General features: G+C 48.0%; 1 protein-coding gene and 1 non-coding gene across 2 annotated transcripts; one reads left to right on the plus strand and one right to left on the minus strand.

Annotated features, from left to right (window-relative positions):
- Positions 1–10,524: 10,524 nt before the first annotated feature.
- LOC142559260 (uncharacterized) lies at positions 10,525–51,605 on the plus strand. Its single transcript, XM_075670884.1, has 8 exons — positions 10,525–10,777; positions 20,372–20,585; positions 25,255–25,405; positions 32,202–32,323; positions 38,769–38,916; positions 43,794–43,976; positions 47,039–47,161; positions 50,732–51,605. The coding sequence occupies exons 1-8, from the start codon at positions 10,525–10,527 to the stop codon at positions 50,900–50,902; spliced, it is 1,365 nt and encodes a 454-aa protein (XP_075526999.1). The 3' UTR covers positions 50,903–51,605.
- LOC142562605 (U2 spliceosomal RNA) lies at positions 29,061–29,246 on the minus strand. The gene has a single exon (XR_012823941.1). It is a non-coding gene; the product is annotated as a U2 spliceosomal RNA (small nuclear RNA).
- Positions 51,606–72,089: the final 20,484 nt, after the last annotated feature.

A 72,089-nucleotide genomic window follows, 5' to 3' on the forward strand; every position in this document is an offset into this window, starting at 1 on the left:
AGGTGGCACGAGTCGTACCAGTCTTCTATTTTTTTTATGCAGTGCACCATTTCTTTAATTTTGTGGTAGACAGCGCCCTTCGAACCCTTGATATAAATCACCCGATGAGGCAGACATCACTTCTATGATAAATAGATTAGCCTTACTGAATATTTAACATAGTTATACTGGCTAACTGTTTAATTAATGACCTTGCGGCAGATATTGCAATTTAAGAATTGTAGCAGGTGAGCTTGCAAGACGTATTCGCTTGTAGCGAATTCTCGGGATGACACCAGTTTCGAGATAACTATTTTCCAGTTATGCCACGAAATGCAATGGCGTTCCAGCAATATTTTGCTGCAATGCGTCAAGCTGCGTTTTCTCTCTTTTTTTTTTTTAAGTGAGACAACAGTGCATTTTTACCACGAGTTCGACTGTCCATATATCGAAACTGGTACCATCCTCAGAAGTCGCATATTAGGTAGAAGTGCCCAAGAAGTAATGTTCTGATGCCTTCTTCCTCGTGCTTCTTTTGCTTTGCAGCCATGAGCGCCAGTGGAATAACCTGTGAGTTTCACACAGTGTTTCTATCAAATACACTTTCCATACGGGCACACAACACAACGGGATGACGAGAAGTGGGACGGTAAAGGAAGCCTCGGCTCCGAGCCAATGTTTCGACAGGAAAGATTTGTTAGGCTAGGCCAGTTTCTTTCCCATGCCAGGGTTTGTAAACGTTCTCTGTACCGAGAGCGAGGAGGAACACAAATTTTTAGGCGAGAACAATGTGAGGAACGAGAAATGGCGTCGTCTATATTGATAAGTATGGATTAGATTCGATAGCTACACAGAACAAGGAGGCGAGGTCAGCCGTATATACATATTTTTACTAGTACTCGCAGACGATTCTTTAACCTCCTAGAAACTGTAGCGGCAGAAAAAGGAGTTGAAGAGAATGAAAAGAAGTAATAACCAGTAAATACATGGTCTTGAATGTTTAGTCATAAAGCACGACGCGAACAAAAATGGGGATTTCTATGAATGAAAAACGGATATTAGAAGGGTGTGTCAATGGGTAATGAAAGAAATGAGAACAAGCACACATCCTGTCGGAATTAAGGAAGGAAAACTGCCAAAATATTTTTACGGGATGTACAGGTGAACTTGTTTGTGAGTGGTCATCACGAAAAAAAAGCAACGTGAACCGTCTACAAAAAAAAAAAAAGAATCTTCCATAGGTGGAGCGATCACTACCAGCTGCCATTATTATTACACTAAAGGCAATACCTTCAATACTAACCGCGGTGGCGTAGTGGCTATGAAATGGCGCTGCTGAGCACGAGGTTGCGGCATCGAATCCCGGCCGCGCGACCGCATATCGATGGGGGCGAAATTTAAACAGCGTGTCTCGTGCATTGGAGGCACGGTAAAGATTCCCTGACGGTCATGAATTATCAGCAGTCCTCCACTACGACGTCACACCTAATCAAATCTTGGTGTATGCACGCAAAACCCAGGAATCCAATTCAGTTTAATATATCCAAGAGGAAAGCCGCAAAACTTTGCAAAAGCATGATGGCAAAAAAGAAAAAGGAACGGTACCGATAAAAGGGACATATTGATAGCGATTTAAAGTCAGCCTTTCGTGAAGGGGCTAACGCCACACAACATAATGGCAGCTTTATTTATTTTCGTGCTGTGGAACGCCTAATGTCATGCAGTGTTTGTGTTCTATGGAGAGTACAGGTCTGAAGACTAATCTCACGCAATTGCAGGCGCAGTCACCATGCGCCGTTCGCAAGCTGTGCCGAAATTTAAACGGGAAATTGGGCGCGTGCTCACTATTAGACGTTGACGCCGCGATGTCACGACGCCGTAGGCAATGTACGTACGATGCGTGTAGAGCGAAACATATATACTTCTATATATATATATATATATATATATATATATATATATATATATATATATATATATATATATATATATATATATATATATATATATTATATTAACTTCTATCCGTATAGACTTCTCGTCAGTGTTTTTTCTTCTCTCTACAAGCATCGTACGTACATCGTCAACGTCGTATATATATATGTGTATATATAATGAAGAAAAAAGAGTACGACGTACGTTGAATAGGCACAGTATAAGCACTGACGTTTCGGCTGGTCCACCAGCCAAAACTTCAGGGCAATATACTGTGGTTATTCAACGTACGTCGTACTCTTTTTTTTTCTTCATTGTACTGCTGGGGCCAGCGTGATTTCTCCAAGCCATATATATATATATATATATATATATATATATATATATATATATATATATATATATATATATATATATATATATATATATATATATATATATATATATAACAGAGAGAGAGAGATTATTTATGCCTTGTTTTCATTGCCTGCTCGTGGTCACAACCGCTGCATTTCACGTCGATGTGTCGCACTAAAGGCGCTCGAAGGCCTGACACCTGGGGTCGCGACGGGGCCATTATATCGGCTGCAGCGACTGCGCTGAGTAACTGCTAGCACTAACGCAGCGGCAAGAGTTTAACCACAGCCGGTTCTTGGTGCCGGCGACGAAAGTGGTCGGTAGACGAAACCTGATCTATGGGTCAAGTGGGTCGTCCATTGAAACCTGACTCATCCTGCGTTCTAGAGTAATTGCTGGCGCTCGTGTTGGTTTCAGAAAGTACTCCGCTATTCGCGCACGCAACCCGATTGGACACAATTCTTTCGCTACGTAATCGACGTCAACATTCGAGAAAGTTTGCATGCACGAAGGCGTCTTTTGTGCGGAGCCATACTTTTGTAACATTGTTTGACCGGAGAGTAAGTAAGGGTCACCTGAAAAAGAAAAATAATGTGCCCGTGCAATATAACTGCGTGTGACTTGAAGGGGGAGAACAGATTCGGAGGAAAGTACAGACATTGATTGTTTGCCAAGTGGAAAAAATGGCGTACCCAAAAAAGCGTGACCAGTTATCGCCTAACGTGCCGTTTCATTTAATTATTTTGTCAATGAGTGGGCTAGAAAGATATAGGATGACCTTCGTAGCAATACGATGACTTAGGGCCTTCGTCACTGAGGCACTTACCAAGAGTACTTAGCGGTACTTTTCAGAAGTACTATTAGCAGCGCTTGATAGCCGGTATACTGTCTGCAACTGCGCGATGCAGGGCCTCCCCACTTCGAAGCCACATGTACTGGGCGATCTCTGTACGATTATGGCATAGCTATTCGTCGTCGAACCAAGTGCAATGCTAAGCCCTGCTTCTTTAACAATTTCTTTCTCTGAAGAATTGCTTGAGTTTATTATCTCTCTACTTACGAGGCTTTTGAGTGGTTTCATTGGCTCACTTTTTTCATCATTGCACTTCCCAGCTGACAAAGAGTAAGTCGATATGCAGCCACTGTTTTCATTACTGCGCGTACAATTTCTTCTTCGTGTTTTCCTTTTTCCAAAGAGAGCACGAAAAGAACATAGTTCAATGCCTCCATAAAGAGAATATATAGTAGTGTACTAGTGCTTAGGGAGAAATCTTTGCACAATTTGTTCGCTCCACAAATTTGCTAGAAATTCATTTTCTGAAATCGCTTAGAAATTTATTTTGAAGAATTGCTTAAAATAAGATGTCCCTGCTAACTTTAGCCAGAGTTTAAAATTATGCGAATGCCAAGTAGCTAGGCAGAACCAAGGCACTGTTGCTTGTCGTCTCTTGTAGACACTCAAATTGTTTCTTTTTCATTGCGCCTAATTAGGTAATTAGTCTTAATTTATTATTCAGCTTTTCAAATGTTGTAATTAGATGAAAAGGGTCAACGAGAAAATTGTAGAGCGACATGAAAAACGGCCGATGCGGCTTTCTGTTATTCAATGCGGGCTACATAAAAATGTTTTTCCGAGCGTGCAAATACCACGCAAATGCACGCAAAATTGCCGTGCGACTGGCCGCTCCAAGCTCTGCAGCATTGCGAATAGCTTAATTTTCAATTACAATAAATACAAAAAAAAACAGTTGGACGCTTCCTAGAATGCACAGACATCCTGTATTTGGGTGCGCTACTGCGAGTGCTATCGACCAGCCTTCTCGATGGTTTTTAAAAAAATTTCGAGGCACAGCATGATGTGTACCGAAAGTATACAGCGGCAACAACAGATTACTGGGAGAGGCCTTTGGTCAGCTCTTTTCGTAAAAGTATAGTTACACGATCAACTAATCAGCCTACTGATGTGTGCATCAGCTAAGAACCCTTTATTCGCATTGTACTGCATGGACGCCTGTCCTGAATGTCCACTTTATTATTCGAATTTCCAGAGATGAAGCCAGCCCACAGAGGATCACGTTCGTCGTCATCAGCGTTTGCCTGTTTATCGGTCTTATTGGATTTGTCGCCTACCTGTTGCTGGGAACAGTGAGCGGTCAGCAAAAAAATGGATTTCCTCACGTTATTCAATGTTTATTGTTTCGCAGCTTATGTGTATTTCCCTGAGGCATGAATTGGAGCTCGCACTTTGAGGTGACTTTACAATCATTTCGTCTGCAGGGTGAGCAGACAATTAGTTTGACGAACGAACAACAGATATACATCACCTAGGACAAAAAATGATCACAATAGCATTGCACTGACTTAGAGCTCAACAAAACGTCGCGTTTTACAAAGGTCCTTTGTGGTGCTCGCTGACATGAGCTGATTCCTCGGTGTAACAGAGCGAACGAGCATGTCGAAGGACGAGAGAGCGAAAGCGGAGCGCAGCGGGTGAAGAAAGACCGCGATAGCAAACAGGGCGCGAGGAGGAAAGCGAAGGTGGATGGTGCAGTGGAGCAATGAGGCGGAAAGCGGAGGTGACGGCGAAAGCGTGTGAAGAAAACCGTAGTGCCGCGCACGACGAGCTCTGCGGCGACGAAGTCTACGAGATGGGCGACAGAGCAGCGCACGTCGTAGAACCCCTTAAACTTCGTCAAGTAGCGACACTCTCTTCCTCGCCTCCACTCGCCATCGTTTCTCCTCTTTTTCACACTCCCTCCTCGACCGTGGCGCCACCTACACTGCTCGAGCGTAGCAACGGCCCCAACATGCGCTCCTCGCCACACCGTAGACGCTTCTCGGATAAAAGTGGCGCTGAAGCAAGGCGCGAGGGCCCACGTGATGGTATTAGGCCAACAGCGACGCGGCGCCGGCCTCGGCCAGAGCACGCGAGGAGGAGACAGCGTTCTTCAAAGCGTGGCGCTACTTTACGAGCTTTAAGGGGCTTTAGCGCGTCGTCTGTTCACCGATGGCGTCACTGATACCATACATGGTAACAAAGCGCTCCATGAGCGGCTGTCTGGCTGCGGCGGCTGCTGTGAATCACGCCCACGCGTCACACACGCACAGCCTCTCGCGATCTCCCGACAACACAGGTAGTCGCGCCACACTTCGCTCCCTCGGCAGCGTGCCGCACTGAGAGATTTTCCGCGCCGGCCCATACCATCGCGAAATGAAAAAAAAAAATACGTATAGGGCCGCGCTCAAATTTCGCGTTACTGCATATCGTAATGGTCGGTGATGTTTTTTTCTTTTTATTGAAGGCAACCTTGGTGCGGTGGTCGATTCAGATACGATCGGAACGCGATAATGACCGCGTGCTCGAAGCATGAAGTTTAAAATATTTTCCGCACATTTTTGCCAGCGTGTCCTGCAAAAGGCCAACTGGAAAATCGAAAAGTATAACTTCCCATGAAATATTTACGTATGCTGTCTTGCAGCTGCCACTGCGCTTTTTCCAAAGAAACGCTGTTCGTCATGCTTGTCATGTATGTATGCACTATCTGCCGGAAAAGTTGTAAACTTGCGGGGCCACAAAACTATTTTTAGCAACACATCTTCCATTTAGTTTGAGCCGTGTGCTATTCATTCCTAAACGATAATTAGGATGTCTTCTATAGCACATGAGCTAAGCTCGCCTAGAACAAGCAACCTTAGAAGCCCCGCGATATGAAGCAGGCAAGGTTTCTGATGCAAAATACTGTTAATCCCAAACAATTTACCAACGAGAACAACCATTAAATATTTTGCAGAAGTAGGTTCTAGACGCCAGTGATTCCACAGTATAAACGATAGGTACTTTTTTTTTCGTGTCTCAAGATCTTTCCTAGTTGCTTGCAAGCTTTATGTATTGTAGACTGTGAAAACCACGTCGACAATCGGAGCCTATCTTTCGTAGTCAAAAGCAAATTACTCATAAAGAAGGCCACCGTGTTAATTGGGATGTTACAATCTCCAAAGGCGGGCGTTTCAGCTCCCCTTCACCGCGCGCCTCATGGAGACAAAAAAAAAAAGCCAATTTCGCTCGATAGGCGAACCATTGATGGCGAAAGCGATGTACTAGACACATACACCAAATAAGGCTCGTAGTTGTATTACCCGTTTAAATTGAAGGAAATATTAGCTTATTAATTAAGTTAACTATAGCATACACTTCTAAAAAAACTTGCACAACATGTAGCCTCTATGTTGTCCCCAAACGATACTTCCCTTCTTTAAGCCTGTACGCAGGATACTTCGAGCACACAATATCCATGCGGCTTATTCGGACGTTATTAAATAAAATTCTGGAAAATGACGCAATTTACAGAAATAAAGAAATCACATCGAGGGCAAAAAAAGTAGTGCAATCGCAAAAGGGCTGTAACAGTCGGACCGTATAAAACCATCTTTTAGTTCGCTGTGTATTTGCTAGAATAAAGTGTTCTCAAGACGTAAAACAATTGCAGCTCTTTTTACAAGAAAACAGACCAAAAGACAAATAAAACGATTTTGCTTTGTTTTTTTTTTTGGGGGGGGAGTAACTTATCCTGAGATTGATTATCCTTTTGCCTTGTCTTGGGCCCAAGGGCCCAAGACAAGGCAAAACTGCCTTAATGCCAGCCGGCCGGAGACAGGCTGGGCCCGTGGAGTGCACTAATGTGTGGAGCAACACGAACCGCCATCAGCCGGTCGGGCTGCTGAGGAAGACACGCGCTCTCTCCGCGAACCACCAATACATAAACTAGCCGCGGACCCGCGCGCCGTGCTGACAAAAATAAAACAATACACGACATCTTGAACGAATTAGGACGAAAGATGCGTTCCGTATCCGCCCTAGCTTCACGTTTTGTTTTGTGTGCGCAGTTCAAGAGGTAGAAGAAGCGGACATCTTTGGAGGAGACATTGGTGGTGGCGGTGGTGGTGGCGGTGGTGGTGGCGGTGGTGGTGGCGGTGGTGGAGGCAGCGTTCCACCTGCAGTGCCGCCAACTACGCCAAGGGCGGCTGGTGAGTTTTTCCCGTCTTGTAAGAACCGCTAGAACTATGGGTGTCTGAAGAAATGGAGGTTGACCACTTCCTGAAAAGAAAAGTAGGTATAGTGATACGACTTTTCTTTCACTTCTGCTGTCATTTCAACGCTTGAATCATAGTTTCACGAATTCTCGATGCCGCGTTTTCGCTTTGTAGCGAAGAAAATGCGCGGCGCTGAAGAGTGAGCAGGTTCCAATTTAATCATTGCAGAACCTCTAAGACGCAACCTGTTTACAACCAACGACGCTGCGGGTGTCAGGAGTGCGTATTCGAAGTTACTGTGCTTCGCATCCGCACTGCATCCTAGATCTACTTTCCTATTCTAATCCGCTGCGGTTATAGCAGAGGGCAAATGCATTGGTCGCGACCAGAATTTCTGTAGAACACATCTGGACGAATGTCGGCGTTACTGCGATTAGCACTGAAGCCATGCAGCGACACACAGTGTCGCCAATGCTGAAACGCGTAACATGCTGCAACCAGCTCCTCGCTCGCACTTCCTTCTGCAAACGATGTGACCTCTGGTGTGCCGCCACGAAATTCGCGCGTGACACCTGTCTGAATATAAATGAACATAACATTGTATGAAAATATATCACGTGGGTTCCATCCTGTTCACCGCAGGCGCCATCGTTAAGGTACTGTTTTTCGTCATTGAACAGCAACGCATACCCAAGGGCACAAACATAGGCACCCAAGTTAAGGGCAAAGAGGTTTATCGAAGTGGGACAGCCATACTCAGGGGCACACACCCCGAAACCGAACATGTCTTTAAACAGGTTAATTGAACAGCCGCACATATCCGGTGACGCAAACCTGGTCACACAAGTTGATGTTAAAAAGGCTCACGGAATAGCGGCGCATAACCAGTGTGACATGGCCAGTGATACATGTTTGTCGGACAGTTAGTTTCGAACTCGCTTTAGTCAGCCAGGCTGCCCGATGCTCTATGCATTTTCAAGGACCACGCAGGGACCCAAGTTGGTGTAAAAAAAGGTTAGCCGAGGACAAACATACATACCGCAGACTTGGTAGGTTCGCGAATAATGCTAATCGCATTATTGGCAGCTAGCATTGAAGAGAATAAGCTAATTAAACCAGTGAAATCTGATGGAAGATCAATGTATTCTGCGAAACCTTGTGAACATACGGCTTGTCCTTGTAGCGACCACGTCTCAACTGCTACAGAATCGTCTCGTGCGCGACATCATCCTGAGCAATTATGCGGGCGAAGTTCAGCAAGGTTGCGTACGAACGTTAAAAAATGTAGGAAAAATATAAGCCCTTCGTATACGTCGATCTAAACTGTCTCGGTGTTTTTAGTGGGCTAAAAACCAAAACGAAAAACCAACATGCCCAAACTGACGTCCTTTCAAATGAAAATGTTGTGCCAGTTAACGTTGAAGGGGTTCCTCATCATGAAAAGGATGCTTGGAGAGTTATGGGAAAAATGAGTTGTGAGCACACTCTAGGTATTACAAATCAAGACAAATAGCTTGCCGCGATATACCTGAAAACTACAACTATTGCATTCTAACATTACTAATATAGGGGTCGGAGACTTCGCGGTTAACAAAGGAAATTGAGAATAGTTAGGGACTGCGCAACGGGTCATACGACGAAAAATGCTGGCACAGCCTTAAAAGACAGTGAAGCAACGGTCTTTACCAGAGAGCAACGGGGGTGCAGTGCGAACCAGAGTGTGGGTCTGTCCGGAATATGCGACCCCTGACCTTGACTTGGCCAGACGGCTACTCACAATCTGCTAAAGACCGCTAAATAAAACGAGCGGCAAATATAACGCTTTTTTTTTTACGGAGGGGGGAGCAATCTGGCTTATACGGTAGTCGAATTTCTCTTTGAAATTAGCAAGACGAAGTGGAGTTCGGCGGGCTTAGTGCGCAACGTCGAAAAGGCATGCGCGGGACATGGGTAATTGGAGATGGCAGGGAGAGGCCCAAGTCTTGCAGGGAAAATAGGGAGGACGAGGCTGGTTGGTCGCATAAAATAACTACCCGGTGTAGACACTCTCCTGCCCTGGTACGTACGAGAGAGGTCAGCTGGAAACACTGAAACAGAGTTTGCCAAGGAATATTGCAGGGGCGCTATTCCAAACGTTTCTATTGCAATTCTGCAATCAGCCCTCGGCGATTGGTCGAAAACTTTATTGGACCAAGCCCCTTTCACCTGTCTGTCCCGCGACGACACGAAAACCGCGATATCTCCCCTTCTGATAGGATGTGTACAATCTGATTATGCATGATTTGACCGAACAAAAGAAAGATAGTTATTTCTGTTTCGATGCCTTTTAGCCATTAGCCCTCGGCTGTTGGTCAAGTTTTCGGGCTGCACCCACTTCACTGCCTGTCACGCAATGTCACAAAACCGCAAAAACTAACGCGTCAAAGTGACGTGCACGCGTTAAAGATGCATTAATATGCCGAACAAAAGTGAATTTCCTTCTGAATAGCTGCAGGCTGCCCCGCTTTGAAAGGAATAAAAAATGGCTGCCGTCGATCCCTCAGGCACGATCTAATTGCACCTGCCGGATAGCATGGGTTTATTTACGTATAATAAAACCTTTTGCGTTGCCGTGTAACGTTTTCGAGAGCTTTTGGCCCGTTTATGACCTCGTTCTGCCAGCTCTTTTTCGCTGAGGATCTGTTTTAGCGTCATTCTCAACCTTCCGTGGTATGTAGCCATGATTTTCGACCAGCCACCACAAGGTAAGTAAGGGAAAGTGGACCAATCACAGACGCCGGCACTACCTTACATCTCCGGTTATCGATTCTCAGTGCAGTGGCTCGCTCCAATCGAATCCCTCTCCACTTGAGCGGGCTCCTTGCCTCTCGTCAGCCAATTAGATAAGACAATGCGCTCAGTGTAGGCAATGGCATTTCTTTTTCAAGCAACCAAAAGCGACCTATGAACGAGGAGAGCGTTTGATTGGTCTGTTCAGACAACCCTACAGGTCATCGCCCGATGCTTGCGCCGGCGGTTACGCAAATTTGACGTCAGAAGATTGGAATAAAAACATATTGGAAAAGTTTTACGTCATAGGGCCCCAGGTGTCCACCCCGAGCGTTTAGAAAAAAGGCTCGCAGCAAATACCCCTCTTTTTGACACACTAAACTATATTATACGCAATTCAATTTCCTCCCTAGTTATTGCTTAATGCGCTTGTATACTGTGTCGATTTACAATATGACACATCCGCCTACTGCTATCTCACCGGTCGGCCCTGCGCAAGACCGCAGACCACCAGATGTCCCTCCACCGGACATCCCTCCTCCAGACGTCCCTCCGCCACCTGCAGTTCCTCCAGCTGTCCCTCCGCGAGCCGCCCCTCCTCCAGGCATCCCTCCGCGAGACGCCCCTCCTCCAGCTAGGCCGCAGCGACCTGCACCTCCTCCAGCTGTGCCGCCGCCCGCACCAATGCCTCCATCTACGAAGCCATGTAAGTCAGAGTTAGCACTTTAAACGGTTTGCAGGCCGCGAGATCCTCCAATATACGCCTATCGCTACAACACTATTAAGCGTTGTGCGACACTGTGCTCATGCTATTCAATAGCACTGTCTCACTTACCAGCATAAGATCAATATCTGTTAAGTGTTGATATGTATATCTATACAAATATAGCACGCTCGGAAAATAACTGCGCATTGATAAAATAATGAAAAATATTGTTACGCCGTATTCCCGCGCACTGAAGCACGCATCCTGCCTAGCATGGAAGAATGCGCCAGAAAGAGGGTGAAGACGACGATTACAGTAGCGCTCGTGTTGTTGTTCTGCCATCTAGCCGGCAGCCATCGCTCTCTGTGAATATATATATATATATATATATATATATGTTGTAAATACAATTTCCTATCCCTTTTTGCTACTATCATCCCCGTGGCATTTTGGTGGGAGGTGCGGGGTACCCACAGGGTACACCGGAGATCGGCAGCGGCCGACACTTGGCTTTCTCCACGATGGTGGACTAGGGATCGACGCTCACCGAGGCGACTGGAACGACAACGGTCGTCCTGGCTCAGCTAAAAGACCCAGGCACATTCTGCGGGAATGACAATGTCGACATCGAGGACTGCCTACGCCTGTACGAGCGCCCAAGTAAGAACAATCACTGGGATGAGACTATCATGCTGGCAAACATATTGTTTTGCCTCAAAGGAACAGCGAAGGTGTGGTTTGAGATTAACGAAGACGAAATTGGGAGCTGGGATGCATGAAAGGAAAAGATGCGCTCCCTGTTCGGCAAGTCCGCAGGTAGAAAGGCAGCAACAAAGGCGGAGCTGGCATCTCGTGCGCAGACAGCGACAGGTCATACCTGACTTATATACAGGACGTGCTTGCCCTGTGCCGCGAAGCCGAGGACGGCATGACGGAGCCCGAGGAAATGGGCTACGTGTTAAAGGGCCTAGCAGATGATGCCTTCAATCTGCTAATCTGCGAAGAAAGCGGCACCGTTGATCACCTCATCCAAGAGTGCAAACGCTTTGAGGCCGCCAAAAGTCGACGCATTGCCCATCATTTCGCTCGACTTCCGAACACGGCAGCAACATGGTCATGCGAAGACGCGCCTGAGCCGTCGGCGGCTCTCACCTTAGGACACGAGAAGGAGATCGTCCGACTTGAAATTGACGCTGTGTCTCCTGCTTCTAGGTGTGGCCATACCTGTGATCATAGCTCCCAGATGGCACTAGTCCAAGCTCTCGTTCATCAGGAGCTCTCTAATGCTGGCCTGGACTCTGTGTGCACCGGAGCTCCTTACTAGCCGATCTACCGCCGATCTTCACTTTTGCACGCCAAAAGGTCAAAGGCCACCGTTCCCTACTCGCAATCCAGCCGAGCGTAGGACTGCTGATGATCGTCCCATTTACTTTAACTGCCATCGTATTGAAAACCTGGCACGCCATTGTACCAGACGGTGGTATTGCTATCAGGCGACATATGCATACAACCGTCGCCCCGACATGGATCATGGCCGATTTCAGCCCTACCGCGAGCCTCCTCAGACTACCGGAGACGGCATGCCCTTCATGCCGTATCGTCCTTCACCGTCCCCACGTGGTCAACACTTCCGTTCGGCGTTGTCTCGTGGCCAGTCATATCGCTCGCCCCAATTCCTCCACCCTACTTCGCCGATTAACCTACTCCCTCCGGAAAACTAGACGATGCAGCTTCCAGAGGTGATGTTGCATCGACATCGACGACACGCCTGCCAAATCCTCTGACCACACTGCAGACCAGAAGGAACCTGATAGACGTTAAACTTAATGACGCGCATATTCTTACTCTAGTGGATACTGGGGCTCAGATAACAGTGATGAATTCGGAGCTTCGTCGCCGCCTTACAATAGGAAGGCCCTAACACCACCCACAGTACCGTTCATCCGTGTCGCCGATGGCAGAATGTTTCCCGTGATAGGGATGCGCTCCGCTTGAATAAGTGTTGCTGACCGATCGACAAGCGTACTATTTGCCGTGCCCGAAAAATGCTCCCATGGACTCATCCTCGATATGGGTTTTCTGTCTGCCCATTCTGCTCTTAGTCACTGTGGTCTCGCCTTGCTTCGGCTAGACCTACCGGGCTACCATGGCGCTCCTACTGCACGCCAACCGCGTTTGTGGTCAGTGGATTACGTTCGTCCACCTCCTCAAGCGTTATATATGTGAACTTGTGGTCTTTTTCTACCATTCCCGATGGCGATTACATCTTCACCCCAATCGTTTCCATCTTATTCGCCAAAAACGTCACTCTTCTTCACACCCCTATTAGAGTTACGGATAATCGAACGTCTTTACCCATATTGAACCTTAGCTGGGGCACGCAACTTATCCCAGGTGGCATGACTCTAGCCCACATCTCTTCTGTTGATGAGTGTGTCGTTTCTGCGTTCGTCACCGACGCTTCTTCGCCCTCTGATCCTTCCCCTTCCTCTCATAATCTCGTCGAAGATGATATTGACAAGACGATAGCGTCTTACCTGCTTCCTGCTGAGACAGCCGATATCCCGCGTATATTAAAGTCCTACCGCAACATCTTTGACTTTAATGAGCGTCCTTTGGGACAGGCATCTGTGGTCACTCATAAGGTTAATACTGGGGACGTCAGACCATTCAGACGACGTCCTTATCGCGTGTCCTATGCCGAGCGAGAAGTGATACAACGTGAAGTCAACAAGATACTCACCAAGGATGTCATTGAACCTTCATGCAATCCATGGGCATCACTGGTTGTCCTAGTCAAGAAGTAAGCTGGCACGTGGCGCTTTAGTGTAGACTACCACCACTTAAACAAGGTAACGCTAGACGACGTCTACCCTCTGCCGCGGATAGATCAGCCTCTCGATTGTCTGCATGGTTCTGACTACTACTCTTCCATTGAACTGTTATCCTCTTTTAACCAACATTTGAAAGCCACCTTAGCCGCTTATCGGCAATTCTTGAAGCTTTCCTGTAAGCAGGCCTTCCGCTCAACTCTTCTAAATACCGTTTTGGCCACCCCGAAATCACTGTGCTTGGCCACCTTGTGAGTGCTAAAGGCATGCAGCCTGACCCAGAAACAATTCGCGTTGTCAAAGACTTCCCTATGCCACATTGCACTAAATACGTACGGGGCTTGGTCGGCTTGTGCTCCTATTTCGACATTTTGTCAAAAACTTCGCCGACGTTGCCCCTCCACTCACGCAGCTCTTGAAGAAAGAAACGTCATTTTCTTAGAACCTGAACGGGCCACTGCCTTTCACACGCTCACGATTTTACTTACGTCACCACCCATCTTGGCCCATTATGACCTGTCTGCCACCACTGAACTTCGCATCGACGCCAGTGTACATGGTACATGGGATCGGCGCTGTTCTCACCCAGCAGCAAGAAGGACGAGACCACGTCATCGCCTGTGCCAGTCGCCTTATTTCCTCTTCAGAGTGGAAATTTTCAATCACTGAGCTAGAGTGCCTCGCACTAGTTTGGGCCGTCGGCAAGTTTCGACCACACTTGTTGGGCCGCACCTTTTCGGTCATCACAGACCACGATGCGCTTTGCTGGTTGCCTTCCCTCAATGATCCGACTTGACTACTTTGTCGCTGGGTACTTAAACTGCAAGAATACAGCTTTGAGGTCGCTTACAAGTCTGGGAAAAAAGCACCAGAATCCCGACTGCCTATGTTGTCTTCCCGTGGACTCTCCCGACTTGCCAGTGTACGACTCGGACGCCTGTGTCTTCGCCATATCCGATTTAACCGACATGCGCAGCGAACGGCTCCGCGATGCCAATTTGCGGTCAATTATCCACCGCCAACGTTCTCATCACTCTGCACCGCCCCTACAATTACTTGTGCTTCGCAACGGAATCTTATACACACGCAACACCAGCTGCGATGGACCAGAGCTTCTACTGGTTGTTCACGAAACACTCCGTTCCACTGTTCTCGAACAGCTTCATGATGCCGCAACCGCTGGACATATCGGACCAGCTCGCACATACGATCGCGTTCGACGTCGCGTCTTCTGGCCAGACCTGCACCGCTCTGTGCGCCGATAGGTTGCTACTTGTGAGTCCTGTCAGCGCCACAAGCATCCATTCTTGTCGCCAGCCGGTCTGCTTCAGCCCATAGACATTCCCGGTGTCCCGTTCTTCCGCGTCGGCCTTGACCTCATCAGGTGATTCCCAACATATGTACTGGGAACAAGTGGATTGCCGTAGCTACGGACTACGCGACACGATGAGCTTTCAGGCGGGCACTGCCGACAAGCTGTGCCACTGACGTTGCGTAATTTCCCCTTTACGACGTTATTCTTCACCACGGCGCTCCTCGACAGCTGCTGGCCGACCGTGGTCTTTCGTGTTCCATGCGTCACAAGCTAGCCACTGCCTACCATCTGCAAACCAATGGGCTTACCGAGCGCCTCAACCGCACGCTGACCACAATGCTATCCATGTACGTTTCCTCAGAGCACCTTGATCGGGACAGCACCTTGCCTTGTGCGACATTTGTCGTTTCTCCGACATGGAACTCACGATCAGCTCACGTGCAACATCACGGAACTTGTCCATCGCGTAAGAGAAAAAGGCCATGATATCTCTTTTCAGTGTATACCAGGTCAGTGCGGTATCATTGGAAATGATGACGCTGATAAGGCAGCTCGGACGTCAAAACAAGAAGACCGCTGCGTCTCCATTTCTCTCTCAAGGACCGACGACGCGAGACTACTTGGCATTCTAGCACGCACGATCTCCTTAGCAGAGTGGAATACCGTACATACAAGGCGCACAAGACTACACAGACTAGACCCATCACTTCTGCTCGGACCTACAGCCGGTCTGCACTGACGTGAAGCGTCTCTTCTGTGTCGGCTATGGCATGGAGTTGCCTTCACGAATGCCTACTCAGCACTAATTGGAATGCCTTATAATCCTGCATGTGATGTTTGCGGATGCGAGGAGAACATTGCCCACTTATTGTGCAGCTGTCCTCAATTTCAAGCACAAAGACAATCTTTGTCCAACACATCGAGTAAACTAGATGATCGTCCTCTGAGTGAACATGCAGTACTAAAGCACCGTCCCCACCGATCATCAGCTCAGAAGACAGTGAAGGCACTCTTGAGTTTTCTCAGAACTTCTGGTTTAAGCGAGCGGCTTTAACTCAACTGTTGTCCGTACACGTATCTACACCTTCTCTCTCCTTTCTCTCTCTTCCCTTTCTCCCATCCCCAGCCTAGGGTAGCCAACCAGACTATTGACTTGTTAACATCCCCGCCTTCCTGTATTCCTCTCTCTCTCTCTACTAGTCACGCCATGGCATCGCTGGCTCTTCCCCCTTTTATCTCTTGTTTGGCCGCCATCCCGCATTGCCCTTCCAGACTTTTTTACCATCACCTGTGCACTCTGTTACAGACTACGCCCACGATGTAGCTTCACGGGCTGAAACGGGTCGTCAGATTGCAAGGTATCGCCTTTATGCCTCCCACCTGTCCCAGAAGGTCCGCTACGATCACCATCACAGAGTCGTCAATTACTCTCCGGGCTCTTTGGTCCCCCTCTGGCCTTGCCGCCACGTTGGCTTGTCCTCAAAACTTCTTTCCCTCTACACCTGGCTTACAATGTCCTACGCCAAATCACTGACGTCGCGTACGAGATCGCTCCATTCGACAGTCGATCATCTGCCGCGGCCCCCCACAGATATCGTACACGTCTCCCGACTTGAGCCTTATGTTGCCGGACACCATCCCACTGCTCCTTAAGCGGCGAGACAGCGCTCTATCCGGCGGTGGTCCTACGTTACGCACTATTCCCGCGCACTGAAGCACGCATCCTGCCGAGCATGGAAGAATGTGCCAGATAGACGGTGAAGACGACGATCAGAGTAGCGCTCGTGTTGTCATTCTGCCATCTAGCCTGCCGCCGTCTCTCTCTGTATATATCTTTTCTATTTTAGCTACCCTCATCCCCGTGGCAATATGATAACTGTTACTAACGCCACAGGTTCCCGTAGTTCATCTGATAAGGTATCTGGATTGCACTCGAAGGGCGGGTGTGCGATAACAATCCTTACACTGCAGCAGCTACCGACAGCCATTGCCCAACTCGTTGCACTCCGGTAACTCCGTTTACTGCGGTAACTTTCAACCGAGTGTTTAACAACCGGCAGCGTGGAGTATAGACATGTGTTCCAGCCGTCAGCGAAAATTTTCAGCATATCATGTAGTGAACAATGCTGTGTCGTAGGTAAGACTTTAGGAATACATATTCCCCTCCATAGCAGCTTCACTGAAACTCAGTATATTTTGCCAAGTATGGGCACAAGAATTGCCCATCAATAAGCAATTACCTTTAACTCCGCGCACTCGAAGGTGGTGAAACGAGCAGTAGCTAGGCCTCTCTTCGAATGGACCCTCGGTGAATCATGTTAGCTTCAGTAACGAAGTAGGCAGCCTATTTGCAACGGGCTTGCCTTTTTCGATCGTGAATGCTGTAGCCAAGACGCTACTGCAGATCGTAAAGCATGAAGGAAAACGGCGGAAGCTCAACATCCGACGTTGAGCCCTTAGGTAGCGCCATACGTGCACAAAGTGTCAGCAAACTTAAAATGGTTCTAAAGCGTCGCAGTGCACATCTTGTTTCTGGCCACAATAACTTTCGCAGATGTACCCTCGTATTTGCTGGGACAGCAGAGCCGCGCCAGGCACGAGAAGTCCCAGTGGTGTGCGTCTTGAGGTAGAGTGTACATATCGGCCACACCAAGGATTGACTGAGCGATAACTTGCGGAAGCATGCACAAAAAATCAAGCAAGAAAGAGGACAAGGGGCGCACACAGGGTAGACAACATTATTGTGTGTGAATGTCGCACTCGCTTGTCGGGAACACCCATTTTAGGCAAGAGCGGCAACATCCCTTCAAGGCTTGCGCTGGGGGCCCGTTTAGCAAAAAAGCAACAGAGGCGGTTTCTTAACCGAACCGCCAATTGCACTGAACACCTCAAGATGTGAATTTTTCAACGCCCGCAATTCTCGTCCATGCGTCGCCATGTGACATGGCTGTATACTCTGTGCGCATGCGTACCAAGATGTACGTTTACGCAAACCGTCCCCGCTACGCAACAGTCCGAAGTAGCGCTTGTGTTCATCCCTTCTTCATATGAGTGCGTCCTATATGTTGGGCCAACCGAGGGGCCCGATTTTTATCAATCACAATCATATGGAGCCACAGTTATGAAGGAAAGGAATAAATGGTGAAATTTATTTACAGCCTTTATGAACTGCTGAAATGATAGGACAAATGCCAATGGACGAAAAACAACTTGCCGCCGGTGAGACCCGAACCCAGAACCTACGCATTATGCGTGCGTTGCCCTTCCAATTGAGCTGTGGCGGCGGCGGACGTAGAACACTCTTTAGACCAATCACATCACGCAGAACGTGAACCTTCTAAGCAGGCAGCAGACCAATAAACCCTCCTATACAAGCTGGAGACGTCAAACCTGCCGGAGTTGACACCCTCCCTAGTCAATGATCGAGAAAAGGAGGAAACCGAGGGTCTCGATTTTTCGTAATCGCAACCGCGCACTCTAAGGGGAAAAAAAGGAAGGAAGAACTGGTCTATTAAAGTTAGTCTTTTTGGACAGTAGCTGACATGCCACAACCATTAATCCTTTTGCGGTTTAACTGCTATAGGGGATGAATTTTTACTCCATTTGTCGTTAGTACTTAAAAAGCTAGCAGTTGCTCTCTTCCAGCGTTCTTCAAGGTAAGAGCGGTTAGTCTTCCCGATGCTACTCCAGGAAGCAATTAATGATATTAACCATTTATTAATTCATTAAACAAAACAATTGGGTTAAAAAATCATCCTCCAGAGTTGGACTAGCGAGCCAGAACACCCTAACCACTGCCCCATGGCAAATCGGTTGAAACGACACCATAGAGGTAGCGAGTATGTTAAGCAGCTTAATGCAGGAGCGGTAATAGAACAGAGACTCGGCACTTTGGGCATGCTACGCGGTGAGAGTCCAGCGTTTTGCGTACTTGTAACAGTGGGCGAGTAGAAGAAAGAAAGCTGCCCGATAATTCTTGGCATGGACAAACCTAGAACACATTGCGCGTTGTATATGTGTGGCCCGAAGGGGGCACGCAAAGTGACAAACTTCTCTGCCGTTTAGAATGTGCCCCGTTACCGCTGCACATCGCTTCACTCGAGCTTCGTGAGGAAGGAACTTGCACCAATGACCGGGAGCCATGGAAGTGTCTTGCGCATTTAATGGGTATCGTTTATTCATAGCGTGCACGTGAGGCGCATGGCGCTTCACGTTCCACCATTTAGCTTCCATGGGATTTTCTAGCGATGAGGCGGAGTACTGCCCTGCGTGTAGCTAGTTCAAACTGGCGTTAAGATCAGGTAAGAGGGCCGACCGTTTCTGTCGTTTCACTCGACGACACGAAGGGGAAAAAAAAGCATCCGCATTGGGACGAATTGTTCCCGATCGTCCTGGCGCTTCTATCTTTGCGACCAAGGAACTTAACGCTTACCTTCCCACATTTGAACGCGACTCGCACACTCCTGCACTTAGAATCCCGTTGGGCGAAAGCGTCCTTCTTTAGCACTAACTGTGTGGTTACTCTCGCTTACCCGCGCACGTTTCCTAGAGTCTGTTAAGCCAAGAGATAATGAAGCCAGCGGAACCAAAGGAGAATCTCGTTTTTCATTGATGTGTGGAAGTGATACGTGAAAAGGAAATGAAAGTGGACGAAACAACAAGTTACCATTGATAGGAGCCAACTCCAGAACATCTGCTTTATTGGCTGACTGCGGGTTTCGTAACACGAACTTGCCCGACAGAGCGTCCTTCATTAACTCGCTTTCAACTATGTCGATACCTTGTCACTAACCTGCGTCTAGCTAGTAATCATAAGGTGCGTAAATGTTAAGCGCGATAAAAAAAACGCGAGGTTTGTTATTTTCTGCTAAACCTCCGTTCAGTTTACGGGGTCCTGAAATCGTACTACTACAAGGCAGCGTAGGTGTCGTTCTTATTTTTTCCTCTCTCTCTCTCTTTCTTTTGTTTTTAATCGGCAACACGTCGTTTTCCTATTCGAAATCACTGCCGCGGAACTTTGGCGGCACCGTCTGATCACATGGGTCTCAGTTGTAGCGTCGTAGCTGTACTTTCGGCAATCGTGAGGTTGAAAGCGCACCCTTTTCCACTTAAAGCTCCTAACCGAACTGCGAAAGATAATTACAAAGCACGCTTTAGTGAATAACATATCTGCAGTGTGGAGTGTGAGCTAGTCGAAAAACCATCTATGCGGCTTTCTAAACTTAGCCTTGCACCCGTGACTTTGGTAGGGCTAAATTGAATCAGCATGTATTCCCACGAGATTGGGAGGAAGTCAGCTTGTTTGATACGGCCCATTTAGGCAAAGGGCTGCTAGCGTTAACAATCTTTCAACGGGAGCGGCCTCTCCGATTGGGGAATTCAGACGAAACACGTTCGAGAATGTCTTTATGCGGCCATCCAACCTTTCTCGTAACTCCCCCTTTGCAGTCTCGGTCGACGAGCTGGTCTGCACGGTCGGGGCCTTCGCGATCTTCCCCAGCATGCTCCCGACGGACGGCCTCTGCACCTACATCTACTACAGGGACGTCGCAGTGGTTCCCGGCACTCTGCACGGTATCCTGGTCCATGAAAGCTGGGCGATGTTCCAGAGAGAGATGCAGAGCCGCAGTCGCACTTCTGGGGGCATCGGCTTCGATATCCGGTTCGTAATTCATTAAAGCAAACCATCATTCTTGACGCGATACGTTCTGGCCAAACATAACAGTGCAACTGTTAGAGGCCAGCTCCAGCAGAATTTATGCCCCGTAAGAAACCTATAGTTTGACGTAATGCAGGCATACAGAAACCTCTCAAGAACATGCCGAAATTGAGATACGAGCGGATGCGTCACGAAATGCTCGCGGAAGTAGTGTTTTGATACCCTGAATATGGCGGGGAAACGTCGCCACAGGGGCGTGCTGGCTGCGCGCTGAAAGATACGGGAGGCGACAGGCTGGGGACTTCCGTCCGCCACACGTCCGCTAACCAACATGAGCACGCGCACTCAGCTAAGGAGCTATTTAAAGGCTGCTAATGGGAAAGTTAGGTAGTTATCAGCTTTGCAATGATTGCTTCAGTATGCCACGCAAGTGTACTTATTCTATTATTAGCAATGCAGCCAAAGAGAAATTTCGCAGTAGTTTGCCTTTAGTGACTGCAAATTTTTTTACGGCCACGTTGAGGCAAACGCCTTCCACAAAACGAACTTAAGCTAGGCCACCTGGAATGCTCTAAGGTTATTGACTAGAGTCTGTCAATTTCACAAAGTCAATAAAATATTTGGCTGCGCTGACTGACCGATGAGCTTTATCTTCCAGCATTCTCGAATGCTGCAGGTAAAGTTCAAAGGAGAGCAATAAAGAAGTCACCATTAAATTAACAGAATGTCAAGCAGTACTGAAAAATAAAAAACGAGTAGCGCATTGGCTTAGGGAGGCATAGTGAGTGGCTCTGTAGTTGCAACGAGGAGTTCTGAAGCATACGGCAAAACAAAGTACAAGGGTAAGTTAGTGTTCCAGCTCCCTAAGTGAATTTTGTATCTCCTGCTTACCAATGGAACTTTGCAGACTAAATACAGGTAAAAGTTACCAAAATTCTTGCGCTGCGTTTTCAAAATCGCTTATTGTGCCTGCAGTGGGCAGTACGCGTCAAAGGCAGGCAGTGATGGTTGCATCGGTTACGACGAAACAAACGAAACACGCGAAGCTTTTCATGCGTGCTTGGTTGGCAGAAATAGTCACTGGTTCACACGCGGTTACACAACGCAGCAAACACAACATTTTTTTTTAAAGCGAGGGGTTTATTTTCGAAATTTCCCGGACTTTCCCGACCACGACTGCGGAGGGCTGCTGCTGCCTAGCCCACTAGTTCGTACACTTAGAACAAAAATTTAATTACGTGCCTGATGGTGGTATTGAATTTCGGTCACGTACCAAGCATAGCAGCGCGGTGCTCTGACCAATAGGAACCGATCGCACTTATACTTCTATCGTGCTAACGCCAACTGTATCTTCGAGATCGTCGTCGCGCGTGTCACGTGGTGTGTCACACGCAGCACGGTGCTCTGGCCAATAGGAACCAATCGCACCTATACTTCTATCGTGCTAACGGAAACTGTATCTTCGAGATCGTCGTCGCGCGTGTCACGTGGTCTGTCACACGCAGCACGGTGCTCTGGCCAATAGGAACCAATCGCGCCTATACTTCTATCGTGCTAACGGAAACTGTATCTTCGAGATCGTCGTCGCGCGTGTCACGTGGTCTGTCACACGCAGCACGGTGCTCTGGTCAATAGGAACCAATCGCACCTATACTTCTATCGTGCCAACGCCAACTGTATCTTCGAGATGGTCGTCGCGCGTGTCACGTGGTGTGTCACACGCGTGAGCGAGAGTACATGTGCGCGCTCCAGTTTTTCTCACACCAAGGATCCAGAAGTGAAACGGCCGAACCTACAGCATTGTCTTAACCACTTCACGAAAGCTTCACTACACATCCGCACAAATGTGTTTGTTAACCTGGATATGCCAGGTGTGCGCGTGCGTGTGTGCAGATTATGCACAATAATTTCAACAACTGCTCAACAACTGACCCCTTCAATCCACATGAATTGAGGACTTCACAAGAACTGCTCCGTTCAACACAACACAAAACTTCTTGCTTAAGGGATGTCGCATGTTCTCGACGATCCGAGGTTCGTTGCGCGCACGTCTCGCACTCGTGTGGAGAAGGCTGATGTCTCCGGTTCACCGATCGCATCACCCCCGAGCAATAGAGCTCACGCTCACGTCTCCCGCATCTCCATCTACCTACGGCGAAGCTCTTAGCCGTCACCATCCTAGGCCACTAAGGCCAAGTACCTTATAAGGTGTACACGGCCAGGGCGTTCTTCACGGGCCCGGGTCGGGTTTTCGAGTATAGCTGCCCGTCGACAATGGTTAAGACCGCTGTGATGAAAACCTCGATATCGTTGAACGCTCAAATTCCTTTCACTCTGAATAACGGGTACATTGCATGACCGTAGTCACATTTTCTACAAACGGCGGTAGCCGCCAATACGGTTGCACCCTGCCTTCAATTCAACTCGAAGCCGTTACTCCGTCTTAGATGTGTGGCTTCCAAAGATCGCGCCGGTTTCACGCTACGCATGATGCAATCGGAGCTCAAGTGAGCCTCCTGGCTGACTCTCTGAGAGGAGTAGCTCGGCAGTGCGTCTGTAAATGGTCTCGTTCTGAGAGAGTTCGCTACGCCATAGCTGGTATCATTTATCAAACTCAGACATGTGCATGCTTACCAGGAGAAGGCCTACAAGTCTTGCTCGTCTACGGCCGCTTCGCGTTCAGCACGAAGAATGGCGTGACGAGACTCGGGAAGCAAGACAGTTATATTCAAAGCTTTTGACCACGGCTCGAGTGTGCCCGTATCCATATGGCGTGCGATAACAGTAGATTGAAGCAAGCGCACCAGACCGAACCATCAACTAGTGCGGCTGGCTCAAGAGGGGGGGGGGGGGAGAACTTATTTACGGCATTGCCCAAATAGGGCTGCAATGGCCAAAAAGGATTGGAATCGGTATTTATGAAAAATTTGCCATTGGCCTTCCGTGAAAGATTCAGGCGTGCGCCCCGCCCATTTTGGCGGAGTCTTTTGCTGTTTCCAATTTATGTTAACTACCTTCCTAACGGCCTTAACTCATCGACAAAGTTGTTCGCCGATGACTGCGTCAGCTTTAGCCCGATAAGCAACAAAAACAATTTTTATATGTTGTTCAATCTGACCTTGGCGCCATACATGAGTGGTGTAACAAACGAAAAATGACTCTCAACGCAACTAAATGTAAAATGATTACCATTTCTCGCCTCTGCATTACTTCCAGTACTTCGGACTATCTTACTAATGGAACTAAATTAGATCGCAGTACAAATAACCAGTAATGTTTGGTGGTGCCATCACATAAACTACATTACAACAAAGCTAATCGTTCACTGAAATACCTTCGTAGAAACTTTAACCAAGCCCATTCAAACCTTGATCTAGTATTATATAAGACAGTAATTTGACTTGAACAAGAATATGCAGCGCTGATATGGGATCCTCATCAAAACACTCTAGTTGACTCATTAGAATCTATTCAAAACTGAGCGGCAATATTTATGTTATCAGATTATAACCGATCTTCAAGCGTCACCTCAATGAAATATTCTTTGGCCTTGACCTATGCCTTGACCTGATAATACGACGGAAAGTATTTCCTCTTTTTCATAAGATCTATTTCACAATGCAATTCTTCAGGCTGAATTCGTCTCAGCACCATCCTACTTTTCATCGCGCACGGACCACTAACAAAGTAGCCCCTTCTTTCTGTCGCACTAACTTTTTCTTACATTCCTTCTTGCCAAAGACCATCAAAGACTGGAATCACCTTCCCGCCTGAGTTGCTGCTACAGAGTATAGCAACTCTTTCAAGACTGCCATCATACTTCTCTTTTCTAATTAGATGCAATTAACGTTTTTCACCATTTCAGTAGTATGTGCAGATGTAATTAGATGTTCTTATTTTTCTTAGTTGATTTTGTTTTCATTATTTTACTATCTCACTATTTGTTCCACTATGGCGTGTATGTAATACGTATATTATGATGTATATTAACATTTATATTAGGATGTCATCTTTTTTTCTCTCTTTTATTTGTTATACTACTTCACTGCAATGTAACCCACCCTCTCTGCAGTGCCTTGTGGCCTTGAGAGTATTCAAATAAATAAATAAATTTTGACCTACCTCAGAGGGCCCACAGCGAATTTGAAATAAAATTACATATATATAGTATTACGTTATCCCGGCCCAGCTTGTAAAATAAATGGGCGAACCATGCTTGGGAAGCGCGCAGGATCGCAAAGTTTGACCGTAAGACGTACAACCACACGCTGTAACACCAATTGGGCTCGTAAACTTTCTAATTTGTGAATGAACGTAACTTGTTCATACGACTACGTCGTTAATGTAGCCTAACGCCAATACACTCCCTGCAACACGAACAAGGCATTTCATGTACTCTGTTTTAGCCGCTTCCCAAATGCAACCTATGTCCCCTTTTTTTTCTTTTTTCTCTTTTGTCTCGGAGTAGTGGTCTCTAGAATTTCGCTCGTGTCTGTACATTAGTAGGCACTGTGAAATATTGTCTGTCACTTGTGACGAAAGTGTGTCGCGCAAGAAATCAGGTTGAAGTGCCACATTTTGTTGAATTTCTTGCACGTGGGATATCAGTGAACGAACACCATAGATCGCAGTGACAAGGGTACGACCTTCGATCTCGTTCGCTCCTTCCAAGGTACTCAGCCGCCGCCGACGTCAACGCAACGATAGAGGAGAAGCTAAAGGAACTTGCACGGAAAAACATCAAGCACTATGGTGTTCTGAACGTGTTGCAGAGTGCAGCGAAGATCAGGGCCCTGTACGACAAAGCAAAGGAACTTCTTAAAGTAAGTGCATCACTCCGCCTGGTCCGCGTGTGAAATATCGTACTAATGCCACTTGTCGGTGTCGTTTACTCTGGAAGAGTTTAAGGCAGGCATTATTTGCACGATACGAATTGTTTACACGGCCTTCCTAAACACAAAGGCCACTACTCGAACAAAATCAAAGGCACATGAAACGGACATCGCATACCATGTACACCTGTACCTTATGGCCGTGCATGAATGCTGCCTTAATGAGCCACGTACCGTACTACGTCGCAGTACCATCTACGGTCACTGCTCGATTCTTACGCAACCTTGATAGATGTATGGACATCACTCTCACAAACAGTAATAAAAACAATTACAATGCCTTATTTGGAACGCCCACACCCACAATTATCAATTATAAATACAACGCTGTTCATGGTTCATTCTCAAGAGCGGTTTGTTCTGGACAAAATTTATTGCGCGCGTCTGCAGTGGAACAGGCATCACTGCCGCCACTGTCAAAGGCCCCGCTATCGCTAGAGCCCCGAACATATAATCTTCGTTGCCTCTTATGGAATGTGAGATACCGAATTTCTTAAACGCCTTGAAGACCAAGGCAGCCTCACGAACTGAAGGAGTGAGCTCGAAGCTGCCACAGCTCCCTTAGCTGCAGCGACGTCTGCACTGGATTGGATTCTAGAAATTTGAATCACTTTGACGATAACATGTTGCTGTTGTTATGTAGGTTTCGTATTCGAACACAGCACACGTGATTAAATTTGTGTACTTTTCTTGAAAAAAAAAAGTGCGCGCTATAGAATCGAGTAAACGTGGTATGTGCACCGAGTATGTGCACTTTACGTTCCACTGACGTTAATATACGTAGCCACCGGGGGTCGAACACGCATATCCACGTGACCGCCATCTGTCCCAGTGCGGTAATCCACGTCATCGTTACGTGTCCAGTTGGTGGCCGTCTAGGAGACGACGCGGCGGCTCAACACTGAAGTGTTCGAGTTTGGTCGAAAAGAAGAAACAGAAATCGAGGGCGCCAAAGATCAACAAGACCAGGGAGAGTTGTGCGATACAGCGAAATGCGATTATAAAAAATCGGACACTGCGTAGATATAGTGCAAACAGCGTTAAAAAATTTCTGTAGAAATTATAGCCTAAGTGAGGCATGCTGTCTGGTTGCAGGCTGGGAACACAGTAAAAGGTGGGAAAGAAGAGCGAGGGACTAAGGCATTGGGTAAGATGGCGAGAGAAAGAGGGAGAGAGAGAGAAAAGGCTGAAGCAGAATTGGCGATAGCTCAAAGGACAGAATTGATCTCACACCTTTCGAACTGCATAGTCTTCTCGCAGTGCAACTTTGGCTATGGGTAGTTTACTGTGCCATTGTATCATTGACATCGAGAGCAATGGATTAGGCAACAACACTAAGTACCGTTCGTAATTTTGTCGCCCGTATATATTGAATCAAACATTCGCTTATTAATTAAACTGACAAGCGTGGTTTCACGCACTCGCTGGCAAACGCGAACACGTTTAACTTGACGACCACGATCACTCACTGCCACAACGATGGCTTGAAGCTGAGCGCCGGCAGCGGTGAGCGAATGCTTCGCACTGCTTCTCGCTTCGGCTTCTCTCCGAAACAAGATATTGCGCGGCCTCCCAGACAACGTGCGAAAAAACACAGCACGCGTGAAGCAACCAGCCATCTCGGCTCGCCCTCAACTTATGCACCCGCCGCAAACTACCTCCTAGATAACGCAGGCGAGCCGCGTAATGTGCTGAGTCGCGCAGACACCCGTGCGCGGCCACTGCCGGTCTGGAGGAGAGGTGCGAGGTCCTCACCTGGTGCGCGCATGATGACGAGACCTCCAGTATTGGACGACTGCCTGCATAGTTGGGCAATGAAATAACACCAAGCGAGGCTCGAGACTCGCCACCATCCTCCCGAGATAAATTACGCGGCCCCCCGCGTCACACCATGGCACGATGCAGTCGACAATCAACGCTTGAATCTGCGAGGTCAAGTGCCTATGGAGGCAACTGGGACGCGCTGCGCTAGGCTATAGCTTTTCTTGAATATATTCTTTATAGATTCTTTGCATAGATTCCGTTTTGTCAGCACTTCTAAGGCGATGCAGAGCTTTTCTTATTCCGAGATGCACTAATAGAAAGCGGCCGTGGCTGTCATTCACTTGCGCTGCGACATCCAGTAAATCAATACGCTAAGTGCCAGGAGAGAAGGCAACTACCATCGGTTCCTGGCAAGCCAGCGTTATCGGCGTAAGTGAGGAAAGGACGTTTTGATGATTTAGTGCTACGTGTGGCAAGAGCGGACAGTTCTGCTGTGTTGTACATCACAGAAGAGGAAAGAAAAAAAAGATACGGTACGGCACCGGTTCTGTACTCCTGATTAGGTTTAAGGGACCGTGACTTCTCCCATGTTATCGAAATGTGGTTCGTGCCGAAATGACGCAATGCCCGACATCATTAGCCGCGGTCCTCCGCACTAGACATACACTGCTTAGAGAAGAAGCAGGAAGTACCTCTACCCGCACCAATATAGACTGCGGACACTGCAACTATAGACGGGTGCAGAAGGTACAATTATCTAGCACAGCTCTGCAAGCAGAGTCGGTCAGGAGAAACAATACAGGCTCGTCTAGAGGCAGCAGCGTTTGTCGAAACTGAGTGCGCGCAACGGAGGCAAGCGAGCGACGTGAGGAATCTGGATCGAAGTTGGGCCTTGAACATTACGCTATCACATCGTCGCTCAACATTAGAAAGAATACAAATGGCGAGGCGTACGAAGAGCCATGGGAAATGAAAGGCGCACCGTCCAACTCTCGCGGGAAAAAAAAAGCGCCACAGATCCAGCGAGCTGGAAGCTATTATACTGAAGCGTCTGTCAGTGCATAAAGAATCGAAACACGAGTACACGCCCGCACGCACGCACGCACGCACAAGCGTACGCGCACACGAATTATGCGAACCTTTTGTTAAATGGAGTTGCGGACTACTAGCGAGTCCTACAGAGGCGTTCAACTCGACAGGGTTTCAGAGGCAGCATGCGCATGTAGCGCGATTCGGATCCATTCTATCCGCAAGAAGCGTTTGCTTCCTCATTACCTCGCCGTCGTGGATGCGCGAAGGAGAGATTTCTGGTTCTTTTTTTTTTTCACAGCGAAGCTGTATATGGGGGGGGGGGGGCTATACTCAGTTCCATATATTGCACGTGAACGCTGTGGAAGCGACGCAGGAAGTTCGATCAAGATACCCCTCCACGCGCTCAGTCCATGTTTCGCTGTGCGTCAGCAGCGTTCGCTCGCGTGTGCACGCACGTGAGACTCCACGCGACGGGCTGCAAATAAAAAACCCGAAAAGAACAACAAAAATACAATTGATCCAAAACAACACATGAGCAACCGCATACCGTTTCTTTCGAAGGATCAAAACTTGTTTCATTCCATACTGAGCCTACATAAAGAACAGCAGAGCGCAATCGCGGTCAAAATAGATCGAATCGTTTCCAAGTGCGAACGAAGCCACGGCAAGAAGTCTCTCTAGCCTCCACAGCGTTTACTGCTGCGTATCGAACGGCGTATAGGTTCCGGAAAAAAAAATGCGTTCATCTATCGAGTCGTGTAGATCGAGAATTTCTCCCAATACCTGGGACGATACCGAGGCCGATCCTGAAGATAGTGAAATACCGGGCCGAGCCGCGGCAGAGGTGAAACAGGCTCTAAGCACTCCGCCAAATTCCAAAAAACTAACTGTAATATCACGAGTCCAAATAGAACCTGTTTCCGATATTATGCTGATAAGAACTGATACTACGCTTTGACCCGCGTCGGCCACGTATACGTTTGCCCCACCCTCTCTTTGTCGGCGTTCCAAGCGCTTACGCATCTCTTTCCTTCCGCTCTCCTTTGAAGGCGGTCCCGCAGGCGTGCTGCCCGCCAAGAGCGGGAGGCAGAAAGAAATGCGAACCGTCCATGTGGCCTAGATCACGCAAGCTTGGAAAGTTTCACCGGAGCAACGGCCAGGTTGGCCGTTGCTTCGGCGCTTTATCATCTTCATTGTGGAGGAGCGACTAGTGGCACCTCGCCTTCCATATATGTGCATACGGCGTTTGACGCACGGCAATGAACACTTCGCCATTAAGGGGCCCACATACACAATACAGGCCAGGGTGGCCTGTGTTGCGTATAACCGCTTGTAGTTCTCGCGTGACCTCACAACCATTACCGCACTGCGGGAAGTCGACAGACGCACGATCGCCTTGGCTACGGCGAAGCCGAGTGTGCCCTCGGAGTGCGGTGACGTGCTTGTTCGTTTTACGTGCCAGGATTCGTTAGTATAAGATGTCGTGCCGCGTTGTGCAAAAATACACGGGTACGTACACCCCCCGGTGCCTCATCATCTTCTCAGGCACATCATCGTGGAGGAGCCACTAGTCGCACCTCGCCTTCCATATATGTCCATACGGCATTTGACGCACGCCAATAGACAGTTCGCCATCGAAGGGTGCACATACACAACCTCGCTGATCGTCCACCGTCACAAAGTGGAATGGCACTGAAATATTTTATTTCCTCCACACTACCGGTGCCACAGTCGGATGGATGGATGGATGGATAGATGGATGGATGGATGGATGGATGGATGGATGGATGGATGGATGGATGGATGGATGGATGGATGGATGGGTGGGTTGACGGACGGACGGACGGATGGGCGGGATGGGATGGGATGGATGTTATGAGCGTCCCCTTTGGAAGGGGGCGGTGGGTTGCGCCACCAAGCTCTTGCTATTATAATGCTTAATGTCCTACCTAGGTCAAAAAAAAAGAAGAAAAACCCATATGGACTCCTACAACCAAATTTTCTGATCCCCTCTTGCGAACTTGGCTTTTGTACGTCACCGTTTTTGTCGTTTCCCCACTTTTCGTGCACCAATCCTCCAATCGCCTCTTGCTAATGCCTATTTCGGCCATGTTTACTTTTCCCCTGCTCTCGCTTAACCCAAGGGCTTCAAGGAGGTCAGTGGTGCCTAAATCGACCGCTGGGCAGATATCTTCACATTCTAATAAAACATGCTCCATCGTTTCCCTAGCTTTACCGCAGCAAGGACATGCTTCTTCCTTCTTATACGTCGCTTTATATGTGCGTGTTCTAAGGCATCCCGATCTCGCTTCGGAAAGTAATGGGCTTCCGTTTGAGTTATCATAAATTGTTTCCTTCCGGATTTCGTTTTTTCCTCTTAAGTAGTTACTCATGGCAAGTTTCTTTTCCATTGCCGCCGCCCATGAGATTATTTCAGCCTTTCTGACTTTCCGCTTGACGTTCTTTGTTGCTGAGTTGGCCACCTTACAGACCGCATACTTGCTGGTAAGCTTCATAGTTCCTTTCCTCCCCTTTGAATTAATGTGTTTCCTGTACAGGTATCTCAAAAACTCTCCCAGCCCGTTTACTTTCTTAAATATTCCTCAGTCATTCTTCATAATCATTTTTACTGCAAGTTTCCCTCACTTCAAAACTAGTCCTGCCCATATCAACCTGCACAGCTTCATTTGTAGTCTTTCCGTGAGGGCCCAATGCGAGGCGCCCCACTGACCTTTGGTTCCCATCAAGTCCTAATTGTACCCCTGATTTAAAGCAAACAACAGCATTTCCAAAAGTAAGCCCTGGAACCATAACATCTTTCCACATACCCCGGAGCATGTCGTATCTATTGTTTCAGTTTCAGTTTAGTATTCTTTAAATACAACGAATTGCTAAGGTACTTTATACAGACGAGGGTCCCAAAGTCAAAGACTGCAACGGGACCCTCGTCCCGTCCCCATAGCGCTCTCTGCTTCATTATGGCTGCATTTCTCCGCGCATGCGCGGAGGCGAGCGCCATCTGGTGGTGTTGCAAGGAACCCAGCGGCGTGCGTCGCGCGCGTACTGTGCTGTGATTGGTTGGCATATTCGGCAAGCGAACAGCCAGGCGGCAGTCACGGTCACGAAACAACGGCGAAGTACAAAGCGAAAAACTTTGCCCTTAAAGGGCGGGAACGGAAACAAACGAGGGTGAAAACACCCATCGCGCATTATCACTTCAAGATGCAATGCGTGTGCGCCGATCGAAGTGGTGGTAAATGCGTATTCTACGCAATAACAAGTTCGTGGACTTGTTAGACGAAGGTCAAGCCCACTTATGACGACGGAATAATCGCATGCATATGGAATGCGCTTTTACAGGTAAGCAAACAAAGCAAGAAAAGTAATTTGGGTCTACTGGAGTCGAAAACCTAGGTTAACAATCTGCGAGACTTGCATCTCTCACGACGCGAAGCTGCCAAAAGAGCGGGGACGCAGAGCGTGGAGAGATCCTCCTAACTAGTTTTTTTTCCCTACTAAGAATCATGACTTTCATAGCGGCCAGCCTTCTCCACGTCAACGCGTCCTGTGTCCAAATCCGCTTCTTTATTAGGATCATTTAATTGTACGTGACGTTTTTTTGCATTCTGTTGTGTGCTTGGCCTGCTTGCAGAGAAGTGTCACGCTGGCTTTATGAAATAGAAGAATTGGGAACAAACACAAGTCCATATTCTTCATAGTACATTCATGGCACGGAAATAAAATTTCGTGATGGTAAACTATAAACTAAAGAAGCAAGAAAGCAGGAACAAATACCATGCTGATAAAAGCAATCAAAGAACAATCATCATTACTCGTCTTTTTATTTTTTGTCAGTTATCTCTGTCTAGTATATTCAAGGGTACATGCGCTGATCTCGTCTTATTATGCGTCCTAACGCATTTCTTTCCAGAAACTGAAAAACCTTCAAGGCAGCGACGCCAGCAGGAAAACGTTAATAGCTCTCGGAATGTCCAATTATCGCGACCAAAACGCCTATGGAGTCCTGCAGAGCATTTTCACCGATGCTGTCAAGTAAGCATATAACGATTATTGACGCCATTTCTTTCATCTCTCATCTTTAGAGCACGCCCAAAAAGTGTTCAAATGTCCATTTGTTCTATTTTTCAATGTCGGCTTCTCTAGCAAAATTTCTAACAAATGGAATACTGCAGACCCAAACCATGCAACCCGTCGGCTTGTATTTGCAGCATAAATGGCTTTCGCGTGAACTCGCCTGGTCTCACACTTTAACATTGTGACACAGTAAGACGCGTATATTGTACCGCAAGTACTCTGCGAGACAGCAAGCACCGAACTCTAGTGTTGCGTTTCTCGTCGTTACGAACACAATAAAGAAAGTCGCAGTTTCGCCTGAGAGTATAGACAGTTACACAAATTAAGGATGTTATGTTTATCGGGTGTATAAAATTGTAAACAACTGCTTACTAACTAAATAAGAAGCATGGTGTCACGAACGCACAGGCACACATTAGCAGATTTCACTCATGATCATCACCATCATCATCAGCCTGGTTACGCCCACTGCAGGGCAAAGGCCTCTCCCATACTTCTCCAACAACCCCGGTCATGTACTAATTGTGGCCATGTCGTCCCTGCAAACTTCTTAATCTCATCCGCCCACCTAACTTTCTGCCGCCCCCTGCTACGCTTCCCTTCCCTTGGAATCCAGTCCGTAACCCTTAATGACCATCGGTTATCTTCCCTCCTCATTACATGTCCTGCCCATGCCCATTTATTTTTCTTGATTTCAACTAAGATGTCATTAACTCGCGTTTGTTCCCTCACCCAATCTGCTCTTTTCTCATCCCTTAACGTTACACCTATCATTCTTCTTTCCATAGCTCGTTGTGTCGTCCTCAATTTGAGTAGAACCCTTTTAGTAAGCCTCCAGGTTTCTGCCCCGTAGGTGAGTACTGGTAAGACACAGCTATTATATACTTTTCTCTTGAGGGATAATGGCAACCTGCTGTTCATGATTTGGGAATGCCTGCCAAACGCACCCCAGCCCATTCTTATTCTTCTGATTATTTCCGTCTCATGATCCGGATCCGCCGTCACTACCTGCCCTAAGTGGATGTATTCCCTTACGACTTCCAGTGCCTCGCTGCCTATTGTAAATTGCTGTTCTGTCCCGAGACTGTTAAGCATTACTTTAGTTTTCTGCAGATTAATTTTTAGACCCACTCTTCTGCTTTGCCTCTCCAGGTCAGTGAGCATGCATTGCAATTGGTCCCCTGAGTTACTAAGCAAGGCAATATCATCAGCGAATCGCAAGTTACTAAGGTATTCTCCATTAACTTTTATCCCCAATTCTTCTCAATCCAGGTCTCTGAATACCTCCTGTAAACACGCTGTGAATAGCATTGGAGATATCGTATCTCTCTGCCTGACGCCTTTCTTTATTGGGATTTTGTTGCTTGCTTTATGGAGGACTACGGTGGCTATGGAGCCGCTATAGATATCTTCCAGTATTTTTACATATGGCTCATCTACACCCTGATTCTGTAATGCCTCCATGACTGCTGAGGTTTCGACTGAATCAAACGCTTTCTCGTAATCAATGAAAGCTACATATAAGGGTTGGTTATATTCTGCACATTTCTCTATCACTTGATTGATAGTGTGAATATGGTCTATTGTTGAGTAGCCTTTACGGAATCCTGCCTGGTCCTTTGGCTGACAGAAGTCTAAGGTGTTCCTGATTCTATTTGCAATTACCTTAGTAAATACTTTGTAGGCAACGGACAGTAAGCTGATCGGACTATAATTTTTCAAGTCTTTGGCGTCCCCTTTCTTATGGATTAGGATTATGTTAGCGTTCTTCCAAGATTCCGGTACGCTCGAGGTCATGAGGCATTGCGTATACAGGGTGGCCAGTTTCTCTAGAACAATCTGTCCACCATCCTTCAACAAATCTGCTGTTACCTGATCCTCCCCAGCTGCCTTCCCCCTTTGCATATCTCCTAAGGCTTTCTTTACTTCTTCCGGCGTTACCTTCGGGATTTCGAATTCCTCTAGACTATTTTCTCTTCCATTATCGTCGTGGATGCCACTGGTACTGTATAAATCTCTATAGAACTCCTCAGCCACTTGAACTATCTCATCCATATTAGTAATGATATTGCCGGCTTTGTCTCTTAACGCATACATCTGATTCTTGCCAATTCCTAGTTTCTTCTTCACTGTTTTTAGGCTTCCTCCGTTCCTGAGAGCATGTTCAATTCTATCCATATTATACTTCCTTATGTCAGCTGTCTTACGCTTGTTGATTAACTTCGAAAGTTCTGCAAGTTCTATTCTAGCTGTAGGGTTAGATGCTTTCATACATTGGCGTTTCTTGATCAGATCTTTCGTCTCCTGCGATAGTTTGCTGGTATCCTGCCTAACGGAGTTACCACCGACTTCCATTGCACACTCCTTAATGATGCCCACAAGATTGTCGTTTATTGCTTGAACACTAAGGTCCTCTTCCTGAGTTAAAGCTGAATACCTGTTCTGTAGCTTGATCTGGAATTCCTCTATTTTCCCTCTTACCGCTAACTCATTGATCGGCTTCTTATGTACCAGTTTCTGCCGTTCCCTCCTCAGGTGTAGGCTAATTCGAGTTCTTACCATCCTGTGGTCACTGCAGCGCACCTTGCCGAGCACGTCCACATCTTGTATGATGCCAGGGTTAGCACAGAGTATGAAGTCTATTTCATTTCTAGTCTCGCCGTTCGGGCTCCTCCACGTCCACTTTCGGCTATCCCGCTTGCGGAAGAAGGTATTCATTATCCTCATATTATTCTGTTCCGCAAACTCTACTAATAACTCTCCCCTGCTATTCCTAGTGCCTATGCCATATTCACCCACTGCCTTGTCTCCAGCCTGCTTCTTGCCTACCTTGGCATTAAAGTCGCCCATTAGTATAGTGTATTTCACTCGCTGACCGCGAATACTTGCTATCATAGAGCTGGAGTGAGACCGCGCGGCAGGGGCGGCGAGAGAATTCACCTTCGTGCTGACTCGTCAACGCGTACTAAGTGGCGATAGCACAGCGAACACGAAGCTATCAGCACTCGGCGCACTCTGTGTGCATCGCATGTCGCTTTATGACAGGGTTCACGCAAGGTGTCGCCGCACCCTACGCGGTCCCGAGCATTAAGAAAGCCGAACCTGTCTTTCACTTGAGAATTTCGGCTTCGTGAAGCAAGTACTTCTAAAGGGGCTTTCCGTAGCCTACCTTTGTCCACTGCAAGACTTTGAGCTAGGAGGTTTTGCAATGGATGCTACATGGCCCCGACGAGCACGCGGATGCCGACAACTTGTGGAAGCCGCGAAATTCACAGCATGATCGCAAATACAGAGTTATAGCTCAGCCAGCCAGCCGGGCGGAGGGCCCAGCGGGCCAGCATAGACACCACTGGGCATGTGTGGTACCACATGCACAGTGGTGTCTACGCTGTCCCGCTGAGCCCGCTGGCCCACTGGCTCTCTGAGCTATAACTCTCTAATGACCTTCCGCCTGAACACACTGTCGTCCTCAGATGTATTCTAGAACCGTATAGAGACATTTTCGACTTCAGTAATTGGTCTTTGGACCAGGCATTCGTTGTCCCGCATCGCATACACAGCGATGCCAGCTCTCTTCACCGATCGTTCCTATCGAGTGTCTGCGTCTGAGCGAAGCGTCATTCAGCAAGGAGAAAACAGGAAAGAAGATGCTTGCGAAGAATATTATCCAGCCATCCTCCAGTCGCTGGGCACCCCCTGGTGTTTTAATGAAAAAGGAGGGTGGATCACGGCACCTGTGTGTAGATTATCGGTATCTCAACAACACTACTAAGAAAGACGCTTACCCCTAACCGCAGGTTGATGATGCCCTTGACTGTCTGTATGGTGACGCTTACTTCTCTTCTATAGACCTTTGATCTGAATATTGGTAGATTGCTGTGGACTCCAGTGACCGGGAGAAAACGGCTTTTGTAGCTCCTGATGGGCTTTACTTTCGGTCTGCGCAATGCCCCGGCCACATGGGCTCTCTGCTTCATGGGTTGAAGTAGCATACACGCTTATGTTATTTACTCAACCGAAATCCGCACTGACGCAAGTAGCTACAAAATGGGCGCCGTCTCGGCCCAACGTCAGCGGGGAGAGAATGAAGTAATCGTTTATGCAAGCAGGCTACTGTTCGTATCGGGGACAAATTACTCATTTACAGAACATGAGTGCCTTGCTCTCGTGTGAGCGGTGGAAAAATTTCGCCCTTATATATTAGGCCGACCATTCACTGTAGTTTCCTACCACCATGCCGTCTGTTGGCTTGCCTCTTTGAAAGACCCTACAGGCAGGCTCGCTCTATGGGCACTGCGCTTGCAAGAGTACACCTGCATAGTCGTACGCAAGACAGAGAGCCTGCACAATGATGCGTATTGCTTGACCCACTACCCTGTGGCCGACTGTGACTCTTTGCACACTGAATCCCTCAATTGCGTCTTTTCCCTGAGCCAGTTGATTAAGGTATGCCTTATTAAGAGGAATAATCGAGCGCCTGGAATCCTCTGCTAGCGAGTCCTCTTTGTGAATGTTCACCCTGAAGGATGGTACTTTGCATCGGCGTAACGTGTACCCTGACGGTGCTGACCACCTCCTAGTTATGCCATCACACCTGTGCTACACAGTTATTCGTGAGCTGTACGGCGCCCCAACCGCTGGCCACCTTAGTTTCACACTCACACATGACCGCGTGAGCCATCTTTTCTATTCACTTGACCTAGCTCACTCCGTACAACGTTATGTCAGCGCCTGCGAGCTCTGTTAACGCCGAATGAAACCGTCTACACTTCCTGCTAGGTATCTTCAACCCATCGACGTTCCATCTGCGCCCCTCTTGCGCGAAGGTTTGCGCCATATCGAACCCTTTGCTACATCTGCTTCAGGAGACGAATGGATTGTGCTATGCAATGACACAAGCATAGTCGACCAGCTCTGCTACAGACGTGGCGGACATTCTCTTCCGTAACATAATTTTAGTACATGGTACCCCACTTCAATGACTGACTGATTGAGGCCGGACCTTCCTGTCGAAAGTCATCGAGGACATCCTGCGCGCCTAGCCCACGCAGCACAAGATAACCACGTCATATATCCCACAGAAGAACGGGCTCACCAAGCGCTTGAATCGGACGTAAGCAGACTTCCTTTCGCAGTATGTGTCAGCTGACCACTATGATTTGGACCTTGCACTGCCATACCTGACATTCGCATAGACTTCCTCTCGCCACGACACTGCTGGATACTCTCCTTTTTATCGTTCGGACGTGAAGCAACTTTACCGTTAGACACAATTCTTTCTTCTCCACTTCAACTAGTAGAGATGCACGCGACGCCATTGTGCGGGCTGATTACGCGCTGCAGATGGCCCGTATTAGATTTATGTCCTCTCCAAGAGCATCATAAGCGCCTTTATAACCAGCGACACCATGACGAACATTTTGCTCAAGGTGCCTTCGTGCTACTCTGGTCCCCTTCCCGGCGTGTGGGCCTGTCTGAAAAGCTCCATCCTCGCTGTACCGGACCATACCGCGTCCTTCCACAAGTGACTGACGTGACGTACGATATTGTGCCCGCTAGTCCCGCATTCAATTACTTCAGGTGGAAGGTCAAACTTAATCCGAAGCCCCACACTACAGCGACATTCACGATCATGCAGCAGTTTCCGAAGGAAAAAAACTAAAAAATGAATATAAATTTCTTAAATGAAAAACACGATAAGCGGCTCACTTGCGGGGCGATGTTTTAGATGCGCTCTAGCGTGGTGGTGGAAAACCGCTTGGATGAGCCCGATTGAATTACGAGAATCGCTCACCCTGTGGCGTCTATGTCGGACCGCATAGCGGAGTGCCAAAAATTGAGCTTGACTGTGAAACTATGCCTTGCGCGAACCTTTTCATGAGAATATTGCTTATGCGAATCATTCCGCAATTTGTCCTTCGTAATTTCTCTACCTCTTGTTTTTGCTTCATTTTTATTTCATTTTGAACGGTTGTTCCCCGTGAAAGTGCATCACGAAGTGCAACATATTTCTGGATCTTAGATGTAAGCGCTGTGTTCTTTTATACCTCTTACCTGGGCACCATAGATGTATTGCATGCCCTTTAGGAGTGTGCATGAGTCGTTAAACACGTTCTCACAGAAAGTGAACGGGTGGTCAGAGAAGGAATCTTTCGTGGATGAAAGCAGTGCTTCGCGAAATGCACTTGTCTCCGTCAGAGAACAACTGCACGTTGCCAGCGTGGTGGCCTTGCCGGAGGCAACGACCTTTGTCAAAACACGAGCTCCAGCCAACGACATGCCGTCGTCTGACGAACTTTGTTGGTTGCCTGTATATGGACACGAACTGTCTCATTCATAAAGAAAGTTCTTTTTTCTCCCGTTCATCACTGAACAAGGCGCATTGTATATCAATTTGCTACAGCAACCACGTGGCGGACACGGTCATCGCCTACAGCTCTGTGGGATGGACCGATAGAGATGGTACCTGCTACAGCCACCCACCTTCCGTTTTCGACAACAGCGCGTTCAAGGCATCGGCTGTCAAGGAAGCCGACCGGGCACCTGACATTGTGAGTAACGTGCTTCCGTTACGAAAATCTTGAACATCTATAAAAAAAAAGCAAAGTAGGGGCGTGCAAGTTTAAAAAATACCGAATACGACTCCAATAGTCTCTTAATTCGTGTGCGATTCCAGCAGTAAATATTCGAGGTTGTTGAATATTCGCCTCTATGGAATAGTACAATGGTAAAGAATTACTGCCGTCTGTAGGGAGGAATACAGATGCCAAGCGGAAGCTCTCGCACATGATTGTGATGCAGGAAAGCCGCAGCTGCGGCGCGTAAGCAACATTGGCTGAGCTAACGTATGGAGGACAATGTTTCTGTGTAGTGTAGTTTCCGGTCGTTAAATAATCCTGCCTCGCCCTGGGCGACACGCGAATTAGTTGTCTCGATCTAGTCAAAGCAACATATTGCTTGGTCGATCTCACGATATTTGGATTGTTTAAAGCGATGGACCGAATCTGCGAAAAAATACCTGTAGGCTAATCCGCCAGTGAACGAAAAACATTCGAATTATGAGACAACATACGCACCGGAACCACGACATGATTATGAGGAACGCCGTAGTAGTGGACCCTGAAATAATTTTGACCACCTGGTGTTCTTCAAGGTGCACCTAAAGGCCGACACGACCTTTTTTTTTGCATTTCGCATCACATAAATGCGGCCGCCGCGCACAGGATTCGATACCGCGCCCTCGAGCTCAGCAGCGCAATTCCACACACACGTGACTACCACCGGGTTATCGTTCAAAGAACGTGACGCTCTGTGACGTGCATGTGGCGAACTTTGTTTCGCTGTTATCAGTTTAATGGTGCACGAGATAGGATGACTACATATTAGATACATCTAATCTACAAATTTGAATGTGGTAAAACTGAGCAATATTTGGCATTCAATTCGATATGCGAAGGCCGTTTATTTCGGCAGCAATTATATATGCACATTAAAGGGGAATTTCCTCCAGCGGTGTCGCTGCGAGGTTTTGTATGAAGTCGCCGTATGCTGTAGGTGCGAGGAAAAGCTCGCGAAGGCGAGCGCAGAACACAGTGGCTTGAAGCGGCGCGTCTTCTTGCGCGTGCAGCAAAGGGGCCAACGGGGGGGAGGAGGGGGTGGCGTGAGATGTGCGCGTGCTTAGAGGGCGAGGGGGTCCTATTAGTGGGCATTTCCTCTTCTACTCCGGCTATGGCGGATGAGCGCGGCCGCCCGCGCCCTCTCTTGGAGGTCGTCTGTGTGACGGGTTCGAAGGCTGCGCCGCCAGAGATAGCTGATGGCTTCGTGTGCGTTTTCTTCAACATGCCTAGCATTGAAGTCACAGGCAGCACGAAGGCGAATTCGCTCACAGCTACTTCGCGTTTCATCACGCCAGCGCTTTGACGACGGTTGCACGCGGTCATCGATTGAGATGGGTTCGTGTTTGCCCACGCGCTCGTGACAGCAGGCTTTTAATTTAGTTAGTAAGCGAATGTTTATATCGCATTGTATCCACCTGATAAAACTACTAGCCTTACTTCGTTTAGCTCTCTAATTTGCTATCGCAATCGGTGCTTCACCTTTCGAGTGGATGTGTCTTTTTCAAATATTTGCGATTGATTCGATGGAAACATTCTATGATTGGACGCCTCTATACGTCTGTAAGCTACAGCTTATAGGCAACAGTCTGTTACATATTTCAGTACGTTGATGCCATTCGTTTAAGGTCAAATCATAAAGTGTACTCGGCAGCTATCGCGAATTTATGAAGACATTGTCGACAGAAACGACACGTTGCTGTAGCAGTCGAATTACAGTCAATAGCAAGAAAGCTGCAGCATGGCCCATCTGAAGATGACACTCAACGGTAATGCGTTAGCATTTATTCAACGTAGCGACACAACGCATTGTCACCATCGACACGACGAATGCATGAGGCGTCACTTGTAGCGGGACTCCTTTTTCGCGCTTGCCTAACAACACTCAGCGTTATCCAAAGCCGCCACCGCGAAGCGCCGAGTATTAATGGATTGAGTTGCTGTCTTGTTGGAAACCCTGTGACGGTTATTCCACAAATATACCGAAATATCCTTAACGGACTGTAGGTTCGTTGAAACATTAATCGTCAAAGACTTTGTGCGGAGAACATTTATCGCTTTCCTTCTTTTTAATCTAACTGACTAAATTCGGTGGCCGATAAGCTAATATTAGCGCCGCTAAACATGCAGACCTCCATCTAAATATGGCCCTGATGGTTCTCACAGCCTATGCATCGCTGGGAACTATCAGAACAACAGATTGTTGTAAGGGGTAATGGAAGTAACAGAGACATGCTTAGTGCAAAGCAAAAGAGCTTTATCGACAAACTTCTGGCGCATAGCCACCGCCGCAACAAAATACACAGTAGAGAATAGAGGTAAAATCTATATGCTGTTACGAGAAAACGGCAGACAAAGAAAGTACGCGCAATCGGGTATCGCTTCATACGAACACGTGCATTTGCCGACTTGGAGCGCTCGCTTACTGCCATCCGGATAAAATAAGGCCATGTGCAAATTATTAGCAGCACTAAAGTTCCGTTTGCGCTTTCGGCCGAGAGCGTTGCATCACTGGCGTGCAATATTTTCCCCAGAAAGCGATAATGGTGCTTCTCTGCATTCAGACTGCAAGTGGACCGCTACCGGGAAGTGGACGCCAAAACGCGCTCAATGGCGGCGTGGTCACGTGCTAAATAATGGCAGCGTCCATGCAGTGGCGCTGTAAACTGGTCCATGCAGCCACGGATAGAATTTGCCCTGCACAACATAGAGCTTACATGCGGGCGCGCCATGGGCACTACATGTGCTCGATGCCAGCGTCACCACGTAACGAGAACTTAGGCCCGTATTCTAAAGCGACACTCAATTGGAAGCTCTACCTCCACTCCACCGAGTTAAGAACAACGCCGCCCATTGATTGAAGAAGGCACTACACCTCGCCAGAATTCGCACGAGGTGTCAGCGAACCGCAGTGACATCTGTCGAGAGGGAACGCCGCCGTCCACTTTCGCGAGTCGAGGCGAAACGCGGGGTGCCGGGACGTTCCAGAATTCGGGGGTTAATCTCGCTCCTCCTTCAAGCTAGTAAAGTGCCGAGTGTTAGGTATCGCAGTTTACCGTCCAGAATCAAATCCCAGAGGTAAGGGGGACAGCAGATTGAATGCGGAGTGCTTGCGAAAAGCCAATAGTATCGTTTCTGGCAGCTGAACATGGTAGTCTTGTAAGTCTTCTCTGGGCAATGACGGCGCTATGAATACACGAGACGGTCGGTCTGCTGAAAATATTCCTTGACGGGGACATTTTCTGAGGGTCGCGGGGAAGATTAGAGGAAGGGCACCTCAGAAGGCACTTCCTCCGTGCCTTAGACGAGTTTGGTTCGTTCACATGACTTTGGTGAAAACGGCCGAACACGAGCTCAGCTCGCAAGGCAGTTCTTCGCCTTTTCTAGCGACGCTGTGGACGAGCCTAATTTTCTCTCTAAGTGTTCCTTGTCGCTTTTGGTAGGTGGCAGCACACAATTCACGGAGCAATGCAAGCTGAAGCCAATTTATCATTTCTTTTTTCCAAGTAAGACATGTTGATAAAAAAAATTGCCATCTTTTTCGGGATAATAGCATGACAATAGAGAGATTCACGATGTAGTTGGTGCGTTGTTGCTTGCTCTGTTTGCAGTGGTCGTCATTTTTGAGGGTCACTTCATTATTACTGAAGCTGTCGTAGCGGAAGAAGTGCTCTGCAAAATTCAGCAGACTGATTTATTATGATTACATATCAACAATAGGCGTTGCATGAGGCAGATTTACCACTCAGTGTAAAAGAAATATGCTCGAATAATAAATGGCTCCAGTGCTCATGATGTGTTTAAGTATAATGTAGTCGACCTGTAAACACTGGCACTGACTGATTGGAACAAGTAATTCTCGTCTTGCCCGCTTTACTGACGGAAGTCCACAGCGAAGAGCAGTCGACTGCAGCCTCGTAAAAAATAAAAAAAAGAAACGAAATCTTACACTCATGCAATTCTATGAGATGCCTAGTCTGGGTCTCTCTTTCTTTTTTTTTTTTGCCATGCTTAGCACAGATAATGCTCGGACAGTCGACCGTACAGGTATGCGGACGAAGCTTGGAGTGGACGTCTCTTAGACTTTAAGCTATTAACTAGATTTAATTTTTTTCTTTGTCGAATAGTTGGCCTCCACGTTCGTTGTAGAGTGACTTGCGCAGGGGATCACCATTTCTCAAAGCCGTATTTTTTTTTCGTTGTACCAGCGAGGCACCGAAGCCATAACTCCTTTGCATCGGTGTAAACTTCGGTATCGGCTTGCCCTTCAAACTGGGCACCATTGTTGGCGGGGCTGGAAGCCCACAACGTTTCTTCTAAGGAGTTCTCCCCACGTGATTGTTACGGTTTCTCGCAAGACGTGCGGCGTGCTCCGAAGATGCGTAGTGCTCTGAACACAGTGCTAGCCCAGCGACATGAAGCTCACCTTGCAGTTTTGAATAATTTAGTTCCGTTAGGATTCGTCGCTCTTCAGCCGTCACAGCAACGCAGCAGTCATGCGTTCAGAAACGGTTCTGTTTAACATTTCACCAACATGTACTTGTACCCACTCACTGCACACGTGAACATTCTATGAGTTCCAGTACTAGGTAGGGACAGCTAGTTTCCCGTCGTTGCTTGGCAGCCACCTTGCTGTAGCTCGTATTGCAATGCAGACCTATCTGTCCAAACGACAGTTTTACTAAATCATTGTCCAAGTATGCAAAGGCATGGGCTAATGTATATGCTTTATTCTGCGCCAGCAGATGCCTTGCATAGCCATCGCCTTCTTCATACCTTGTTTAGTAAAACTTACGTGTACATTCCGCGCACAGAGGAGTATCGCACAGATGATGAGGAGAGACAAGCGGTACACATCGGATACCAAGATGGGTCTTTCCTTCGAGCTCGGCACACTTGTCTACACTTTGAAGACGCCTTATGCGGGAAACGTCGTCACTGACGAAATGGTCAACGCCGAATGTGTCGCCTTCTTCGTCACCAACCTGGACGCTGTGGTAAGTCTGTCGCATTCCTTTTTTCACATTCGTGAGTTCAGTTGCCCAACCTGCGAACTGCTAATTTGTAGCGCTTCTCAACAGCTTCGGCGGAAGTTTGATGTCGCTTAATCTGTGGAGGGTTGCAGGTGAAGCAAATGCGTAGCTTCCTATAGGCTACGCATATCGTATGCCAGTTTAATCGATGTTGGTGTTAGTGTCACGCGCAAAACAAATCTGGGGGGGGGGGGGCGTTGCAAGCTTCCGTGGCCTTGCAGGATGGCAATCCAATTTCCAGCGAAGCTGTTACTTTTGAACATCTGCAACACGAATTTTAGCTCCCTGTAATTAATCACATACTTTAAAACGTTGCCCGTATATAATTGACCCGTACATAACTGGCCCCTTTGACAACTTGCACGTATATAACGCTCTCAACGATTGTTAAGAAATTTTAAAGAAGGACATAATCCATTCCTACCAATTTTACATGCCGGTTCATTAGCCAGAGAGTCTCCTAAGCGTATTTTCACTAAATTTGTTCTCCGTTGTGTTCACCTTTCCAGCACGGCAACTTGATAAATCCTACGTTGTCCGTAACACACGCCCATAACGCCCCAGGTAGCTTGCATACCTAATTTACTGCTAAATTTGTATTCAATACACACAGTTTGAAGGTTGACTGCATATTACCCATAGTCTGCCCCTAATTGTAAACAAGTGTAAACAAGGTGCCTTATTTAGTTCACACAGGGTACGGTGCAAACCTACTACAAGCCTCGTATATATTGCACAAAGAAAGAGAATAAACGACGCTTTAGGAATTATTTGCAACGCTTCTATTGAGGCGAGGAAAGTTACAGTTTCGTCACACATTGCACCTAACATCCCTTCCATTCGCGCCAAACTGAAACTCAGTGAAGGTAGAGTTATTGCAGAAAATTAGGAAGCATAACTGAAAACAGCCATACGAAACCTTCAAACAGTTACTTAAGAAATTGTTTAAGATAGCTGAATTTGATCCATGCGCATTTAACTTCCCACATTGATCTACAACAGCCTTCCCCACATTTATGCCAAAGTTTATCTTGGTCGCTTTTGTAGTTCTGCCAAGGCAACGGGCTAGGTTCTGCGTTGTTCATAAAACACACTCAGAACTTTTGGTAGCGTTTGCTTGCGTTTTATTTGAAAAGGCTCCAACAAACACACCAACTTCAACCACATCGACCATAACTTTACTTTCATCAAACTTAAGCGGAATGTCTCACTTATTTTAGAGAACTTAGTATTATGCCTAGTAGTACCAAGAACAAAACAAGAGCTGAATAATTATTCGTAACGTTCTTAATTAGGTCAAAAACGTTAAAATTCTGTGACACCTGCTCCAATTTTTACTAAATATAAGCTTGGTGTGACCAAGAGTTGACTGGTGATAGCGACCACTTAAGAAATATATTGCAAGAGCTGCATTTCATATACGCGATTTTGAATTCGTATCCTAACTTGCCACAACGGTGCATCTATTTTTCACAAATTTCATCTTGCAGGCACTTTTATACTGATTCCAGCGCCTGCGTACTAACTTTTTCGCTGCTCGTAAAAACTGAACATAACGCTCTGGAGCGCTTGAAGACATAATTTATTGCACAGGCCTTAGCTAACCGAAACACTTTGAAGTTTGCCTGCACAAAACTGACAACAAGCCCCTGAGTTTAACCAAATATAAACTTGGTTTAGCTCGTAAAGGTCCCTCGATACAGTGGGAAACATAGTGCTAAATATCCATATAAAGATACCGAGCACTTGACGCGGGAATGTTTTAGAAACGCTGCCTTTCATGCTCGCGCATTTCACTTCGCAAAAACGTGCGTTAAATTCGATCCGGGTGGCATTTTGCAGTTACGCGCCGAACCTCCTGCATTCGTAATGCAAGGCAAATACCGCAATGCATCGAAACACTTGCGTCATCGCCTAAGCATTCCCCGTAACGTGCCCTTTAATTTCGCCAGATACGAACAAAATGCCTTGTTTTGGTCACCGACCACATCGAAAGCCCAGGACCACCGAAAACACCGAGAACACTAGCAACAGAAACCTCGTATTACAAAGGAAAATACACAAAACGAAAAACGATGGTTTGGTAATTGTTTGCATCGCTTCTAAGTAAGCCTGCAACGGGAAAGTTTCTCCACGCACTGCATTGACTCGGCGTCATGTGTAATTGTTTGAGGAGTCTGAGAAACATTACAGATAACGGTACCATGGAACCCTGCAACGTTTGAATAAGTAATATTTTAAAAGTGCTTCAATATAGCATACAGTCAGTAAACATTTGCTCTTTGTCACTCTAGCACACTTCTTACTGCATCGAAATATAATCGCGCCCAGCATAGTTCACCGAGGAGACCAGGAAAATACAAACTACGCGCATCGCATACGGCATGCAAATGGGGCGAAGAGTTTTCACTAATTATTTGCAAGGCACATAGCAACCAACACTTCAAGCTTTAGGCATTTGTCATCCATCGTGTGGCCCTTATTTCCTTTAAATATGAAATCGTTACCGCCTTTGTCTTTGCAAAGAAACGGGCGAAATTCGTAAGCGTTTCACACAATGCCTCTAAGCGGTTATCGCAGCTACAGCTGCTGTTGCTGAGGAACTATGACGACAGAAACGTGTCTGCATTGTACCCCCCATCCAAACGCGGCCACTGGAGTCGCGACCCCAATCCCTACCTCGAGCTTAGAAGCGCAGGACATAGCTACACCTACTTCTTAGCTCGTTATTTGCAGCTCAGAATGCGGCTTCATTGACGCCTGGATGAAACTCAAGTGCCGTAGGACGCGGCTGTTGCTAAAGCAGACCACGAATTTCACCGACGCCACCTATGCGTTGACAACAAGATACTTGAATCGACAGGATATATGGTGGAGCGAACGGCCATGCGTTATGATTTTCTGTACGCTCGAGGCGACCAGAAGAGACTTAACCGTGCCGGTTTTGCTTGGTTATGTCGTAGCTGCACATTCGAAGCGATGAAGCACGGGCCATATGTGATCGATGCCCAGATGTTCTTTTTCAGCCTTGCAAGACCGATTTGCAGTTCAGGCGAATTGAACTATTCACGGGCGTCAACGTGGCACAAGTGACAGGCGATAAGACGAAGGCCATCTTCTTCGAGAGCGAAGACACCCTCAAGGCAAAGGTAAGTTCACGCACATCTAATGCATACACGAAGAATATTTTTTGAGTATGCGTTCGATGTTCCTGCGTCACGTATGACGTCTTATGACGTCCTTTAAAGTCATGTAAGAGGATATGCATCTATGCTGATATGCGTAGTACTGGGACGTCTTCCGTCAGGTCTGGTGGTTTCGTATCAGCGGAGTCATTTTGACAACAATGTCTCGAGCGCTACAGAAGACGACTGATACAAAAGTTCAACGATTGATCGCGTTTGTTCAATTGGAGGCAGCGAGCCAGGAAAATAATTCGTGCCTTGTATGATTGCGTTTTCAAGCGCAATGAATCTCTCCGTGACAGAGATAAGCATAGTCGAGATGAAGGTTAGAAGAAACGTTCGCCAAACCTGGTCTTCAAAATCATTAAATAGAAAATCAGACATCCACCCGTTCGTAGCAATTGCTACAAAGGAAACCCATACGGGTTCCTGGAAAGAAAAGCCTCGCAGTTGTAGAAAAATTCGTCCTCGTCCGGGACTCGAACCCGGGTCCGCCGCCTCTCCGGGGCTGCCGCACTGCCATCTGAGCTAACCAGGCGGCTAGCAGTTGAAGCAAAGGGAAAGGCAATATTACTCTCTTGCCTTTGCTTCGAGTTGTTGACAAATTCGACTACCATCTGCCTTACCATCTGCCAGCCGCCTGGTTAGCTCAGATGGTAGATCGGCTGCCGCGGAAAGGCGGTGGTCCCGTGTTCGAATCCCGGACCAGAACGAATTTTTCTTCAACTGCGAGGCTTTTCTTTCCGGGAATCCGAATGGGTTTCCTTTCTAGCAATTGCTACGAACGGGTGGATGTCTCATTTTTCCTTTATTAATTACTTCTTTCCACCTTGCGGGTTTCCGCAATGCTATTACGTCAAACTCTTGCCTTTGCTTCGAGTTGTTGGCAAATTCGACTTCGCCCTACTATCTGCTAGCCGCCTGGTAAGCTCAGATGGTAGAGCGGCTACCCCAAAAAGGCGGTGGTCCCGGGTTTGAGTGCCGGACAAGGACGAACTTTTCTTCAACTGCGAGGCTTTTCTTTCCAGGAACCCGTATGGTTTTCCTTTGTAGCAATTGCTACGAAAGGGTGCATGTCTGATTTGTCCTTTATTAAGTACTTCTCTCCACCTTGCGGGTTTCCGCAGAAATATTACGCCAATCTCTTTTCAATATGCAGCGAAGCACCATTCGAAGCAACTGTGTTGATTTTACAAAAGTGTGAAGCTCATTTTTGGAAACTGCGAGTACAAGTTATCGACTGACGAGAAGAGCAGATTCGACGCCATCTCCCATGTTGCTTCCGTTGTACCTTTAAGAGTTACCAAGTAACTGAATCCCATAGACAGATCCTAACGCTCGAATTGTCAATGGAGGTATGCAACCTTTCTTTCTTTGCCACCATCGAACAACGATACTAAGGCTTCACGCATCGAACAGACGTGCTGCGCTGAAGCAATGTCCGATGACAACGCCGTCAATGGCGATGCGCAACCAGTCTGCTCGACAGCCCGTTCGACAAGAGCAGTGTCGTTTCCTGCGAGCTCTAATTGATAGAAGAAGCCAACTGAGTTTTCTGAGAGAAGACCTTTCCAAGCAGTTGTTCATCGAAGGGGATGTTATGTTGTCCACGAACACGTTCAGGTGCATTCAATATTCAAGAAACACCAAATATTGGACCGTTCGTTTGAAGCTGTAGAGCCTGTTCCATAGGTAACACCCTATTGTCGACGTTGCCAAGATTTCCGATATATATCGGCCAAGAAACTGAAATGCGTCTGGCTGAAATCTTTCTTTGCTCGAAGCTTGAGGAAGCCGAAATAAATCATGCACATTCGAGCAAGTTCGCTTTAAATTGAGACGGAAGCATTGGACACCTTAATTGTCAACTTGCGCGCAAGATTCACAAGAAGTCTTCTTTTTGTATTATTGTCTATCTTGCGCAGCATGGTAATAATTCAAGCATGAACCAACTAGTATGCAACAAGGTATGACTTCAACATATTCGACTACAGATTGGAGCAGACCAAAGGTGACGGATTTTCACAACTGAAGTCAAATCTCAGGTAAACTCCATTCTTGAAGCCACGAACAGAATGTTGAGCTGAAGTTTTCAAGGGCCTATAGACAAAGCGGCAGAACACGTGCTCTCAAGCCTGCATGATCGGTGTGCTACGTCAGTACAGCGAACAGTTTCATCCCCAACAATCGAACCTATGATGAAGACATCTGAACCGGTTTTGGGGTTTTACAAAACGTGGGAATTAGTGGTGACCGCGATCCACCACAGAAATGAATTATACCTGACGAGATCAAATATTGTATCACAAGTGTTGAGGAACGCTATGGGAACTCAAAACACAAAACTCTTTTCCAGCATTTCTACCATTCGTAGGGTGGTGACGGCCCCGGAGATTTGCGCGCGCTGGCGCGTCCAAATATAGAAAATCGCAAAGCGGTGCACCTGGTTCCTTGGAACACCTCCAGATGGCACTCGGCTCCGCCGCATCGTAAAGCCCCTTAAACTTCGTAAAGTAGCGCCACGCTTTGAAGAATGCCGCCTTCTCCTCGCGCGCTCTGGCCGCCGCCGCATCGCTATAGGCCTAATAGCATCACGTGGGCCCTCGCCCCGTGCATCAGCGTCATTTTTGCTCGAGAACGTCTACGGGTGGCGAGTAGCGCATGTTGGCGCCATTGCTACGCTCTAGCAGTGTAGGCGGCGCCACGGTCGAGGAGAGAGCGTGAAGGAGAGGAAAAACGAGGAGTGAAGGCGGAGGAGGATAGTATCGCTACTTTACGAAGTTGAAGGGGTTTTACCGCAACGTAAAGCTTCTACCTCAGGAAAAGTACCACCATCTCCTTTCTTGAACAGTTTTTTTCTACTTTTTCTTTGCGAAAGCAAGTGGACGGTGGCGCCCCCTCGAAAGTCCCCTCTGAAGCTCAGTCCGACTGGACAATTGCTTTCCGTGCTATCACTAGGCACCAATCGACCAATAGGAGATGCAAAAAAGAGAGAAGCGGCATTGTTCAAAGGATGGCGGTATTTTTCCAAAGGTGGATGGGCTTTATCGCATCGCGGCCCACGAAAGACGATGCGTTCCTACGAGAAAGCTTGCCTTGGTGCATAGCGTTCGCTGCCAGCGTTTCCCGGTAACCATTACCGTTACATATGCTGCAGTTGCCGGGAAGCGTTAGGAGTGAGGAATCTTTGAATGCTAAAACGTTCCACCCATTTGAATGCTAAAACATTCCACCCATAAAGGCGAAACTTGGGCGTCCTCATATTTTTTTTTGCGTCAATGGGGCACCTTTCTTTCGGAGAGAACCTTATGAGGAGCATTCTGTAGCTTTGTGCTACACTCCATCACATCACGTTCTCCTCTTTCTTGAATGTCTTGCACAAAGCGCCTTGTTGGTTGCCGGTGCAGTATGGTAACGTAGCCGACGCTTCGTCCTACCCGCGGGCGCACATTCAAATGTAAGAACGATTGAGAGGTGGCTAGATTGTGATCTGCGGGTGAGTTGCCTAACGCGCCTTTCCGGTTCCGCACGCAGTGCCTCAAACTGGCCGACAATTCCACCTTCCTGCGGGGGGGCATGTCCATGCTGCTGCTGAACGCCCACCTCGGGGACCCCACCCAGAGCTGCCCCGGTCTGGACGGTCGTGAAAGGGGCGAGATATTCTGGCGAATCGAAGTGGTCAAGACAGCGCTCAAAATACCGTGACCCCGAGCCGCGAGCATGAAGATTGCGAGAAGTTCCGGAGTGTGCGGCGCCAGGGGCGGTGTGCTTCAGTGTGCCTTGTCTCATTTTGTGCGGTAAAATGATGCCGCCTGGGCAACTGCATCTTTTTTTGTTCGCTGTCATCACATAGCCTAGCCCAACTATATTAAATTTTCCCTCGTCCATTTATTCCGCGCTGTCTTAAACCAGTCTCTCTGACCGAATGGCTAACAGCAAGCAGCGGCGCTTTTTAAGAAATTTAAGCCTACCGAAACATTTTAACCAGGGCGAGGAGACCAACGAATGGCGCGGGCGTGGTAATAACCTATTCATGAGCAGCGTACTTATAGCCGCGTGTACGTCCACCTCGTGAGGAAGCGAGCCCAAGCGTCGCTAACGCAAGCATGGCGCCCTTCGCTGCTATTGGTGGCCAGCCGCTGTGCACGGGTGATGCGCGGTGAACATTGCCAAATGAAATCATTCGTTACACAATAGACACTGTAGTGCTCTACCACGTTCCCAAAAGTGTGGCTCACACAAGCAGCAAAGGCAGAAGACAAATCTCCTCGCAACCTGGCTGAACCGGTCACGTGTTTTCTGTAGATAACATTTGATTAGGCGTATAGAATATTTTAGCGGTTGTCCTGGGCCGTCACGCAAGCTCAATTGATGGCCTATAAAGGGAACACATGAAACGGCTGTTCCATGGGCGCACGTGCCGGCTATAAAAAAAAAAAAAAATTTGCTTCCGCGAAGCTTCCTTTATCGTCGGAAGGAGGCACCTCAGGCCGCAGCCAATGTCACGGGGTCGGAAACGGCATTCGCCTCCTCGCCACCGCGCTGTGGTGGTTATGCGCGGCCACCCGAAATTTGTTCAATAAAGCAAAATGATTCCTCGAGCCACAGCGAGAATACGTCTTTGTGCTCATGAAGTCCAGAGGGATCGCAAATGGGTTGGTGTGTCTTGCGCTCTCCAGTGCATTCTTGCAGTGCTTTGAGAATGCGTACATTTTTTTTTGCGTATCGCCAGACGTCTACAGCTCGCGAGTCCGTCTGAGAGCCCCAGGAGGTCCGAGCAAAGAAAAGCAAGTACAAGGGAGCGATGAAGGTGACTTTTCTTTAAAGACACGTAAGAACTGGGCAGCGGCCGGTACCTGCGGCTGATGAGAGTAGTTCAGGTGGCTGGGCTGATAAAAGCACGTTTATTTTCATAAAAGCCAGCAGAAGCAGCCGATTCGACCTCGCGGCCCAATTTCCGAAGTTCATCACGAACTTCTTTAAACGTGACTTCGGCAACGGTAATGCAATGAGACATCGCGACTCAGCAAGTAGTATTACTATCGCTGCGGGGCGCGCGCGTCCGAGCAGCCCGGTTGCGCGTAGCGCGGCGTGGTTTCACGAGAAAAGTAAACAAGAGAGGAAAACTGCCCCGACATGATGGCGGAGCAACGCCAACTTCCGGATTCACTTAGCTTCAGAAAGAGCGACGTCAGGGCCCCTCATCAGTTTTTTTTCCTTCTTCCATGGCCTCTATTGTGGCACGAAAACATGGCCGCCACAGCACAAGAGAGAAAGAAATCGACAAAAAGAGAACTTACCACGTCACTAACCCACATGAATTTCATGGTCACTCTGTGTATAATCCTTTTGTTCATATAAAAACTTTCAGTTGTTTGACCAGCGCTTGCCCTGTCTTCTTTCTCGTGTTTCGTTTGTGCGTGGGCTGCCCAGGAATGGAAACCACTCCTGTCGCATGCGCAAGCAGTGGCCGAAGTTCGCGCGTCCCGAGAAATTGAATATGTGCACGATGCATTGACCGTGACCGGAGTTCATTCCTGCACCACCGCTGCACCGATCGATCGAGCTACTGGACGATACACGCCAGTGTCGTGGTCGCGCCGGCATTGCAGAAGCAGAAATTATTACTAATACTTTCAACATCCGTGTCTTGAGCACATTTAAGAAATGACCAAGCAATTGACATTGCTGCCTCTATTCTATACTTTAGGGGACGTAATAGTTAAAGTTATGTGCGCATGTCTTACTTGTGCTATGCGGCGATATATTTTGTTTATTTCCGCAGTGTCGGAGGAAGTCCGTTGTCGCCATCAGAGACAACACGGATTTGTAGCAAACATATTGTGGGAAAATAAAAAAGATTTTACCTAACACGCATCGTATATGTCGACGATTTTTCCGGCGACACATCCGATGTCGTTTCCAATTACCCGCTCAGTGTCACTTACATGGCTCAGCAGACGCTGCCCTTTCGCCGCATTGCGGCCATAAAAATAAACGTCAAGCGTACCGATCTTCTTAAAGGCAAATAGAAGTCCTTCGAACAAAACGTCCACGCACACACACGTAAGCACACACACCTCGCGCGGTACGAAACGTGCCGAAGCACGCGCAGTGCAAGAGGCAATCAAGGCGGTGTGAACGATGCGAGAGGCGTACCACCCGCTAGTTGAATTTTGCCCCGCATGCGGCGCTTCCACGCCGGCGCAGCAGCGGCGCTCGCGGTGCCGTTCTTGTCTGTTCCGGCGTCTATTCGGGTCAGCTGTCTTTCTCCTTCGCTCCTGAAGCATAAGCCTACAAGTGGTGATGTAGGACGAATACGATGACTGATCCGCCCGAACCCTTCATGGAACAGGACACACGTCCGCAGGTACTCGTTCTACTTGTCGTTTAGAGCTTCGTTGTGCAACCAGCTTTACAGCATGGATTGGTGCCCATTTGTTATGTGTAAATAAAGAACTCTCTCCAGAACTAAACCTTTGGGTGCGATGAATGTTCTTTTCAGTGCAGGTTACGATAGGCCATTTGTGCCACCGGCGTGTGCTCGGAGTCGCATTATCATTATCATCATCTTCATCATTATCATAATCCTATTCTTTGTCCACTGCCAGGACGAAGGCCTCTGACTGTGATCTCTAATTACCCCTGTCCCGCACCAACGGATTCCAAGTAGCGCCCACGAATTTCCTCATTTCATCGCCCCACCTTGTCTTTTGACGTCCTCGACTGCGCTTCCCTTCTCTTGGTACCAATGACATTGTTGAATTTGTATCCTCGCAAGAAAAAAGAAACAAACGAAGCAGCTCAGTTCCTTTACACGCTCTCTTTCTGCATATCGGAGAACGCGGCGGAGTGTATTGAAACTCGGTTTTTCACCCGGGCGAGGAGGCATCCGACGCTTATGCATGCGTAAACTCAAGGCTGGACAGGCCAGACTGCGGTGGTAATAAAGCTTTGCCCGTTTCCCTCGCTTTCCTGCATGACTTACCGCCGCATCTACGCCATGGCCGCCGCGTCGCCGTCTCCTCCGTGACAAATGCAGCATGCGGTTCCTGCACGTTTCCGGTGCTCTGTCACGCTTTCGTTCGTCTACCTCGACGCGTCCGATGCAGAGACGCACGAAATATCTCGAAGATGATGTATTACTGGAAATCACCGCTCCATAATAGCGCCCTTGAATACCACTTACCTTTGGTTTGCGTGTGCAATCGCAGCATATATTACGTATAGCCATGCCGAGCAAGCGTTGCCCACGCAGTCTTGGCGGGCAAGTGACTGCGCTGTTGAAACGTAGCTTGCGGAGCGTCATCAACTGCGGTTTACATGCTTTGTGCGCGTTGGCTTGTCCTCGTCGCACTTGCCTGCTGCGCCGCAGTGCACGTTTCCTGTCTCAAAGCTGAGTCAGGAAAGATGGGGACGGCGTTCTGCACTGCACAGCCATCGCTCGTGTTTGCATACGTATTCGAGCAGCCTATTGCCACTCAACGCATCGGCATTTTTGCAACAGCTCGAATGACGATCGCAGGAGGAATAACGGACGACGACAGAGACGCCCGTGAACCCGCAAGTGATGAGCGAGCAATGCGCGTGGCTGCGTAGGTGCAACGTGGCGCAACTGAGAGATTAACAGTTGCGTACGGTTCTTCCACATTTGCCAGCCATAACTGCATCGCTACCACTTTACCGTCAGGTGCACGCGTCGTCTGCATAGGCGCGGTTTAATAGCTGCTAATAACAAAATTAGGCAATTACCAGCCCTGACGCTTTGCCGTATTGACTCTGAGAGCATACGCTAGGCATTTATGGTAAACTTATCCCAGGTGAAGTTTCGTTACAGTTGGCCTTTAAGCTTGTCTAGGAGTTTTCATGTCATCGATATTGTGCATTAGACCTCTCATATTCCAATGCATTATTTGTGGGGCCATGTTGGAATGTATTGTGGTGTGTGTCAAGAGAAATGAAGTTAGCTCACCAGACATTTCCAGGGCCTGTGAAATGGGATTTTTCTTTTTTCTACGCCGTTCCTACGCCGTTCCTTCGGCGTCTGAGACACCGGAGTATTGTTTGTCACATCCATCGCCTCTTCAGTGGCGCTGGATGATATGGCCGCTCGGCGAGCACTCTGGGTTGGTTTTTCGAGACTGTCTGCACGAGCAGTGGCCCTGGGACCGGCAAGCCAGGCGGTCTGCTGGCCCTTCGTAACAAAGGGCGGAGCAGCACTGGCTGCTACTGCCAGGATTCTGGTGACTTTACTGCCGTCGCACTTCGTGTAACTTGAGTGGCCGCGAAAAGATGTGGCGCTGCCACCCGGTGCGTCACATCTCTGAGGGACGAATTTGACTGATAGTGAGGAGAAAAGCACGTCCACGTTTCTGGAAAGGAAATGTTTAGTTTGACCTTCAGTTCAATTATTTCGGTTTCTTCCTTCCATGACGGGCACGATCGCGAGTAGGCGTGCGGTCTCCGTCACAGTTAGCGCAGCAGGTTGCGGAAGTTCAGATGTCTTGGGAGAACAGGGTTCGTAACTAAGCATATGAATAACTTGGGTCAGTGAGTATGTCACAATGTGCACAAACGTGCAGCTCTTCAACGTACCTCTCCGATCCAAACTTCGGTCGCTGAGTATGTGCCCATAGGTGTGTGGCTCTTTTCAGTGAGCGTCTTTGACACCGACTTGGTTAAACAGGTATGTGCCACTGGGGACCTGCCTCAAGTTTCTCCCGTGCTGAGCGTAATCGAACCCCCGTCACAAGGGTTCCTCAAAGACAGCAAGCCGACGCTTTAGCTGGCTGAGCCGCAACTGCACTGTGCATGGGCCGTGTTTCCATGACAACCTTTCACGCCAGCTTTTTAGTGAGCTATGCCACGAGTGCACTGGGTATGTGCTGCTCTTCAATGAAACTTTTGCCAACTTGATGCTCGTCAGTTGAGTACGTGTCGCTGAGTTTGCGGCAAGATGCTAAAGAGTTTCTGCTTAATGGAAAAAATGCTGGCCCGTTCGTTTTGAACAAATTCTTCAAGTGATCGCACGGTAGATGTTAGATGAGAATGATGGCACTAAGTCTGGTACTTTTGACTCGGTGAGGACGCGTGTGGGTACTGTCAACAATTCCTGAACGAACCACTCCCAACACAAGCCGCTAGAGTCCGAGGTAATTCACTCGAGGGTATCCAAGGGATCGTCTGGTGCTCCGGGCATGCCGGCCTGCGGGGCAACGAGAAGACGTACTGTGCTGCTCTAGATCTCATTAACCGGGTGGCAGACATCACCGCCTCCCAGCCCCTAGCAGACCGCGTCGCGACACATGAGCCAGCCACCACGAGCAAAACCGGAGGACCAAGGTCTAACGAGAAGGCGATATGCTCCTCACAAATGTCTCAGAAGGCAATAGGCCAGGCACTGGCGCCGCCTGCAAACCAACACGTACCCTCATCTATCCCGCTTACCCGCCGTCTTCCCAGAGAGGTACGCGACCAGGACTTGTCCTCGGTCTAACGAACAGACCATGCTCTGACTGCCAGAAGCTACCCGTCATCCGTACGTCCGCAAAGCTCTTCCTTCGCCTGATCCTTTCCTCACAGACAACCGAAAAAAAGGATCCGATCGAAGTGTTGGCCGAAGGTCCGTGAAATTCGATCCGTGGCAGAAGCGCAGCGTGCTCACACGTGACTCGTCTCTCGTAAAACGCCGCGAAACCAGGAATCAAATGCAACTGCTTCGCACATCCGTTTCATACTGCATACCACCTTTTCCATTTACAGTTGCGATGCAAACGGTCGCATGCCATCGTGTCAGCGAAGATACGTTCAACGACGCCTACCAGAGAGCCGCACTTACCAGCGATGAAGTCAGCTACGCAGGTTTGCTGTCGGCGTTTGACTGCTGCCATTTGTCGTGGCGCCAGCATCCGTGTTTGTCGTCGCTAATCGTCCCTGAGCCGTCATGCTCACTGTTTCAGGAACTGCGATAGATACAGTGCGTCCATATAAAATTCAAATGGAATAGTTCTTGTTTGCAGCCATCCTACGAGAAAGATTAGGATAAAACCTCGGTGCGCGGGTGCAAGAAAAATAACGAATGGCGTTCGCACCTCTTGCCGACTAGGCTATTTGCCGCGCACTCACGATTTCCCGTTCATAAGGATGACGACTGTACCTACTTGTTAAGAACGTGCTAAGGTACGCATGGTAGCGGAGCTGCCGTAGAAGCCCGTAAGTTCTTCAATGGCGGCTTCAAGGCGAGGCAGTGCCATTTACATCTCGCGAGGGCAAATTCTCCGTGGAAAAAAAGAAAAAAAATCAACGTTCGCTGCACGAGGCCTGTTGTGCCAAGTCATCTACTGAGCCAGCTCGCAGCACATCGCATATACAGAGCACATAGCAGCAAAAATGAAATGTGAGTGACAATATTCGCCACAACATCGCGTGACAATCTGCTGCAAATACAGCCCTCTGAACTTGTTTACCTCGTTCTATAACTACACTGTATTATAACGGCACCCATCGCACTGGTGAGCCTTGAGAGGTTTGCATCGATTCAGAGCAATGGGTTAACCCAGATTTTAAAGTAGGTGATGTGTCATTAATACATTACATGTGTCCTCATATGTGTCCGCATTTTGATGTGTCCTTAGCACCAACACACATCTGTTATTTCGCTATTAAGGTAAAATCAACATTACGTTCAAATAATTCACCAACGCCACACTGGTGCCAGCTGTAGTATTTCTCTGGTACTGAAGCCATAGCTAAACAATCTTAGTGAAAAGGCAGTAATAGTTACTGATGTAATCTTATATGGGTGACACTATATATACATTGTCATTATTTTTTATGGCTATGCATTATAACTTTTATGACATCACAGCGTCAAATACGGTAATACATTCGCGGCATATCACTGCACGCATCCTCCCCCCCCCCCCCCACCACGAGAAAACTTTAGAAATCCTGCAGTTTCGGGGATGGAAGCAAACAGCCTCTGACTTCACATTTTCCTATTCTAATGATAGTGTCTGTAGTTTTTCGAATAATGCCATTCGCGACGTATTGGATGCCTAATTTTCATCAACTAGTGTTTTGCCACGTGAGGTGTAGCCACCCTTAAACCGCACGGTCATAATTAAGGTCACTGCTCATTGGTCTGGAAAAGCATTTCACCCTCGCCTTCGCGACTATGTGAATTGATCTTGAACGTGCGTGAACATACAAACACTTGGCAAATTCTTAAACGTTTAGCAGGACTTCAAAAAAATAAATAAAAAAAAACGCGCCGGAAGATCCCACCCCTGTGGGAATCGATGTTATGCGAAGCAGTGCGCGGGGAGCCTACAAAGTTGACGAAAGGACCATGCGAGCACCAAGACGTAGCGAGCTGTTTCATGACCTACATGACACGCATGTCAAGACATTTATGTTATGACGAATCATTTATGCTCGTCATACACTCTTGCCATACTATGCCAAGTTTGGTACATACCAAGACGCGAGTGCGCGGCCAATAGCCTAGTCGACTGTGCGGCGCCGCGATGAGATGCGTAAACAAGAGATGCGAACGCCATTCGTTATTCTTGCACCCGCGCACCGAGGTTTTATCCTAATCTTTCTCGTAGGATGGCTGCAAACAAGAACTATTCCATTTGAATTTTATATGGACGCACTGTACCTATCATAGTTCCTTTAGCAGTGAGCATGACGGCTCACGGACGATTAGCGGCGACAAACACGGATGCTGGCGCCACGACAAATGGCAGCAGTCAAACGCCGACAGAAGACCTGTGGAGCTGGCTTCATCGCTGGTAAGTGCGGCTCTCTGGTGGGCGTCGTTGAACGTATCTTCGCTGACACGATGACATGCGACCATTTGCATCGCAACTCTAAACGGAAGCGCTGGTCTGCAGTATGAAACGGATGTGCGTAGCAGTTGCATTTGATTCATCGTTGCGCGGCGTTTTACGAGAGACGAGTCACGTGTGAGCACGCTGCGCTTCTGCCACGGATCGAATTTCCCGGACGTTCGGTCAACACTTCGATCGGATCCTTTTTTTCGGTTGTCTGTGAGGAAAGGATCAGGCGAAGGAAGAGCTTTGCGACGTACGTATGACGGGTAGCTTCTGGCAGTGAGAGCATGGCCTGTTCGTCAGACCGGGGACAAGTCCTGGTCGCGTACCTCTCTGGGAAGATGGCGGGTAAGCGGGATAGATAGGGTACGTGGTTGTTTGCAGACGGCGCCAGTGCCTGGCCAATTGCCTGCTGAGACTTTCGTGAGGGGGAGCGTATCGCCTTCTCGTTAGACCTTGGTCCTCCGGTTCTGCTCGTGGTGGCTGGCTCATGTGTCACGACGCGGCCTGCTAGGGGCTGGGAGGCGGTGTTGTCTGCCGCCCGGCTAATGAGATCTAGAGCAGCAGAGTACGTCTTCTCGTTGCCCCGCAGGCCGGCATGCCCGGAGCACCAGACGATCCCATGTATACCCTCGAGTGAAGGACCTCGGATTCTAGCGGCTTGTGTGGGGAGTGTTTCGTTCAGGAATAGTCGACAGGACCCACACGCGTCCTCACTGGGTCAAAAGTACCAGACTTAGCGCCACCATTCTGTTCTAAAATCTACCGTGCGATCACTTGAACACTTTGTTGAAAACGAACGGGCCAGCATTTTTTCGATTAAGCAGAATCTTTTCAGAATCGTGCCGCAAACTCAGCGGCACGTACTCAACTGACGAGCATGAAGTTGGCAAGAGGTTCATTGAAGAGCAGCACATACCCAGTGCACTCGTGGCGTAGCTCACTAGAAAGCTGGTGTGAAAGGCCGTACACATCTTTCCTGTCGCAGCTTTCAGACAGGAAACATGCACTGCTGCGCAGCAGCCAAGCACGACGCGGACCAGGCAACGCGCACAAAGCATGTAAACTGCAGTTGATGACGCTTAGCAAGCTACGTTTCAACAGCGCAGTCACTTGTCCACGAAGACTGCGTGGAAAACGCTTGCTCGGCATGACTATACGTAATATATGCTGCGATGGCACACAGAAAGCAAAGGTAAGTTGTATTCAAGGGCGCCATTATCGAGCCATCATTTCCGGTAGTACATCATCTTTAAGATATTTCGTGCGTCTCTGCATTGGACGCATCGAGGTAGACGAACTGATGACTGACAAAGCTACAGAAAAGAGCAGGAACCGCATGCATGCTGCATTTGTCACGAACGAGAACGTGACGCGGCGGCCAAGGCGTAGATGCGGCGGGTAAGCCATGCAGGAAAGCAAGGCCGTTAGAGGGAAAGGGCGAAGCTTCATCACGGCCGCAGCCTGGCCTGTCCGGCCGCGAGTTTACGCGTACATACGCGTCGGATGCCTCCTCGCCCAGTGGAAAAACCGCGTTTCAATACGCTCCACCGCGTTCTCCTATATACAGAAAGAGTGAGCGAAGAGTGGAACCAAGCTGCTTCGTTTTTTTTTCTTGCGAGGACACAATTTCTAAAATTTGATTGGTAGCAATAGAAGGGAAGCGCAGTCGAGGACGTCATAAGGCTAGCTGAGGCGATGGAATTAGGAAATTCGTGGGCGCTAGTTGGAATCCGTTTGTGCGGGACAGGGGTAATTAGAGATCACAGTGAGAGGCCTTCGTCCTGGCAGTGGACATACAATATGATGATGATGATGATGCGACTTTGAGCATGTGCCGGTGGCACAGCTGGCCTATGGTAACCTGCACTGAAAAGAACATTCATCGCACACAAGGGTTTAGTTCTGCAGAGAGTTCTTTATTTACACATAACAAATGCACACCAATCCATGCTGTAGAGGTGGTTGCACAGTGGAGCTGTAAACGACAAATAGAACGAGTACTTTCGGACGTGTCTCCTGTTCCGTGGAGGGTTCGGGCGGATGAGTAATCGTATTAGTCCTACGTCACCACTTGTAGGCTTATGCCTCTCAGGACCTAAATGAAGTTCTTCATACCATACCACTTGTAGGCTTATGCCTCAGGAGCGAAGGAGAAAGACAGCTGACCCGAATAGACGCCGGAATTCGTTCACACCGCCTTGATTGCCTCGTGCACTGCGCGTGTATGGGCACGTTTTGTACCGCGCGCGGTGTGCCTACGTGTGTTTGTGTGGGCGTTTTATTCGAAGGACGATGTACAGGCTTCTATTTGCCTTTAAGAATATCGGTACGCTTGACGAATATTTTTACGGCCGCAATGCGGCGAAAGGACAGCGTCTGCTTAGCCATGTAAGTGACGCTGAGCAGGTAATTGGAAACGACACGGGGAGGGCGCTACAAGCTTAAGGCGTTTGGACGCCCTGCGACTTGGCTTGCGCCGAAATTTCGTGCACCTACAAGGAGTGAACCACAGAGAAATACAAGTTGCCGGTTGTGGTATGCGCGCTACCCTTCAGGAGTCCTCCTTATACGTGGTCTTCCCATGCCATTCTCGGAGCTTTCGTACCCCTCTGCGTGCCAGGAGAAAAGTGTAGAGGTAGTGACGTGGGAGGCTGTCCTCTTTTTGCTGATTTCTTTCTTTCTTGGGCTGTTGGGGCCATAATTTCGTGCACAATGGCGGCCATGGAGGAAGGAAAAAACTGAGGAGGGGCCCTGACGTCACTCCTTCTGAAGCTAAGTGAAGCCGGAAGTTGGCGTTGCTCCGCCATCATGTCGGGACAGTTTTCCTCTCTTGTTTACTTTCCTCGTGAAACCACGCCGCGCTGCGCGCAACCGGGCTGCTCGGACGCGCGCGCCCCGCAGCAATACTAATACTACTTGCTGAGTCGCGATGTATCATTGCATTACCGTTGCCGAAGACACGTTGAAGAAAGTTCGTGATGAACTTCGCAAATTGGGCCGCGAGGTCGAATCGGCTGCTTCTGCTGGCTTTTATGAAAATAAACGTGCTTTTATCAGCCCAGCCACCTGAACTACTCTCATCAGCCGCAGGTACAGTCCGCTGCCCAGTTCTTACGTGTCTTTAAAGAAAAGTCACCTTTATCGCTCCCTTGTACTTGCTTTTCTTTGCTTGGACGTCCTGGGGCTCTCAGACGGACTCGTGAGCTATAGACCTCTGGCGATACGCAAAAAAAATGTACGCATTCTCAATGCACTGCAAGAATGCACTGGAGACGCGCAAGACACACCGACCCATTTGCGATCCCTCTGGACTTCATGAGCACAAAGACGTATTCTCGCTGTGGCTCGAGGAATCATTTTGCTTTATTGAGCAAATTTCGGGTGGCCGCGCATAACCACTACAGCGCGCCGGCGAGGAGGCGAATGCCATTTCCGACTCCGTGACATTGGCTGCGGCCTGAGGTGCCTCCTTCCGACGATAAATGAAGCTTCGCGGAAGCAAAATTTTTTTTTTTTGATAGCCGGCACGTGCGCCCATGGAACAGCCGTTTCATGTGTTCCCTTTATAGGCCATCAATTGAGCTTGCGTGACGGCCCAGGACAACGGCTAAAAATATTATTCTATACGCCTAATCAAATGTCTTATACAGAAAACATGTGACAAGGTTCAGCCAGGTTCCGAGGAGATTTGTCTCCTGCCTTTGCTGCTTGTGTGAGCCACACTTTTGGGAACGTGGTAGAGCACTACGGGGCCTATTGTGTAACGAGTGATTTCATTTGGCAATGTTCACCGCGCATCACCCGTGCACAGCGGCTGGCCACCAATAGCAGCGAAGGGCGCCATGCTTGCGCTAGCGACGCTTGGGCTCGCTTCCTCACGAGGTGGACGTACACGCGGCTATAAGTACGCTGCTCATCAATAGGTTATTACAACGCCCGCGCCATTCGTTGGTCTCCTCGCCCTGGTTAAAATGTTTCGGTAGGCTTAAATTTCTTAAAAAGCGCCGCTGCTTGCTGTCAGCCATTCGGTCAGAGAGACTGGTTCAAGACAGCGCGGAATAAATGGACGAGGAAAAATTTAATATAGTTGGGCTAGGCTATGTGATGACAGCGAACAACAAAAGATGCAGTTGCCCAGGCGGTATAACTTTAACGCACAAAATGAGACAATCTACGCTGAAGCAACCGCCCCTGGCGCCGCACACTCCGGAACTTCTCGCAAGCTTCATGCTCGCGGCTCGGGGTCACGGTATTTTGAGCGCTGTCTTGACCACTTCGATTCGCCAGAATATCTCGCCCCTTTCACGACCGTCCAGGCCGGGGCAGCTCTGGGTGGGGTCCCCGAGGTCGGCGTTCAGCAGCAGCATGGACATGCCCCCCCGCAGGAAGGTGGAATTGTCGGCCAGTTTGAGGCACTGCGTGCGGAACCGGAAAAGCGCGTTAGGCAACTCACCTGCAGAACACAATCTAGCCACCTCTCAATCGTTCTTACATTTGAATGTGCGCCCGCGGGTAGGACGAAGCGTCGGCTACGTTACCATACTGCACCGGCAACCAACAAGGCGCTTTGTGCAAGACATTCAAGAAAGAGGAGAACGTGATCTGAGAGAGTGTAGCACAAAGCTAGAGAATGCTCCTCATAAGGTTCTCTCCGAAAGAAAGGTGCCCCATTGACGAATAAAAAATATGAGGGCGCTCAAGTTTCGCCTTTACGGGTGCAACGCTTTAGCAGTCCAAGATTCATCACTGCTTCTATCGCTTCCCGGCAACTGCAGCATATGTAACGGTAATGGTTACCGGGAAACGCTGGCAGCGAACGCTATGCACCAAGGCAAGCTTTCTCGTTAAAACTCAGCGTATATCGTGGGCCGCGATGCGGTATGCCCTTCTACCTTTGGAAAAGTACCGCCATCCTTTCAACAATGCCGTTTCTCTCTTTTCTGCATCTCCTATTAGTCGATTGCTGTCTAGTGACAGCACGGACAGCAATTGTCCAGTCCGACTGAGCTTCAGCGGGGACTTACGAGGGGGCGCCACCGTCCACTTGCTTTCTCAAGCAGAAAGTAAAAAAAAGAACGGTTCAGGATGGGAGATGGCGGTACTTTTCCGTAGGTAGAGGCTTTACGATACGGTAAAACCCGTTCAACTTCGTAAAGTGGCGACACTATCCTCCTCCGCCTTCACCCCTCGTTGCTCCTCTCCTTCACGCTACCTCCTCGACCGTGGCGCCGCCTACACTGCTAGAGCGTAGCAATGGCGCCAACATGCGCTACTCGCCACCCGTAGACGCTTCTCGAGTAAAAATGGCGCTGATGAACGGCGCGAGGGCCCACGTGATGCTATTAGGCCTATAGCGACGCGGCGTCGGCCAGAGCGCGCATGGAGGAGGCGGCATTTTTCATAGCGTGGCGCTACTTTACGAAGTTTAAGGGGCTTTACGATGCGGCGGAGGCGAGCGCCAGCTGGCGGTGTTCGAAGGAACCGGGTGCGCCGCTTTGCGATTTTTGATATTTGGACGCGCCAGCACGCGCAAATCTCGGAGGCCGTCGCCACCCTATGAATGGTAGAAATGCTGGAAAAGGGGTTTGTGTTTTGAGCTCCCGTAGCGTTCAACACTCGTGATGCAATATTTGAGCCCGTCCAGTATAATTCATTTCTGTGGTGGATCGCGGCCACCATTAATTCCCACGTTTTGTAAAACCCCAAAACGCGTTCAGATGTCTTCATCACAGGTTTGATTGTTGGGGGCACAACTGTTCGCTGTACTGACGTAGCACACAGATCATGTAGGCTTGAGAGCACGTGTTCTGCTGTTTTGTCTGTAACCCCTTGAAAACTTCAGCTCAACATTCTGTTCGTGGCTTCAAGAATGGAGTTTACCTGAGATTTGACTTCAGTTGTGAAAACGCGTCACCTTTGGTGCGCTCCAATCCGTAGTCCAATATGTTGAAGTCATACCTTGTGTCAGACTAGTTGGTTCATGCTTGAATGATTACCATGCTGCGCAAGACAGACAATAATACAAAAAGAAGACTTCTTGTGCATCTTGCGCGCACTTTAACAATTAAGGTGTCCAATGCTTCCGTCTCAATTTAAAGCGAACTTGCTCGAATGTGCATGATTTATTTCGGCTTCCTCAAGCTTCGAGCAAAGAAAGATTTCAGCCAGACGCATTTCAGTTTCTTGGCCGATATATATCGGAAATCTTGGCAACGTCGACAATAGGGTGTTACCTATGGAACAGGCTCTACAGCTTCAAACGAACGGTCCAATATTTGGTATTTCTTGAATATTGAATGCACCTGAACGTGTTCGTGGACAACATAACATCCCCTTCGACGAACAACTGCTTGGAAAGGTCTTCTCTCAGAAAACTCAGTTGGCTTCTTCCATTAATTACAGCTCGTAGGGAACGATACCGCTCCCTTCGAACGGACTGTTGAGCAGACCGATGCCGCATCGTCAATGGCGGCGTTGTCATTGGACATTGCTGGCGCGCAGCACGTCTGTTCGATGCGTGAAGCCTTTGTGTCGTTGTTCGATGGCGGCAAAGAAAGAGAAGTTGCATACCTCCATTGACAATTGGAGCATTAGGATCCGTCTATGGGATTCACTTACACGGTAACTCTTTATGGTACAACGGAAGCAACATCACAGATGGCGTCGAATCTGCTCTTCTCGTCAGTCGATAACTTGTATGCGCAGTTTCCAGAAATGAACCGCACACTTTTGTAATATCAACACAGTTGCTTCGAATTGTGCTTCGCTACATATTGAAAAGTCAGACACGTTTGGCAAACGTGTCTCCCAACCTTCATCTCGGCTATGTTTATCTCGACGCGAGACACGGAGAGATTTACTGCGCTTGAAAACGCAATCATCCAAGGCACGAGTTTCTTTTTTGTCCTGGCTCGCTGCCTCCAGTTGAGCAAACGCGATCAATCGTTGAACTTTTGCATCAGTCGTATTTGTAGCGGTCGAGGCATTGTTGTCAGAATGACTTCGCTTATACGAAACCACCAGACCTGCCGGAAAACATCTCAGTACTAAGAATATCAGCATAGATGCATGTCCTCTTTCAATCCCCTTACACGACTTTAAAGGACGTCATAGGACGTCCTACATGACGTCGCTCTCATTGCAGGAGCATCGAATGACGAATAAAAGACAGCAAGCAAACGCGAGAAATACTTCCTGTTCTATGCAAAACTTGTCGCATGTGGTCCATAGCATCATTGTAATAGGCCTCAGTCACCTGCAGGCTGGCAATGGCTGCAAGGTTGTGTCCATGATAATGAAACTTAACCGTGTGTCCAGGATAATGAAACTTAACCGTCAAGCTGAATGATAGACCCGTTTCAATGACGGTTTCAGACTTCTCGCACGGCGGTAACCATTTACTAATGACTCCACGTAATGGCTTGATGCCTAAATGTGGTAGTTTGGTTCCAGCAGATCGAACACTTCTATGCGGCGCTACAAGGGAAGCTTCCACGGCGTTATTGCGTAAGGTCGCTAACGATGGAAGGAAAATCATAAAAGACTGTTTGGTAATGTTCAGACTTGCCATGGTATTAGCGGCTTCGGCTTCATAGAGTAGCGTGGTTTCAAGCTCTCTCACGAAGGATTTTACGGAAATAAAAGGTTCGATATCGACTGCATTAGCATGGAACTCAGCTTGGTAAGTCGTGGTATATTCAAGCCAGAGCTGCGAGCTCACTATAGTAGTTTTCAAAAATTGAAGGGCAGCGTTCGCTTTGTTGACCCGTTTCGCGAGCAGGCTTCACCGGGCCCGTGACTTGCGCTTGAGTCGACCCTTTCGCAGTTCCATGGAATCGTCGTAATGTACGAAGACGGTAACGAGGGCAATTCGGCACCGAACAATAATGGGTAAATCACAGGTCGGTACGTCTCTGAGCAAGCAGAACAGGCAACTTCATTTTCTTTTTGTTCTCCTTAGCTCGAGTGACATTTCTTTTCTTCTTGCATAACAATCGTGCTTTTGCGCCAAATGGTGCGTCATCCTTACAAGACTACGGCCGCAAGGTTTCTTCAGTGTTCCCTCAGACAACGGGTACGTCCTGGCATCTAAACTATGGCCTCTGTATATAAATACCGGCGCGTTTTTCACTGTAAGTCAAAAGGAGTACGCTATCATAAGCGACGCATATATCCTAATTCAGTAAATGCGGAAGCCACATTCGAGCAGAACGTAGTACCGTGCCTAAAGGTGTAGCACGAAACACCTAGTGCAATATGACGGACACTGGCAGTGGGGCCTGCCGCAGTGCGGCCGCACTGAAGAGAGACGAGAACGGACTTGTTGGATTTATTACGGATGCTCGGCGTATGGCTTGATACATGTTGCGCCACTAGCAGGGTTTACAATGTCATTCTGTTAACCAAGCCTGAAAGGAAAAAGTTCACTAAATATATTTTTGACACGCCTTTGATGTTTGCCGATGCACCGGTGACTTCTTGACAACAAAGAACAACAACAACAAAAGTCGTCCCTAGTGGTTCTATGTACATTTCATGGCCCCAACGTGGTCTCATTGGCATTTGTCACTCCCGACCGCACGTACTCCGCCATGTGACTTGCGCGTCCAACTGCGTTTAGACTCACGTCACGTGACGCCCGTCGTCTGCCGCTCCTCAGACCCCAAACACGCGCGCACACGCATACTCAAAAAATATTCTTGGTGTATGCATTAGATGTGCGTGAACTTACCTTTGCCTTGAGGGTGTCTTCGCTCTCGAAGAACATGGCCTTCGTCTTATCGCCTGTCACTTGTGCCACGTTGACGCCCGTGAACAGTTCAATTCGCCTGAACTTCAAATCGGTCTTGCAAGGCTGAAAAAGAACATCTGGGCATCGATCACATATGGCCCGTGCTTCATCGCTTCGAATGTGCAGCTACGGCTTAATCCAAGCAAAACCGGCAAGGTTAAGTCTCTTCTGGTCGCCTCGAGCGTACAGAAAATCATAACGCATGGCCGCTCGCTCCACCATATATCCTGTCGATTCAAGCATCTTGTTGTCAACGCTAGGTGGCGTCGTTGAAATTCAGGGGCGACTTTAGCAACGGCCGCGTCGTACGGCACTTGAGTTTCATCCAGGCGTCAATGAAGCCGCATTCTGAGCTGCAAATAACGAGCTGAAGCAGTAGGTGTGGCTATGGCCGTGCGCTTTTCAAAGCTCGAGGTAGGGATTGGGGTCGCGGCTCCAGTGGCCGCATTTCGATGGGGGTGGGGGGGGGGGGTTGTAATGCAGACACGTTTCTGTCGTCATAGTTCATCAGCAACAGCAGCGGTTGCTGCGATAACCGCTTAGAAGCGTTGTGTGAAACGCTTACGAAGTTTGCCCGCTTCCTTGCGAAGACCACAGACGGCAACGATTTAATATTTCGAGGAAATAAGGGCCACACGATGGGTGACGAATGCCTGAAGCTTGAAGTGTTCGTTGTTATGGTGCCTTGCAAATAATTACTGAATTCTCTTCGCCCCATGTGCATGCCGTATGCGATGCGCGCAGTTTGTATTTTCCTGGTCTCCTCGGTGAACTATTCTGGGCGCGATTATATTTCGATGCAGTAACAAGTGTGCTAGAGTGACAAACAGTCAATGTTTACTCACTGTATGCTAATTTGAAGCACTTTTAAAATATTACTTATTCAAACGTTGCAGGGTTCCATGGTACCGTTATCTGTAATGTTCCTCAGACTCCTCAAACAATTACACATGACGCCGAGTCAATGCAGTGCGTGGAGAAACTTTCACGTTACAGGCTTACTTAGAAGCGATGCGAACAATTACCAAACCATCGTTTTTCGTTTTGTGTATTTTCCTTTGTAATACGAGGTTTCTGTTGTTGGGTTCTCGTTGTTTTCGGTGGTCCTGGGCTTTCGATGCGGTCGGTGACCAAAACAAGGCATTTTGTTCGTATCTGGCGAAATTAAAGGACACGTTACAGGGAATGCTTAGGCGATGACGCAAGTGTTTCGGCGCATTGTGGTATATGCCGTGCATTACGTATGCAGGAGGTTCGGCGCGTAACTGCAAAATGCCACCCGGATCGAATTTAACGACCGTTTTTGCGAAGTGAAATGCGCGAGCATGAAAGGCAGCGTTTCTAAAACAATCCCGCGTCAAGTGCTCGGAATATTTATATGGATATTTAGCACTATGTTTCCCACTGTATCGAGGGACCTTTACGAGCTAAACCAAGTTTATATTTGATTAAACTCAGGGGCTTGTTGTCAGTTTTGTGCAGGCAAACTTCAAAGTGTTTCGGTTAGTTAAGGTCTCAGCACAATGTGTTGGCGGGCTAGTTGGTGCGGATCCATAAATACTTCGTTTAGCGCAAAACAACGGACACAAGAAAAGGCGACAGGACAAGGCGCTACTCTCAACTGACATCATTTTATTGCGTCACTCCTTTATAGACAGCAGAAACTAGAGGAACATGCGCAGTGAGCATCGTGTGCAGGAACCACCAACATCCGATCACAAGAGCGCACTCATGCGACAGCATCTAAAAAATCATATTCAGCACTGTACAAGTCTAAAGAAGGCACACTAATGCACTGTGACCCTAATGACTGTATGAAGAATGCTTCCGATAACTCGATAACGAAGCATTCTTCATACAGTCATTAGGGTCACAGTGCATTAGTGTGCCTTCTTTAAACTTGTACAGTGCTGAATATGATTTTTTAGATGCTGTCGCATGAGTGCGCTCTTGTAATCGGATGTTGGTGGTTCCTGCACACGGTGCTCACGGCGCATGTTCCTCTAGTTTCTGCTGTCTATAAAGGAGTGACGCAATAAAATGATGTCAGTTGAGAGTAGCGCCTTGTCCTGTCGCCTTTTCTTGTGTCCGTTGTTTTGCGCTAAACGAAGTATTTATAGTTAAGGCCTGTGCAACAGATTATGTCTTCAAGCGCTCCAGAGCGTTATGTTCAGTTTTTACGAGCAGCGAAAAAGTTATTATGCAGGCGCTGGCATCAGTATAAAAGTGCCTGCAAGATGAAATTTGCGAAAAATAGATGCACCATTTTGGCAAGTTAGGATACGAATTCAAAAGCACGTATATGAAATGCAGCTATTACAAAATATTTCTTAAGTGGTCGCTATCACCAGTCAACACTTGGTCACACCAAGTTTATTGGAGCACGTGAAATCTATTGTGTCGCAGGATGTTAACGTTTTTGACCTAATTAAGAACGTTACGAATAATTATTCGGCTCTTGTTTTGTTCTTGGTAGTACTAGGCATATTACTAAGCTCTGTAAACTAAGTGAGCCATTCTGCTTAGGTTTGGTGAAAGTAATGTTATGGTCGATGTGTTGAAGTTGGTGTGTTTCTTGCAGCCTTTTGCAAATAAAACGCAAGCAAACGCTACGGAAAGTTATGAGTTTGTTTTATGAGCAACGCAGAACCTAGCCCGTTGCCTTGGCAGAACAACAAAAGCCACCAAGATAAAATTTGCCAGAAATGTGGGGACGGCTGTCGTAGATCAGTGTGCGAAGTTAATTCCACATGGATCAAATTCAGCTATCTCAAACAATTTCTCAACTGTTTGAAGATTTCATATGGCTGTTTTCAGTTATGCTTCCTAATTTTCCGCAATAGGTCTACTTTGCACCGAGTTCCATTTTGGTGGGAATGGACGGGATGTTAGGTGCAATGTCTACAGATTAAGCGATATCACACTTCCGCCGAAGCTGTTGAGAAGCGGTACAAATTAGCAATTCGCAGGTTGGGAAACTGAACTCACGAATGTGAAAAACAGCATGCGAGAGACTTACCACAGCGTCCAGGTTGGTGACGAAGAGGGCGACACATTCGGCGTTGACCATTTGGTCAGTGACGACGCTTCCCGCATAAGGCGTCTTCAAAGTGTAGACAAGTGTGCCGAGCTCGAAGGAAAGACCCATCCTGGTATCCGATGTGTACCGCTTGTCTCTCCTCATCAACTGTGCGATACTCCTCTGTGCGCGGAATGTACACATAAGTTTTACTAAACAAGGTATGAAGAAGGCGATGGCTATGCAAGGCATCTGATGGCGCAGAATAAAGTATATACATTAACTCATGCCTTTGCATACTTGGACAATGATTTAGTAAAACTGTCGTTTCGACAGATAGGTCTGCATTGCAATACGAGCTATAGCAAGGTGGCTGCCAACCAACGACGGTAAACTAGCTGTCCCTACCTAGTACTTGACCTCATAGAATGTTCACGTGTGCAGTGAGTGGGTACAGGTACATGTTGGTGAAATGTTATACTGAACCGTTTCTGAACGCATGACTGCTGCGTTGCTGTGACGGCTGAAGAGCGACGAATCCTAACGGAACTAGATTGTTCAAAACTGCAAGGTGAGCTTCATGTCGCTGGGCTTGCACTGTGTTCAGAGCACTATGCATCTTTGGAGCACGCCGCACGTCTTGCGAGAACACGTAAAAATCACGAGGGGAGAACTCCTTAGAAGAAACGTTGTGAGCGTACAGCCCCGCCAACAATGGTGCCCAGTTTGAAGGGCAAGCCGATACCGAAGTTTACACCGATGCAAAGGAGTTATGGCTTCGGTGCCTCGCTGTTACAAAGAAAAAAAAACGGCTTTGAGAAATGGTGATCCCCTACGCAAGTCGCTCTACAACGAACGTGGAGGCCAACTATTCGACAACGAAAAAAAAATAATAAAATCTAGTTAATACCTTAAAGCCTAAGAGACGTCCACTCCAAGCTTCGTCCGTATACCTTTATGGTCGACTGTCCGAGCATTATCTGTGCTAAGCTTGGCAAAAAAATAAAACATCAGACTCGGCATCTAATACAATTGCATGAGTGTAAGATTTGGGTTTTTTTTTACGAGGCTGTAGTCGACTATTCTTCGCTGTCGACTCGCGTCAGTAAAGCGGGCAAGACGAGAATTACTTGTATGAATCAGTCAGTGCCAGTGTTTACAGGTCGACTACATTATACTTAAACACATCATGAGCACTGGAGCCGCTTATTATTCGAGCATATTTCTTTTACACTGAGT

The sequence above is a fragment of the Dermacentor variabilis genome, chromosome 10, assembly GCF_050947875.1.
Source record: "Dermacentor variabilis isolate Ectoservices chromosome 10, ASM5094787v1, whole genome shotgun sequence".
NCBI classification, from domain to species: Eukaryota; Metazoa; Arthropoda; class Arachnida; order Ixodida; family Ixodidae; genus Dermacentor; species Dermacentor variabilis.

Coding starts and splice junctions, on each gene's coding strand:
- LOC142559260 (XM_075670884.1), top strand. CDS start 10,525: ATGACACATCCGCCTACTGCTATCTCACCGGTCGGCCCTGCGCAAGAC. Junction 20,586..25,254: donor GGCATCGGCTTCGATATCCG/GTTCGTAATTCA, acceptor GCTCCTTCCAAG/GTACTCAGCCGCCGCCGACG. Junction 47,162..50,731: donor AAGACACCCTCAAGGCAAAG/GTAAGTTCACGC, acceptor TTCCGCACGCAG/TGCCTCAAACTGGCCGACAA.